This window comes from Salmo salar, chromosome ssa13 (assembly GCF_905237065.1).
Source record: "Salmo salar chromosome ssa13, Ssal_v3.1, whole genome shotgun sequence".
In the NCBI taxonomy this organism is placed as follows: Eukaryota; Metazoa; Chordata; class Actinopteri; order Salmoniformes; family Salmonidae; genus Salmo; species Salmo salar.
The window spans coordinates 34,496,507-34,567,449 of record NC_059454.1 but is presented as its reverse complement, the minus strand read 5'-3'; the positions used below and the strand labels follow the sequence as shown (position 1 = coordinate 34,567,449).

At 43.6% G+C, this 70,943-nt stretch overlaps 4 protein-coding genes across 7 annotated transcripts in view; all 4 read right to left on the bottom strand.

The window, feature by feature from the left end:
- Positions 1 to 4,303, bottom strand: part of LOC106567267 (acidic mammalian chitinase) — a 6,711-nt gene extending 2,408 nt beyond the window's left edge. Inside the window, exons 1-5 of one of the 2 annotated variants that reach the window (XM_014136367.2) lie at positions 4,175 to 4,303; positions 3,890 to 3,962; positions 731 to 760; positions 278 to 482; positions 90 to 146 (exon numbers count right to left, since the gene is read on the bottom strand). In XM_014136367.2, coding sequence (XP_013991842.1) covers positions 90 to 146; positions 278 to 482; positions 731 to 760; positions 3,890 to 3,914 — 317 coding nt within the window. In that variant the 5' untranslated portion in view covers positions 3,915 to 3,962; positions 4,175 to 4,303. Of the gene's footprint in view, positions 1 to 89; positions 147 to 277; positions 483 to 730; positions 804 to 3,889; positions 3,963 to 4,174 lie in introns of those variants that run through there. The other variant, XM_014136366.2, reaches the window with a different exon arrangement.
- A 6,515-nt stretch (positions 4,304 to 10,818) lies between these two features.
- LOC106567268 (neurofascin) lies at positions 10,819 to 43,658 on the bottom strand. 2 transcript variants are annotated; one of them, XM_045693170.1, is made up of 28 exons: positions 43,320 to 43,657; positions 43,035 to 43,098; positions 42,663 to 42,786; positions 37,300 to 37,405; positions 36,990 to 37,180; positions 36,580 to 36,702; positions 35,981 to 36,199; positions 35,347 to 35,458; positions 34,395 to 34,579; positions 29,511 to 29,642; positions 29,156 to 29,299; positions 28,911 to 29,022; positions 28,667 to 28,830; positions 28,417 to 28,564; positions 28,077 to 28,201; positions 26,736 to 26,837; positions 26,376 to 26,573; positions 26,136 to 26,206; positions 23,493 to 23,715; positions 23,232 to 23,347; positions 22,800 to 23,010; positions 15,415 to 15,537; positions 15,133 to 15,306; positions 14,892 to 15,023; positions 14,595 to 14,664; positions 11,607 to 11,618; positions 11,296 to 11,334; positions 10,819 to 11,196 (listed from the first exon to the last, which is right to left on the bottom strand). In XM_045693170.1, the coding sequence occupies exons 1-28, from the start codon at positions 43,352 to 43,354 to the stop codon at positions 11,088 to 11,090; spliced, it is 3,564 nt and encodes a 1,187-aa protein (XP_045549126.1). In that variant the 5' UTR covers positions 43,355 to 43,657; the 3' UTR covers positions 10,819 to 11,087. The 2 variants fall into 2 exon arrangements, with proteins under 2 accessions (XP_045549126.1, XP_045549127.1); XM_045693171.1 differs by lacking the exon at positions 11,607 to 11,618 and having other exon boundaries at positions 43,320 to 43,658.
- Positions 43,659 to 46,745: 3,087 nt separating this feature from the next.
- On the bottom strand, positions 46,746 to 63,252 carry LOC106567269 (calcium-independent phospholipase A2-gamma). Of its 2 annotated transcripts, none has more exons than XM_014136374.2 (9): positions 62,642 to 63,252; positions 58,015 to 59,693; positions 57,647 to 57,796; positions 49,826 to 49,983; positions 49,582 to 49,676; positions 49,283 to 49,454; positions 49,096 to 49,153; positions 48,782 to 48,976; positions 46,746 to 48,513 (listed from the first exon to the last, which is right to left on the bottom strand). In XM_014136374.2, exons 2-9 carry the CDS (start codon positions 59,590 to 59,592, stop codon positions 48,055 to 48,057), a joined length of 2,865 nt encoding a protein of 954 aa, XP_013991849.1. In that variant the 5' UTR covers positions 59,593 to 59,693; positions 62,642 to 63,252; the 3' UTR covers positions 46,746 to 48,054. The 2 variants fall into 2 exon arrangements, with proteins under 2 accessions (XP_013991849.1, XP_013991850.1); XM_014136375.2 differs by having other exon boundaries at positions 59,516 to 59,693; positions 62,642 to 63,249.
- A 1,863-nt stretch (positions 63,253 to 65,115) lies between these two features.
- On the bottom strand, positions 65,116 to 68,976 carry LOC106567270 (uncharacterized protein At5g50100, chloroplastic). Its single transcript, XM_014136376.1, has 4 exons — positions 68,525 to 68,976; positions 67,988 to 68,156; positions 67,604 to 67,792; positions 65,116 to 65,699 (listed from the first exon to the last, which is right to left on the bottom strand). The coding sequence occupies exons 2-4, from the start codon at positions 68,111 to 68,113 to the stop codon at positions 65,508 to 65,510; spliced, it is 507 nt and encodes a 168-aa protein (XP_013991851.1). The 5' UTR covers positions 68,114 to 68,156; positions 68,525 to 68,976; the 3' UTR covers positions 65,116 to 65,507.
- Between the last annotated feature and the right edge of the window lie 1,967 nt (positions 68,977 to 70,943).

The window sequence follows — 70,943 nt, the reverse complement described above, 5'->3', positions numbered from 1 at the left end:
ATAGATACTTAAAAACATGTTTATTTCTATCAGTAAAGTACATTGAAACATGTACAACTTAATCATGGCTATATGACAACAATACTCACTGGCTGGACCCAAAGTTCCATCCACCAACTGCCAACAGGGTCTTCAGTGCAGGATTTCTTTCCAAGACAAGAAAGATTCATCAACACCCAATTTCATTGCATTTAAAGAGAAATGTGAATATGTAATAATTAAAGTAAATGCACAAAGTGCACATAAGACATCATATAGCTCAGCAGCTAAACCTCACTGCTTCTTCAGCCCATTGAAGGACTGGTAGAGAACATCATCGTTCCACTCGTAGGTGACTAGCTCGTTGTTGTGGTTGATCATTGAGAAGGCATAGATCAGATGAGTGCAGAGGTTGGGATCCACATTGGCCGGCAGATATTTCCCAGTGCCTGGTCTGTACTGGGACCAGTTGGTGAAGTAGCACACCAGTTTGGTTGATGACACTGTTGAGGATTTAAAATACTAGCATCAGGCCCCCATCAGAACAAAGTGATAGACAGAGACATTGACAGTGACTTTGTCTAGGATTGTATCAATGTTGTATGCTATGTACTGAGCAATGTTATTCAACAGTAAGTTATTTATTTTCTCCCTATGAATGTTACTTAACGATATCCTATTTTTGGTAGCTACAGTACAATTAAGTTTGGATAGACATCGAGAGTAATGCTGTAAGAACTACAAAACGTACCCATTTGAAGACACATTAAAACGGACAGTCCTGAAACAGAAATTAAACATTTGTTCATTAGACTAATCAAACAAGCTTATTTGCTTGCAGTTAACAAAGTACCCTACATGACCAAAAGTATGTGGACACCTGCTTGTCGAACATCTCATTCCAAAATCATGGGCGTTAATATGAAGTTGGTCCCCACTTTTCTGCTATAACAGCCTCCACTCTTCTGGGAAGGCTTTCCACTAGATGTTGGAACATTGCTGCGTGGACTTGCTTCCATTCAGCCACAAGAGCATTTGTGAGGTCGGGCAATAATGTTGGATGATTAGGCCTGGCTCACAATCGGCTTTCCAATTCATCTCAAAGGTGTTCAATGGGGTGGTGGTCAGGGCTCTGTGCAGGCCAGTCAAGGTCTTCCACACCAATCTCAACAAACCATTTCTGTATGGACCTCACTTTATGCACGGGGGCATTGTCATGCTGAAACAGGAAAGGACCTTCCCCTAACTGTGGCCACAAAGTTGGAAGCACAGAATCGTCTAGAATGTAGCGTTAAAATGTCCCTACCCTGGAACTAAAGGGCCTAGCCTGAACCATGAAATACAGCTCCAGACCTTTATCCTCCTCCACCAAACTTTACAGTTGGCACTATACATTTGGGCAGGTAGCGTTCTCCTGGTAACCGCCAAACCCAGATTCGTCCGTCGAACTGCCAGATGGTGAAGCATGATTCATCACTCCAAAGAACGGATTTCCACTGCTCCAGAGTCCAATGGCTGTGAGCTTTACACCGCTTGGCATTGCGTATGGTGATCTTAGGCTTGTGTGCAGCTGCTCGGCCATGGAAGGCCATTTCATGAAGCTCCCAACAAACAGTTATTGTGCTGACGCTGCTTCCAGAGGAAGTTTTGAACTGAGGACAGACAGTTTTTACACGCTTCAGCACTCCGCGGTTCTGTTCTGTGAGCTTGTGTGGCCTACCATTTCGCGGCTGAGCCGTTGTTGCTCCTAGACATTTCCACTTCACAATAACAGCACTTACAGTTGACCGGGGCAGCTCTAGCTTTTCCTTGAGTAAAAGTAAAGATACCTTAATACACTGTGTGCACAATTATTAGGCAAGTTGTATGTTTGAGGATTTATTTTATTATTGAACAACTACAGCGCTCTCAGTCAATCCAAAATGTTAATAAACCTCAAACCTGAATATTTAAGGAAGTAAAAGTGAGGTTTTGGCTTTCTTTGGAGAATATCTATGTGCACAATTATTGGGCAACTATTAGTGTGCAGAATTATTATGCAACTAAATGAAAAACCAAAAGTTCCCCATCTCACCTGTTTATTTTCATCTGTTAAAGTGAGAATAAACAAACAACTCAAAATGTATAAACAAACATTTCTGACATTTAAAAAAAAAAATCTGTGACCAATATAGCCACCCTTCTTTTCAATAACAGTCATAAGCCTTCCATCCATGGAGTCTGTCAGTTTCTTGATCTGTTGACCATCAACTTTTTGTGCAGCAGCAACCACAGCCTCCCAGACACTGGTCAGAGAGGTGTACTGTTTTCCTTCACCGTAAATCCTCCGTTTAAGAAGGGACCACAAGTTCTCAATAGGGTTTAGGTCAGGTGAGGAAGGGGGCCATGTCATTATTCTTTCATCTTTAAGGCCTTTACTGGCTAGCCACGCAGTGGAGTACTTCGATGCATGCGATGGAGTATTGTCCTGCATAAAAATCATGGTCTTCTTGAAAGATGCAGACTTTTTCCTGTACCACTGCTTGAAGAAAGTGTCTTCTAAAAACTGGCCGTAGGTTTGGGAGTTGAGTTTGAGTCCATCTTCAACCCGAAAAGGTCCAACTAGCTCATCTTTAATAATACCACCCCATACCAGTAGCCCACCTCCACCTTGCTGGCGTCTGAGTCGAAGTGGAGCTCCGTGCCTGTTACTGATCCAGCCACGGGCCCATCCATCTGGTCCGTCAAGAGTCACTCTCATCTCATCTGTCCATAAAACTTTTGAAAAATCTGTCTTCAGTTATTTCTTGGCCCAGTCTTGACGTTTCAACTTGTGTCTTGTTCACTGGTGGTCGGGTTTCAGCCTTCCTTAACTTGGCCATGTCTCTGAGCACTGAACACCTTGTACTTCTGGACACTCCAGGTAGGTTGCAGTTCTGGAACATGACAGCACTGGAGGATAATGGGTTCCTGGTAGCTTCACGTTTGATTCTTCTCAAATCTTTAGCAGTTAATTTGCGTCTTTTTTTCTCAACACGGTTCTTGCGACCCTGTTGACTATTTGCAACAAAACGTTTGATGGTTCTGTGATCACGCCCCAATATCTTAGCAATTTCAAGAGTGCTGCATTCCTCTGAAATACTTTTTTAAAATGTTTGACTTTTCAGAGTCAGTTAAATCTCTTTTTTGGCCCATTTTGCCTGAGGAAAAGAAGCTGCCTAATAATTATACACACCTTGATATAGGGTGTTGATCTCCTTAGGCCACACCCTCCCTCATTACACAAATACACATCACCTGATATGCTTAAATCCAATAAGCATTCCAGTTTATACAGCGTGGAGTTGGGAAATATGCATAATAATAATGATATGGTCCAAATACTGACTTGCCTAATAATTGTGCACACAGTGTAGAAAATGACTCAAGTGAAAGTCACCTAGTAAAATCCTGCTTGAGTAAAAGTAAAAAAGTATTTGGTTTTAAATATACTTAAGTATCAAAAGTAAAAGTATAAATAATTTCAAATTCCTTATTTTTTATTTTAATACGGATAGCCAGGGGCATGCTCCAACACTCAGACATAATTTAGAAACAAAGCATTTGTGTTTAGTGAGTCCGTCAGATCAGAGGCAGTAGGTATGACCAGGGATTGTCTCTTTAGGTGCTTGAATTGGTCTATTTTCCTGTCCTGCTAAGCATTCAAAATGTAACAAGTACTTTTTGGTGTCATGGAAAATGTATGGAGTAGAAAGTACATTATTTTCTTCAGAAATGTTGTGGAGTAAAAGTAAAAGTTGTAAAAAATATAAATAGTAAAGTAAACTATAACCCAAAAAACTACTTAAGTAGTGCTTTAAAGTATTTTTACTTAAGTACTTTACACCACTGAAAATGTATAACAATATTTCATTGCCAGAATTTGACTTACCAACGAGAAGTGTTAGTTGGGCCATGATGAGTTTGTAGTTACACGGCCTCTCCTTACAAAACCGAAGAGGCACCTGGAAAAAATAAGCATTTTCATTTAATAGAACAAACCAGGGTGGTTAGAATGTTGTGTGTGGCTAAGGTTGCACAAGTGCGTCTGCACTGTCCAGCTTCAAGTTTAATGTGTTGCAATTATTGTTCCTAAAAGGTTGTAACTGATGGTCGGGTGATAGTAAAACTATAATGCAATAATAATGTTAATAAAAACATATAGCCCAAGTCCTACCTGGTCCTCAGTGAGACACTGGATCGGTGTCTGGTAGAGAATACATCTCACCTTTTATACCGTTCTGATACTCCTGGGCCAAAGGCTACATACCTGTATCAGGAAGTGGCAACCTGGGGGAGATTGTTTGCTCTTAATCTGGATTAATCAGTGTCATGGTTTATGTTAGTTTCATTTAAGGATATAACCTGTCTGAATTGTATGAGAGATAGACCTATCTTTATGGTCAGATAAACAACCATGGAGGATTGATATTGAGGGTGAAATAAACCATCTCTATCCTCTGTATCAGCAACGTGGAATTGGAACATTCAGTCAACAAATACATTTCAATATTCTTTAACTAGTTAAGAGCTTTTAGTTTGAATATAAATATTCCACGAACTGGACCTATTGTAGTAGTTATCTTTCATTCACACATAATAGCTTCTGTAGGCCTTTCTCTTGGATATCTTTGATGTGAAGTTCACGCCATAAACAAATAAAACAAAAAAAGTACAGAAAAGGCCCAAAATCTTAGTAGAACAAACATTACGCAAGCTCCAGGCCATTGCATGAGAGACACGACAAGATAAACTGTCATAAAAATGCTAGTATTGATTGGTTTTAAGATAAGATTACCTTTGCTTCTTTTGTTGAAACTGGGAAGGTTGGCCCTTGGTTTTACTAATTGAGGTCACGTAACACAGAACAATACAGCCAATGCAGTAATAAGGGAGGGGGAGTATACTGTAGGTTCTGAGTAATTTGTTAATGGGAGCAAGAGCTCAAGCTGCCTGGTGATTCAGGGCTGTAACAGAGGCCTTATCTCAGCCATAAAGAAGTGAGTTTTCACTGGGTTTTCATTCCCTTTAATATCCCGGCACTTGTACAGTTCTCTAATCTTTATGTAACAATTTGTTTATTTCGTTCATAGAGGTCTGATTATGTTGTCATGGCATCATACGTGTTGCTACATGAATAAAGTGCTTGTAGTCTATTTAATATAGCCCAATCACTCCGGAGATTAGAAAAGGCCAGCAACATTGCTTACGTTTACATTTTATTTATTCAAATCTATACTGAACAAAAATATAAAACGCAACATGTAAAGTGTTGGTCCCATGTTTCATGTGCTGAAAAAAAAGATCCCAGAAAGTTTCCATATGCACAAAAAGCTTAGTTCACTAAAATGTCGTGGGGGCCTGGCTCCCCAGTGGGTGGGTCTGGCTCCCCAGTGGATGGGCCTGGCTCCCCAGTGGGTGGGTCTGGCTCCCCAGTGGATGGGCCTGGCTCCCCAGTGGATGGGCCTGGCTCCCCAGTGGGTGGGTCTGGCTCCCCAGTGGATGGGCCTGGCTCCCCAGTGGGTGGGTCTGGCTTCCCAGTGGATGGGCCTGGCTCCCCAGTGGGTGGGTCTGGCTCCCCAGTGGGTGGGCCTGGCTCCCCAGTGGGTGGGCCTGGCACCCCTGCCCAGTCATGTGAAATCCATAGATTAGGGCCTAATTAATTTATTTCAATTGACTGATTTCCTTATACGAACTGTTACTCAGTAAAATCGTTGAAATTGTTGCATGTTGCATTTATATTTTTGTTCAGTATAGTAGCAAATTTGCCATACATGTTTGGCATGACAACAACAAAAAATTGGCTAAAGCAGAAGCAGACTGACATCCAGGTTGATCATGTGTGAATGGTTGTAAGTGATCTTGAATGTCAGTCAGCTTCCTGTCTCTAAAGTTCAAGCAAACAGTCACACACAGTAGACTCCATACACAGAAGACTCCACAGACAGTAGACTCTCCAGACATGCTCATATTACTGACAACATTGCAACTCAATAATCCCTGACTGGGAGGTTTATTACAGTATGCTATGTGCACCATTTCATTGAGAAAATTATGATACTGTACTTTACACACTTAACTATGATGGAAATATGCTGCGGACTTTTAAGCATTACCTGTCATTACAGTAACTTTCATGGTCGGAATATTATGATTATGACAGTGTGATATCATTATGGTACAACAACCAAAAAATCTTATGTTTGAAAATGGCCTTTATAATTAAGCTCCTAGGTGTAGTTAATTTGAAATGTTTAAATCCTGACAGCCTGATAACAGAGCACTTTAGAACAGTGTTTTAATCCATTTCTGTATTCATTAGAGGACCATAAGTTCAAAGTACATCTCTATCGGTTAATATTGTCAAAAATCACAAGGTACATTAATGATTAGCAGAAAAGACAGAAATGACTGGATGCCATAAGAATGCACATTGTAGTTCTAGTAAGCGAAGCATCATTCTTATTTTGCTTGTCATGCTAGTGAACAAAGTGCAAACGTTAGCCTTGTTCATAGCATTTAAAACCCATATTCTATAAACCATAGATCAACATATAACAATTATACAATAAAGGTGGGTACAATAAAGGTAGGTACAGTATGGTCCCAGAGACATCGATTAGGGGTGTGTTTAGGTCTGTGTTTTAGACATTTTAAAGGCTAAAGATTAAATCTGCCAATCTCTGAAGAATGTTGAAGCAGCCCACAGTCCTGAAAGGTATGTATACAATGCCAATGTGTCATCATACCAATTACATCAGCTAAGATTCACAGATCAATGTTGAGACAAAGCAACAGACAAACAAGCCAAGGGTACAGTGCCCTGAAGATGGTACTATGATTTACTGCCATCAGGTAGAGATAAAGAGCTAAAATCTACTTATCAATCCTACCAGGCCTAAACCAGTGATTTAGCAAAGAATCATTCATTAGGGTTTTTCTACCACTGTCATCATATAAATAGTTTCTCTACCAGGTGTCACTGCTTTTATCAACATGCTAAACTTATCAGTGTATTCCTCCATCCAGTCAATATCTCTCCATTAGTAGAAATATTACACACCCACATCAACATGTATGCACGTACGCACACACTTCCACACCCACTTGAAAAACATGTACTTTCCACAACTTCATAAATACCACAGGCTGTAACCTTACTTTTCTTGTTGAAATGCTGTACCAACCCAGAGTCAATGCAGAGCATGAGAATAGAGGAACACTATCAGGCTCCAACCACATCATCTTGTGTGCCTGGAATGAAGAAAAGATGGTGGATTTGCTTGGGAACACCTGTCCCCCCCAGTTAGTGGGCAGTGGGCATTCCGGACTCAGTCAGTCTCGTATACAACTGTTTATAGAGGCGTTAGTTGAGCATTGCACCCATTCAGTGGTGATTTTAGAATGTAAATCTTGGTGAGGCAAACTCCCCCAATTTTTTTTAGATGCATGCCAGCAAAGCCACAACACAACACTAAACAATACATTAATTGGACTGTAACGGTGACAAACGGTGCCCACATCAAGCTGTCCCAACAGCAGAGTCCCAACAGCAGTCCCAACACCTTACCACTGTTAAACCTGGCTATCAGCGGAGCCTTGTCTGGCAGTGAAACAGTTCATTCTGCCTAATTTACTGCCTTTAAAAAAAACATAGCTGATATGGCTGACTTGCTTAAACAAATGTGGTTTCTACTGACAATTGAGATGTACAAAATATAGCATAAAGGGACGAAGAGCGTATAAGAGGCAATCCGTAATTAAGACATTAATGAGCGAGCTAGGACGGATGTAGTCAATATAACTATTTGCTCAGCACTTTTGAAATGTACAGCGACAGAATTCAGAACATGGACTGTTCTTACAGTATTCTCCTTGTACACCAAATCAGAACCATAGGATAATGACAGGGGCATATAAGCAGACAATGAAAGCTCTTACATTTCTCTAAAACAGGCTACATGTGCACCAACAACTCAGAACAGTATGCTAAATTATGAGGGGAAATACGACTAAATTATTAGTGTGAGGCACATGGGCTACTAACAGCTTACTACACAACATACACTTAATATTGCTTTCTTAGCAACAGTATACAGTGCATTTGGAAAGTATTCAGACCCCTTGACTTTTTCCACATTTTGTTACGTTACAGCCTTATTCTAAAGTGGATTAAATAAAATAAAATCCTCATTAATCTATACACAATACCCCATAATGACAAAGTGAAAACTTTTTAGAAAATGTATAAAAATAAAGAAATTACAGAAATACCTTATTTACACAAGTATACAGACCCTTTGCTGTGAGACTCGAAATTGAGCTCAGGTGCATCCTGTTTCCATTGATCATCCTTGAGATGTTTCTTCAACTTGATTTATTTCCACATGTGGTAAATTAAATTGATTCGATATGATTTGGAAGGGCACACACCTGTCTACATAAGGTCCCACAGTTAACAGTGCATGTCAGAGCAAAAACCAAGCCTTGAGGTCAAAAGAATTGTCCATAGAGCTCCAAGACAGGATTGTATCAGGCACAGATCTGGGGGAAGGGTATGCAAAACATTTTTGCTGCATTGAAGGTCCCCAAGAACACAGTTGCCTCCATCAAGTTTGGAACCACCAAGACTTAATCCTAGAGCTCGCTGCCCGGCCAAACTAAGCATTCGGGGGAGAAGGGTCTTGGTCAGGTAGGTGACCAAGAACCCGATAGTCACTCTGACAGAGCTCCAGAGTTCCTCTGCGGAGATGGGAGAACCTTCCAGAAAGACAACCATCTCTGCAGCACTCCACCAATCAGGTCTTTCTGGTATAGTGGCCAGACGGAAGCCACTCCTCAGTAAAAGGCACATGACAGCTCACTTGGAGTTTGCCAAAATGCACCAAAAGACTCTCAGACCATGAGAAACAAGATTCTCTGGTCTAATGAAACCAAGATTGAACTCTATGGCCTGATTGCCAAGCATCACGTCAAGGAAAACTGGCACCATCCCTATGGTGAAGCACGGTGGTGGCAGCATCATGCTGTGAGGATGTTTTTCAGCGGCAGGGACTGGGAGAATAGTCAGGATCAAGGGAAAGATGAACGGAGCAAAGTATAAAGAGATCCTTGATGAAAACCTGCTCCAGAGTGCTTAGGACATCAGATTGGGGCAAAGGTTCACCTTCCAACAGTACAATGACCCTAAGCACACAGCCAAGACAACTCAGGAGTGGCTTTGGAACAAGTCTCTGAATATCCTTGAGTGGCCCAGTCAGAGCCCGGACTTGAACCCGATCGAACATCTCTGGAGTGACCTGAAAATAGCTGTGCAGCGACGCTCCCCATCCAACCGGAAAGAGCTTGAGAGGATCTGCAGAGAAGAATGGGAGAAACTCCTCAAATACAGGTACGCCAAGCCTGTAGGGTCATACCTAAGAAGACTCGAGGCTGTAATCGCTGCCAAGGTGCTTCAACAAAGTACTGAGTAAAGGGTCGAATACTTATGTAAATGTGATATATATATATATATATATATATATATATATATATATATATATATTTTTTTTTTATATATACATTTGCAAAATTTTCTCAACTGTTTTTTGCTTTTTCATTATGGGGTATTGTGTGTAGATTGATGAAGGAAAAATATATTTAATACATTTTAGAATGAGACTGCAACTTAACAAAATGTGGAAAAAGTCAAGGGGTCTGAATAGTTTCTGAATGCACTGTACATATCTTCCTGGCATATTACATAATTTATGCAGCAACATACAATACATTTCTGGACTCACCTTGTGCTGTGATCCCTTGAACAGGAAGGTGGTGCGGCGGGGTCCTTCGTGGGCAAATTTTGTCATCAAAATCTGGCATTCTCTGAATTTATGGTGATTTCAAGACAACTGGGAACTCAGAAAAAAACAAGGGCGAATGAGGATGTTACTGATCTTCAGGTTGGAGCTCTAGAAAGAGGCCCGAGTTCCCGACTTCGAAATCCGAGTTGCATGATGTTGAAAACGTATTTTCCCAGTCTGAGCTATTTGTTTTTCAAAGTTTCTAGTTGTCTTGAACTCATTGAAGTCTGAGATTTCCCAGTTCCGAGTTTCCAGTTGTTTTTAAAGCGGCAGAAGTCATGCTGGATTGACAGCATGACCAATGCTGAATGTTTATCCTTTTAAGCTGGGAAAAGAGACCCTTAAACCCAGACCTAGACCACACATCCACTCCACTGAATAGCAGGCTAGTGATTGATTTGCAATGCTTGTAGTTAGCGACTGATTTCTTCCAAACCATTGTTGAATTTGCGAATTCCAACTTGTGTAATGTTTATGTCCAATGGCCAATGAGCACCGATACCTTTTATCTATAATTTCTCTTCATATGACAAGGATTGAAAATGATTTGCCAGTAGATTGTAGACTTGATTGATGATGATGACAACTACTAGCTTGCTAGCTAAGATTTTTGACATGATCAGTCCAATCAAGGCTACTGTAGATATAACATGAATTGACGTCATTTTAACTGTGGCCAATGACCTTGAGTCTTCTTGGATGGCCACTTCTGATGTAACTCTATGGCAGCACCAAAGGGGCTTGAATTTTCGAGCTCTCCCTGTAGATGTTGCTGTGACATAGTGTCCCAATGAGTGACAGAACTCTTAGCCAATCACTGCGCAACTAGAGAACATTACCAACCCCTAAGCTTCGTATTTTCCGCTAGCTGCCCCACCACCACCACAGAAAGCACTGAGCTAGACTGAAACACCTGCATTTTGGAGCTGCCTTACTCAAGAAGGCAAAAAAGAGACCATGTTTGTATGCAGCTTTATTAACTCAAATTTGTTTTATTTTACTTTGTTTGCAAACTAATGTGACACGTATTAATGCCAAAATAACATGCAAAACAGGCTCTGCCCCACCTGCCCTGAATGACAGGTCACCACAGCACCCATTGTAAGTCCTGTTTCCTTATGCACATGAGTAGATGGGGCTCATGGGGGAGAGGGCCTCCTGGCTCTTACTCTCCCTAAACTCTGGGTCTCTGTCATCCCTCTTCTTGTGTCCAGTGTACTGGCCAATGAAGGAGCCGTCCTCGTTGAACTAAATCTCCCGTCCATCACCGTACTCCACCAGACTGTCCTCACTCTCCGTCCATTTCATCATGGTGTGGACTGTCGTCTGACCCCTCCTGACTTTAGTCTCATCCTCCCTGGAAGAAAAGTGAGAATATTAGAGGCTGTGTTATGGCTCCCAGCTTTCACCATACAGTTCTAGACATTAAAACAGACTGACTGGTTGTAATACTTACCGTTGGGCAGAGTAGGGAATGGTGGTGACACAGCTTACCCTGAAATGTTCAAAAATATTGTTTATAATTTGTGTTGAGAGCTACAGTGTTGATGAACATTTCAATGAATTATCAACAATTTTTGTACATTTTAATCAAGTCACTTAAACCATTAACTTGTTTCAAGAGCGATAGCATGTTGAAATGCAGACTACCTAAACGTTTATTTTAGTTCCAATTTATTGGTTATAAATATAAAATACAGTCAATATATAAGTAAAATAATACAGTAGACATGGTGTACACTTGCATTAGTGTTCATATTATCATACCTTTCCAGAGACCTTCAGTTGTCCAAAGGAAAAATGTGAAAACATTAGTAGTCAGAATAGAGAGATCAATTCTAAGGATTGGGGAGTTATCAGGAAAAATACATTGTTCTGAAATAATGACAACACTGAATGCTACAATATTGTTAGGAAATTGAATGATTTGTTTCCCTGTTGAGTATTATTACCACACCATATTACAGTATGGATGGGTCTTTCTATAAACTAGAGTACCAGTGAGCAGTGTACAACTGTTTGGAGCTGTTACAAAGACATTCATGATTTTTATTTTAATGTGGATAAATTAAGAGATATGGGGGAACATAGATACATTCTATATAATTCATGATTTGATTCAAAACCTATGTTTAAGCCGTTTTTTGTGTTTGGGGTCTTCACAGATTTGGCAAAAATCGTGTGACATAAAACAATACCTTTCTTTCCTTAGATTTATGATACGGTTTGTTGTTTTATCGTATACTAAGCATTTAACAATTGAATTACACATTGATCTTGATCCTGTGAAATTCCTGGACATTGTTTATTTTTTTTGGTATGAGATCTCGGAAGTGTACTGTAACATCTTAACATTTCATATCTCCATATGTTATGGTGTGAAAACAGTTTTCATCGGCACACATATTCAAAAGAATGTATGTGATTGCAAAATACAATGTTTCAAACAGAAAGGGGTCAATAACATACACACTATACACAAACATGGATTTAGTACTGTAGATATGTGGTAGTGGTGGAGTAGGGGCCTGAGGGCACACAGTGTGTTGTGAAATCTGTGACTGTATTGTATAAACTGCCTTAATTCTGATGGACCCCAGGAATAGTAGCTGCTGTCTTGGCAGCATGTTCAAATGTGTGTGGGGTTAAATATGAAATGCTGGGTCAAGTGCAGAGCCAACACTTCCTGTCCTAAGAGGTCACCATTCTAACTCCATTCTATTCATTTATTTATTAATAGCTGCCCATACCGTGCCACAGTGCCAAGATAAAGTAAGATTTCTTAATTTCTGGATAAGATTTATTGTGTATTGACTTATGAACTGCTGTTACTGTAAATGGTTAGCTGACTGATATATCCTAGCTACCTAGCTAACCATTGGCAATCTTAAATGATGCAAAACAACCAAAACAGTACCTATTGTTAGACTAGAGATATGCCCTAGCTATAGTTATTCAGTGGTTGCACATCTAACTAGCTGAAATGAAGCAAGCGTGTGAATAGTAGGCATGCAAATAGATCCTTTCACTGTTTACAGCAGGTCTCTAGCTACCCAGACCTGTCTGATCAGCCTGATAGGGTGCCATGGGTGTGTACAGCCTGTGTGTATAGCAATGAAATTAAACATCCAACCAATGCTTCAAGTGTCGTGCTGTAGATCCACCATCCACCCGAAGGGTTGTGGCGTCCTGTCAAGAAACTACCCATAGACACTTGTGGAGATCTGAGAGGATTGGACAGGTGTAAGCAATACCTCCATAATTCCTCCAAGCCTATCAAAGGGTAAGTTGGGGCTCTCACCATGTCTCCATCAATCCCTCTCAGATCTCCACACGTGTCTAGACTCTGGGCAATAGGGGCTAGGGGTTATTTCTGGACAGGCCATGGGTATTATGGTAGCTCAGTCAGTCTGGCACTATCAAAACATTTTAATACTGTAACTGTCAAATGCTTGTTTCCTCTATCCTTGGGAGAATCTCAATTACATTTCCTTGATTTGTTGCATCCTCATCTCCTTCTCAAAACCCATTGGACAAGAACGTCAGAGTTCCCTCCTCTCTCACCTTCTTATCTAATGGGTTTTAAGGAGGCGGGGAGAGAGGACATGAGGAATGAAGGAAATGCAATCGAGATTCTCCCCCTGTTTCCTCCAATGCACTTTCAAGGAGAGGCAAGGAGTGGAGGAAACAAGAACAGAGGAAGCAAGGATGTGATGTCTAGTTTTCACCCAAACACACACACACACACACACACACACACACACACACACACACACACACACACACACACACACACACACACACACACACACACACACACACACACACACACACACACACACTGTCTTGTACAGCTAACCTTGTGGGGGGAAACAATATTCCCTAACCCCTAAACCTAACCCTAACCTCATCCCAAAAACCTAACCCTAACCTTAACCCAAAAACCTAACCCTAGCTCCTAACCCGAACCCTTTACGTAATTCTAACCCTGAAACTAATTCTAACCTTAACCCTAAACCCCATAGAAATAGCATTTGACCTCGTGTTTGTTTACTATTCTTGAATAGTTAAACACGTTCACACACACACCTACCTTAAAGAGTTTACTAATTCTAATGATTTCGCCAATAATTTGAATGATTATTGGTTATTATTATTGTCAATGATTTTGTTGACAGAACACGTATTATATTATTGTATTAAAAAATATAGAAATGCTGTTGATCTTTTTCATTTTCTGGAATGTTTAGCATGGCTTTAAATGATAGAGAAGTTGACTAAAGCACAAACAGACCTGGCTACTAGGCATGACAAAGAAACATGCAGTGTCCATGTTTCATGTGACATTTTGAATGACATGTAGATGTTTTATTGTTGCTAGGAGTTATGGTCTCAATGTGCCCATCTAGACTCTTACTCCTGTAATTATACATGTGAAGGTGCAAGAAAATCATGTTTAAATGTATATCAAACCATTTCGAAATGTTGACCCTGATGTCACGCATTGGCCTATTTATTTATAGAAAGAGTCGAATACATTTTCATATGACTGTAGATTACTGTTCATGTGGAAGGTTTTAGATACCATAGTTGGCTTGAAGGGAAACTGACACGATCAGCACTACCTCACAAAATGATTATACATGATGTACGTGGTTGACTTTGACCTACACAAATCCTGCATTGGCACTATTGATACTTATCTCAAGTCAAGGTTCTCAGTTGATTTTCAGCCAGTTCTTTTATATTGCCTACCGATAGTCAAATGATCCCTCCTGATCTTTATCATCCACCGGCTCCAATGTCACTTCTTTCTTGTCCCGTACTGAAAATAAAAAGCTCTGTCTTGTTACTCAGACCAAATATAATATAAGCACTGCCTACTTAGGGTAAATATATCCTATTCATTAGCTAATTTAGCACAATTGTGGGATTAGAAGCTTTATGCTAGTAATCGAACTATAGTATTAGGTCTGTTGGATCTGTCTCTCCATCTAAGAATGTTGGTCCTCTAATGGAGAAGTCTTGTGGACTATAGTATTGCTACAGTACCTCGGTATTTCCCCCCTCGGCTCCTCTTGATAAAGCAGACAACCAGCAGGATGAGCACGAAGAGGGCCACAGCACACATCACACCAATGACCCAGCCCTGAGTGGAGAGGTCCACCTGCTCCCGTGCATTAGCTGTATGTAAACACACACACACACAATTAATTGTCATGATAAAATCTGTAGGTGTGTGAATGTTTAATGGCTTGTAATTGTGTGTTGTGGTTGACCTGTGGTGTTTCACCTTCAGTTGTATAATGGGGTGATTCCTCTGTGTACCACTCTCCTACCCCGATTCTAGTCTGTGCTGCTATGGTGAATCTATAACGGGTGTAGCGATCATATCGGCGCACAGCAAAACTGGTGGTGTTTGGGGTAAATTCCTCAACACGCAATTCCTCCTCCCGGGTTGCATTCACTGTGGAGGGAGAGCACACCAGGGAGCCAAGAGAACTTGATTTAGAGACCCGCTTTACCTACTGTACCCACTTTGTTCACCTGACTGACAATGAGTAAGTCTTCCTACCTGTCTGATATTTCAGTATGTATCCGGTGATGATGCCATTGGGCTCTGCAGGAGTGTCCCAGTCCACCCAGATAGTGTCCAAATGTCTCTGCTGGATTCTGAAGAATCTTGGAGCAGAGGGTGCTAGAGACAAATACAATTCCGTTTAATTTTATTTGTCACATGCTTTCTAAACAGGTGTAGACTAACAGTGAAATGCTTACTTACGGGCCCTTCATAACAATGCAGAGAGAAAAAAAGATAAATAATAAAAACATTATAACGCAAGGAAGAAATACACAATGAGTAACAATAACTTTACTATATACACAAAGGGTAACAGTACAGAGTCAATTTGCAGGGATACAGGGTAATTGAGGAAGATACTGTATGTACATACAGTGTATTTGGAAAGTATTCAGACCCCTTGACTTTCTCCACATTTTGTTATGTTACAGCCTTATTCTAAAATGTATTAAATAGTTTTTTCCGTCATCAATCTACACACAATACCCCATAATGACAGAGCAAAAACAGGTTTTTAGAAATGTAGGGAAATTTAAAAAATATATAAAAAACAAATAGAATTTACTTAAGTATTCAGATCCTTTACTCAGTACTTTGTTGAAGCACCTTTGGCAGCGATTACAGCCTCGAGTCTTCTTGGGTATGACGCTACAAGCTTGGCACACCTGTATTTGGGACGGCAGGGTAACCTAGTGGTTAGAGCGTTGGGCTAGTAACCGAAAGGTTGCAAGTTCGAATCCCTGAGCTGACAAGGTACAAATCTGTTGTTCTGCCCCTGAACAAGGCAGTTAATCCACTGTTCCTAGGCCGTCATTGAAAATAAGAATTTGTTCTTAACTGACCTAGTTAAATAAAAATTGGGGAGTTTCTCCCATTTTTCTCTGCAGATCCTCTCAAGCTCTGTCTGGATTGGATGGGGAACGTCGCTGCACAGCTATTTTCAGGTCTCTCCAGAGATGTTCGATCGGGTTCAAGTCTGGGCTCTGGCTAGGCCACTCAAGGACATTCAGAGAGTTGTCCCAAAGCCACTCCAGCATTGTTTTGACTGTGTGCTTAGGATCATTGTCCTGTTGGAAGGTGAACCTTCGACCCAGTCTGAGGTTCTGAGCACTCTGGAGCAGGTTTTTAGACCAAAATGACCCCACAAAGTTCTCCATTTGATCAACTTTGTTTGTAGATTTGTTTAGTAATAGAGTTATAGTAATTAATAAAGTCCAGTTACAGATTCTTTTGACAAAGTAGAAACGAAAAATATAAAATGAATATAACGAGCCAGGTCATAGGTGAAATTATTTGCCGTATTCCTAAACAAAAGCACCAGTGCATAAACAATTGTAAAGGATTAATTGCATTAAAAGTAAATGTACAAATATATTCATGACAAGAAATAAAAACAGTCATTTGTTGATTGTATCGGACACTGTATTGGGCCCTTATACCCGTGCCTTTACGCATGAATCAATCTCTTCTTCTCTTTATGCTTCGGGTCCACAGTCAGCACACAGCTTCGGGGCTTTGTGTGAGCAAGCCCCACAAACAAATCGGTTGCATTGCACGCAGTTTTCATGGGCCTTGTTTAGTGTGCACCTGCCACAGGTGTTGTATAATCTTTCTGAAGCGGTTGCATAGCATGGTCTCTCGGAAAAAGTCCACTCCCTACCTATCAGACCAAAAATGACTCCACATCCATGGTCTTGCCGCCGTATGCAATAAAGAGTGCAATACATGCTTTGAGTTCATCCATAGACATGTCCCACGCCACGTACTATTTATTTTTCTGTGTGCATGCGCAACAGTAGAATCTCTGATGTGCTGCAACATCTGCATGTCACATAAACTCATCACTCTTTTCTACCCAAACCGTGCCATCCCTCCCAGAGTCCTCCTGTCAGGATGGCAGTTGAGATCATAGTCTCAGTTGGCTCTGTTCTGGTTTTCTGCGGGGAGGCTCAGGCATCGGAGGCGGAGGCTCGAAGTCAACATTAGAATCAGATGAAGACTTAATTAGCAATGTCGATTTCAAGCTGAATATCTGATCCCTCATCTGACTCCAACTCACTTACAGTAAATTCTGCAGCATTAAATGCTGTCAGTGCATGCGTCCATTCGTTTGGTTCGGCTTGCTATTGTGAACTACAAACATTGTATGTTGTACTCCGTGTCTGATTTGACTCTCTGAGGGGAAATTATATACAATTTTCCAGTCTTTCATAATAAAATAATTAGACCACCCACAACGCCCACAATTCTTCAATGTCATTACACTATTGTTCTAAATTCAATCATCCTATTCACCCTCATCATTCAGATCAATCAATATAATATTTAAATAAACACGTAGCATGTTTTCATTTCCCTTACAATAAATTAGGTTAGTAATAGAGTTACAGTAAATAACCCATCTGTTAACAGCTTCTTTTAACAAAGTAAAATGTAAAAGAGAATGGTGTCAAACCACAAGGCACATGGTCAAATTATGTGCTGCTTATAAACAGGCATAACAAACTCATAATTACACTATTGCCTTTCTAAATTAAATCATCCTTTTCACCCTCATCATTCAGTCAGGCCTTATTTAAATTCAATTGTAAAGTACAGTGAGGAATTATCGTCCATTCACCCATTTGTCATTAATTCAGAGAGGCGAGAGAGACGCTGTCACGACTTCCACCGAAGTCGGTCCCTCTCCTTGTTCAGGCGGCGTTCGGCGGTTGACGTCACCGGTCTTCTAGCCATCGCCGATCCACCTTTCATTTTCCATTTGTTTTGTCTTTGTTTTCTACACACCTGGTTTCATTCCCCAATTACACGTTTATGTATTTAACCCTCTGTTTCCCCCATGTTTTTGTGCGTGATTGTTTCTATGTTCATTCAGTACGTTATGGTTGGATTTTGACGGGTGCTGTTTTCACCCGTGTGTATTGATTACCGTTTATTGTTGGTCAAGTGTATTGTTACCTTGTGCCTTTATTTTGAGTAAAGTACGTTGCTCACTCATTCTGCTCTCCTGCGTCTGACTTCATGCACCAGCTACACCCACCTACTGACAGAATCATACACCAATCATATGGAGTCAGCAGGAGCAGACACCCCCGTAATAGGGGTCGAGGAGCGCGTCCAGCAGCATGCGGCCATGCTACAACATCTCAGCACCGCCATGGATCGCATCCTGCAGACTATGGATCGCTGGGAGAGAAGAGGAGTTCCTCCAGCGCCTCCACCAGCACCACCAAGGGCACCACTACTACTCCGAGGGAGTATGATGGGACGGCTGCGGGATGTCAGGGGTTCCTACTCCAGCTGGAGCTCTACCTGGCAACCGTCCACCCGGCTCCTTCGGGCCATGAGAGCATATCCGCCCTCGTCTCCTGCCTCTCAGGGAAAGCCCTGGAGTGGGCCAACGCCGTATAGGGGGAAGGAGAAGCGGTGTTGGACCAATTCGAGGATTTCAAACGCCGCTTCCAGGCAGTTTTCGACCACCCGCCTGAGGGTAGAGTGGCGGGTGAACGTCTCGTCCACCTTAGGCAGGGGACGAGGAGCGAACAGGAGTTTGCTTTGGACTTTCAGACCCTGGCTGCCGGCACGGGATGGAACGATAGGGCCCTGATCGATCACTACCATTGTAGTTTGCGTGAGGACGTCCATCGGGAGTTGGCCTGCAGGGACACCACTCTCACCTTTGACCAGCTGGTGGACCTGTCCCTCCGGTTGGATAACCTGCTGGCTACCCGCGGACGTCCAGATCGGGGTCTGTCGATTCCATCCCCCAGCACCACTGCTCCTACGCCCATGAAGCTGGGAGGGGCTGCACTTAGGGCGACTGGAGGAGGGGCCGGTCCATGCACCATCTGTGGCCGCAGAGGGCACACTGCCGGTCGGTGCTGGGGAGGTTCCTCTGGGAGTCGAGGCAGGAGGCAGGGCACTCATGTCACCCCAGGTGAGTCGGCACCAGGCTCACCCAGACCCCTCTGTTGCACACGTTTTTGTATATTAGTTTTCCTGAGTTTTCCCCGTATTCCCAGCATAAGGCGCTCGAAGATTCAGGCGCAGCTGGGAACTTTATTGACAGATCATTTGCCCATAGTTTAGGGATCCCTATTGTTCCAGTGGATATGCCCTTCCCAGTTCACGCCCTAGATAGTCGACCATTAGGGTCAGGGCTAATTAGGGAGGCCACCGCTCCACTGGGCATGGTGACGCAGGAGGGTCACAAGGAGGGAATCAGTCTCTTCCTTATTGATTCTCCTTCGTTTTCTGTGGTGCTGGGCCTACCCTGGTTGGCCTGTCATGACCCCACTATTTCGTGGCAACAGAGGGCTCTCACGGGGTGGTCATGAAAGTGCTCGGGGAGGTGTTTAGGGGTTTCCGTTGGTGCGACTACGGTGGAAAGTCCAGACCAGGTCTCCACCGTGCGCATCCCCTCTGAATATGCCGATTTGGCTCTCGCATTCTGTAAGAAGAGGGCGACTCAATTACCACCCCATCGACGGGGGGATTGTGCGATAAATCTCCTAGTAGACGCAGCACTTCCCAGGAGTCACGTGTATCCCCTGTCACAGGAGGAGATGGCGGCTATGGAAACATATGTCTCCGAATCCCTGGGACAGGGGTACATTCGGCCCTCCACTTCACCTGCCTCCTCGAGTTTCTTTTTTGTGAAGAAGAAGGATGGAGGTCTGCGCCCGTGTACTATCGAGGTATCAACCAGATCACCGTTAGGTACAGTTACCCGCTACCTCTCATAGCCAGTGTGATTGAGTCAATGCACGAGGCACGCTTCTTCACCAAATTGGATCTCAGGAGCGCTTACATCCTGGTGCGTATCCAGGAGGGAGACGAGTGGAAGACGGCTTTCAGTACCACCTCAGGGCACTATGAGTACCTCATCATGCCGTACGGGTTGATGAATGCTCCATCAGTCTTCCAGGCCTTTGTAGACGAGATTTTCGCGGACCTGCCCGGGCAGGGTGTATTGGTGTATATTGATGACATCATGATATACTTCGCTGTACGCGCCGAGCATATGTCCCTGGTGCGCAGGGTGGGCACGTCGACGGGTGCTGTTTTCACCCGTGCGTAATTGATTACCGTTTATTGTTGGTCAAGTGTATTGTTACCTTGTGCCTTTATTTTGAGTAAAGTACGTTGCTCACTCATTCTGCTCTCCTGCACCTGACTTCATGCACCAGCTACACCCACCTTCTGACAGACGCATTAGCACCTGGCTGGGTACCAACATCCTACAACACATTGTCTTGGAGGGTTAAGTTGGGAATAGGTGTGAAAAAACTGGTAAAAAGGCTCAATACTTTTCTGTTTGTGATTTCAGAACGCTGACAAATGAGTAGTGTAAAATCCAAACATTTAGGAAAAGTCGGTGAAGGAGCAGGACAATGCTTTTTTTTTGCAGATTTTTTAATTTTACAAAATCAAACATCAGTGGCCGTTGCCCTATGATGGTTCTAGTGTTAATCAGTCTCATGGCTTGGGGGTAGAAGCTGTTTAGTGTCCTGTTGGTTCTAAACTTGGTACATCTGTACTGTTTGTTGTGCGTTAGCAGAGAACAGTCTATGACTTGAGTGGCTGAAGTCTTTGACAATTATAGGGCCTTACTCTGACACCGCCTGGTATAGAGGTCCTGGGTAGTAGGGAGCTCGGCCCAAGTGATGTACTGGGCCGTACACACTGCCCTCTGTAGCGCCTTGCGGTCAGATGCAGCCAGTCAAGATGCTCTCAATGGTGCAGCTGTAGAACTTTGAGGATCTGAGGGCCCATGCCAAATATTTTCAGCCTCCTGAGGGGAAAGAGGCATTGTCGTTTCCTCTTCACGAATGTGTTGGTGTCTGCGGATCATGATCATTCCTTAGTGAACATGAAGCTTTCAATCTGCTCCACTACAGCCCTGTCGATGTGTATGGGGCGTGCTCGGGCCCGCTGTTTCCTGTAGTCCACTATCAGCTCTTGCTGACATTGAGGGAGAGGTTGTTGTCCTTGCACCACACTGCCAGGTCTCTGACCTCCTCCCTGTAGGCTGTCTCATCGTCGTCCATGATCAGGCCTACCCCCGTTGTGTTGTCTGCAAACTTAATGATGGTGTTGGAGTCATGTGTGGCCACGCAGTCATGGGTGAACAGGGAGTACAGGAGGGGACTAAGCACTCACCCATTAGGGGCCCTCTAATTGAGGGTCAGTGTGGTGAATGTGTTGTTGCCTACCCTCACCACCTAGGGGTGGCCCGTCAGGAAGTCCAGGATCCAGTTGCAGAGGGAGGTGTTTAATTGCAGGGTCCTTAGCTTAGTGATGAGCTTGGAGGGCACAATCGTGTTGAACGCTGAGCTGTAGTCAATGAACAGCATTTTCACGTATGTGTTCCTTTTGTCCATGTGGGAAAGGGCAGTGTGGAGTGCAAAAGAGATTGTGTCATCTGTGGATCTATTGGGGCGGTATGCGAATTGGAGTGGGTCCAGAGTGTCTGGGATGACGGTGCTGATGTAAGCCATGACCAGCCTTTCAAAGAATTTCATAGCTACAGACGTGAGTGCTATGGGGCGATAGTCATTTAGACAGGTTACCTTGGTGTTCTTGGGCACAGAGACTATGGTGGTCTGCTTGAAACATGTTGGTATTACAGACTGGGTCAGGAAGAGGTCGAACATTTCAGTGAAGACACTTGCCAGGTGTCAGCCCATGCTCAGAGTACCTGTCCTGGCAATCCATCTGGCCCTGCAGCCCTGTGAATGTTAACCTGTTTAAAGGACCCTCACATCGGCTAATGAGAGCATGATCACACAGTCGTCCGGAACAGCTGGTGCTCTCATGCTTGGTTCAGTGTTGCTAGTCTCAAAGCGAGCATAGAAGGTATTTAGCTCATCTGGTAGGCTTGTGTCACTGGACAGCTCGCGACTGTGTTTCCCTTTGTAATCCATGATAGTTTGCAAGCCTTGCCACATCCGACGAGCATCAGAGCCAGTGTTGTAGGTTTTAATCTTGGTCCTGTATAGATGGTTTGCCTGTTTGATAGTTTGTTGGAGGGCATAGCAGGATTTCTTATAAGCGTCCTTCGATTGTCCGGGATTTGGGCTTGGTCCAGGATAATCAATATGTATTTTGCCTCCGACTCATTGAAGTCCAAATTAAGGTTAGTGATAGCTGTAATTTTCAGTCAAAATAATACCCAAAATAACACAATTGGTCAGGAGCTCGTAAAACAACCACTATTCCGTCCAGCGCCATTCTATCACTGCAGTATGGAAGAGAACAGGCGAGTGACATAGATCAAAGGTCAAGTCTGAGAATAAACTAAGGAAAATACATGATTAGGAAAAGAGCTGACAGAAAAAGTGGCACATCTAATACAGCATCACAATGTTTTTCCTTACTTCCCTCTGGAGTGGAGAACTCTATGGTGTTACTGGGAGGTCCCTCGTATCGGTTGTTGGCCACCACTATGTACATTTTGTAGTTGCTGTAAGGGATGAGTCCCGGCAGGACACCAGAGAGACGCGGCCCACTGGCTGGAAAGGCTTTAGACTTCACGGCCCTGCTCACACTCAGCCACCTCAGCTGGCTACTGTCTCGCCAAAAGTACACCTGGGATAGGGGGACACAGCACATGCGTTCATTTGTATGTATGTTCCCTCATTCAGTTCCTCAGTCCCTCATTCGTTCATTCATTCAGCCGATGTGTGAAGAGCTTTCCATCCACTGCTTTCCTGATGTATACCAAATGTAGCCTGGATCTCATAACAGTTTGTTACACTTGGAAATGAAAACCAGAAACTGAACAAGCCACTTATTCCCAGTAGTCTGACCTTGTACTCCTTCAGTTCACCCATGATGCTGCTGCGAGCCACAGGGTCCCAGTGCACGGTGACCTTAGTGGCCTCTATCCTGGACACACGCAATTTGACGGGGGCAGCAGTGGGACCTGGGAGACACCAAGAGGAAGTTGCAATTCATTATGTCGTGGCTGACTGCCAGGTGTCAAGTAGGGATGGTCTATATTTACCCGTAAATGGGTATAAAAAGGGTCTCTGTGTGTCTGCAGGAAGGAATTGTGTGGTGATACTCACGGTCTTCTCCAGAGTAGCCTATGATGACAGGGGACTCTGGTCCCAGCCCAAAGTCATTGACAGCTTGGACCTTTATCTCGTATGGTGTGAAAATGTCTGTGTCGTAGATGTAGTATTTACACCACCAAGTGGTAGCGTTTTTCCACTCCTCCCTGGAATCCCTCCGTTTCCACCACACCAAGTACTTCAGGTGGGGCCCATTCCACTCTCTGTTGTTCAGTGCCTTCTCCCCATACCAGACAAGGAAGTTCAATTGTACAGAATAAAAGTTGTTATTCTTCATTGAATAAACGCTGAGTTTAATTTTTTTTATATACACTGCTCAAAAAAAATAAAGGGAATACTTAAACAACACTATGTAACTCCAAGTCAATCACACTTCTGTGAAATCAAACTGTCCACTTATGAAGCAACACTGATTGACAATACATTTCACATGCTGTAATGCAAATGGAATAGACAACAAGGTGGAAATTATAGGCAATTAGCAAGACACCCCCAATAAAGGAGTGGTTCTGCAGGTGGGGACCACAGACCACTTCTCAGTCCCTATGCTTCCTGGCTGATGTTTTGGTCACTTTTGAATGCTGGCGGTGCTTTCACTCTAGTGGTAGCATGAGACGGAGTCTACAACCCACACAAGTGGCTCAGGTAGTGTAGCTCATCCAGGATGGCACATCAATGCGAGCTGTGGCAAGAAGGTTTGCTGTGTCTGTCAGCGTAGTGTCCAGAGCATGGAGACGCTACCAGGAGACAGGCCAGTACATCAGGAGATGTGGAGGAGGCCGTAGGAGGGCAACAACCCAGCAGCAGGACGGCTACCTCCGCTTTTGTGCAAGGAGGAGCAGGAGAAGCACTGCCAGAGCCCTGCAAAATGACCTCCAGCAGGCCACAAATGTGCATGTGTCTGCTCAAACGGTCAGAAACAGACTCCATGAGGGTGGTATGAGGGCCCGACGTCCACAGGTGGGGGTTGTGCTTACAGCCCAACACCGTGCAGGACGTTTGGCATTTGCCAGCGAACACCAAGATTGGCAAATTCACCACTGGCGCCCTGTGCTCTTCACAGATGAAAGCAGGTTCACAATGAGCACGTGACAGACGTGACAGAGTCTGGAGATGCCGTGGAGAACATTCTGCTGCCTGCAACATCCTCCAGCATGACCGGTTTGGCGGTGGGTCAGTCATGGTGTGGGGTGGCATTTCTTTGGGGGGCCGCACAGCCCTCCATGTGCTCGCCAGAGGTAGCCTGACTGCCATTAGGTACCGAGATGAGATCCTCAGACCCCTTGTGAGACCATATGCTGGTGCGGTTGGCCCTGGGTTCCTCCTAATGCAAGACAATGCTAGACCTCATGTGGCTGGAGTGTGTCAGCAGTTCCTGCAAGAGGAAGGCATTGATGCTATGGACTGGCCCGCCCGTTCCCCAGACCTGAATCCAATTGAGCACATCTGGGACATCATGTCTCGCTCCATCCACCAACGCCACGTTGCACCACAGACTGTCCAGGAGTTGGCGGATGCTTTAGTCCAGGTCTGGGAGGAGATCCCTCAGGAGACCACCCGCCACCTCATCAGGAGCATGCCCAGGCGTTGTAGGGAGGTCATACAGGCACGTGGAGGCCACACACACTACTGAGCTTTATTTTGACTTGTTTTAAGGACATTACATCAAAGTTGGAGCAGCCTGTAGTGTTGTTTTCCACTTTAATTTTGAGTGTGACTCCAAATCCAGACCTCCATGGGTTGATAAATTGGATTTCCATTGATTATTTTTGTGTGATTTTGTTGTCAGCACATTCAACTATGTAAAGAAAAAAGTATTTAATAAGATTATTTATTTCATTCAGATCTAGGATGTATTGTTTAAGTGTTCCCTTTATTTTTTTGAGCAGTATATATACACTAGCGTTCAAAAGTTTGAGGTCACTTAGAAATGTCCTTGTTTTTTAATGAAAAGCACATTTTTTGTCCATTAAAATAACATACAATTGATCATAAATACAGTGTAGACATTGTTAATGTTGTAAATGACTATTGTAGCTGGAAACGTCAGATTTTTTATGGAATATCTACATAGACGTACAGAGGCCCATTATCAGCAACCATCACTTCTGTGTTCCAATGGCACGTTGTGTTAGCTAATTCAAGTTTATCATTTTAAAAGGCTAATTGATCATTAGAAAACCCTTTTGCAATTACGTTAGCACAGCTGAAAACTGTTGTCCTGATTAAAGAAGCAATAAAACTGGCCTTCTTTAGACTAGTTGAGTATCTGGAGCATCAGCATATGTGGGTTCGATTACAGGCTCAAAATGGCCAGAAACAATGGACTTTCTTCTGAAACTCGTCAGTCTATTCTTGTTCTGAGAAATGAAGTCTACTCCATGTGAGAAATGCCATTGGAACATTGGAGTGATGGCTGCGGATAATGGGCCTCTGTACGCCTATGTAGATATTCCATTAAAAATCAGCCGTTTCCAGCTACAATAGTCATTTACAACATTCACAACGTCTACACTGTATTTCTGATCAATTTAATGTTATTTTAATGGACAAAAAAAATAGATTTTCTTTCAAAAACAAGGACATTTCTAAGTGACCCCAAACTTTTGAACGGTGGTGTATATTTAAATGTATCACCTCCCAGCTGATCTCCATGTTGTTTCTCCTTGTGCCCACTCCTTTGATGTTTTTAGGGATGGTGTCTGGGGCTGAGAAGCATAGCAAGTATACAAATGATTTTGAAAGCTCATTTTCCAATGGTTTGAATATGGATGATAATTGTTGTCAGCTGTATTCCTGTTCAATACAATTAATGAAGACAATAGATATCCCTTATTCATAACACATCATCACACGCATCAAGCATGAAATACTCACGCGCTCCACCAGTCTGGAAGTTGGCGGACGAGCGACTGGGTTTACTCATTCCAATATCATTGATAGCAATGACCCTAAACTCATAGATAATGAATGGTGACAGTTGCAGAATGACAGAGTTGAGGTTTCCAGGGTACGCGGAAAGGTTTCTCCAGTTGTAAGGTAACCAGTCGTCATCATCATACTGCACCAGGTATTCTGGAGGTAAAGCCCAGAAAAAAAACACTGATTACTTCAGTTGATTTTGGTTAACTCTGACCATTTCAAAGAAACTCTGGTGCACATGTGGCATGACATCAGGACTATGTTTACTCTGGGTGTTCTGCTCCTGAGGTGTAGAGTGTAAGGCAGAGTTGTTACCTTTGATAGGGCTGTGATTGCTATCTCCAGGGGTCCAGGAAAGCCTGACACTGCGCTCGAAGGAGTCCGACAACTTCAAGTTTGTAGGAGGGTCTGGACGATCTGGGAGGAAGGGAAGGAAACTGTTGTGGCAAATTCCAAATATATACAGCATCCACATGCTGTCTATCTACTACTATCACACAATACAATGTAATTAACATTAATTAACATTCCATAACATGTAATGTCCATATATTTATATATTCTTAATTCCATTCCTTTACTTAGATTTGTGTATATTGGGTATATGTTGTGAAATTGTTAGATATCACTGCACTGTCGGAACTAGAAGCACAAGAAATTCGCTACACCTGCAATAACATCTGCTAAACATGTGTGTGTGACCAATAAAATTGAATTTCATTTGATTTTGAGAGGAAGGAAACTTCTCAGGGATTTCACCATGAGGCGAACGGTGACTTTAAAACAGTTGCAGAGTTTAATGGCTGTGATAGGAGAAAACTGAGGATGGGTCAACAACATTGTAGTTAATCCACAATATTAACCTAATTGACAGAGTGAAAAGAAGGAAGCCTTTACAGAATAAAAATGTTCCAAAACATGCATCCTGTTTGCAGCAAGTCACAAATGAATACTGCAAAGTGTAATGTTTGGGTCAAATCCAATACAACAAATTACTGAGTATCACTCTCCATATTTTCAAGCATAGTGGTGGCTGCATCAGGTTATTGGTATTAAGCTTGGCATAGTCAAAATCCTAGCGGCAATCCTAGTTCAGCCTGCTTTCCACCAGACACTGGGAGATTAATTCACCTTTCAGCAGGACAATAACCTAAAACACAAGGCCAAATCTACACTGGAGTTGCTTACCAAGACGACATTGAATGTTCCTGAGTGACATAGTTACAGTTTTGACTTAAATCGGCTTGAAAATCTATGGCAAGATGGCTGTCTTGCAATGATCAACAAACAACTTGACAGAGCTTGAAGAATTTTGTTCAATCCAGGTATGTCAAGCTCTTAGAGACTTACCCAGAAAGACTCACAGCTTTAATCGCTGCCAATGGTGATTCTAACATGTATTGACTCAGAAGTGTGAATACTTATGTAAATGACATATTTCTCTATTTCATTTTCAATACATTTGCAAACATTTCTAAAAACATGTTTTCACTTTGCCATTATGGGGCATTGTGTGTATATGGCTGAGATTTTTATTTATTTAATACATTTTGAATTCAGGCTGTAACACAACAAAATGTGGAATAAGTCAAGGGATATGAATACTTTCTGAAAGCACTGTGTGTATGTTTACTAAGCGTCACGTTAGAGTCCTACCCATCACCACCAGGCGGGCGGAGACAGTGGTCTTGTCTATCTCAGTCTTGATGATACAGGTGTAGTTGCCTTCATCTCGTCTGTTGACGTTTGTGATGACCAGAGTTGAATCATCCAGAGACAGCCTGTAGATAATTAATAGGACACAATGCTGATGACATTAAGTCATCTTGACAAATTCAATTGAACAATTCACCATTTAGCCTTTAGTTATACTCATGTATAGACTATAACTCTGTTAGTTTGAAGTTAGCTATAACCATAACTAAGACGTTAGGGTGGCAACAGAAACCCTATGGTTTCAATGGTTATAAGGACGAGTAGTCATATTCAGGCCCACCTCCAGCTTATGATGAGGAACTGTTTGTTCTTCATCCAGGTGGTGGTGATGGTGACCGTGGGGTCATGTTCGGCCTTACACTCCAACCGGACATCAGTCCCCCGGAGGACTCTCATATTATCTGGCCGTTTGAGGATTTTGGTGGACTCTGGAGAAAAAGAGGATACGGATCATGAGAACACCTGCAATGTACAGTGTAGATTGAACCACATGAAGAAGTGTTACAGTTAGGCTATTATTGGGTATTCACCTTTGACCTCTAATTTGACCTGGTTTTCATCACGTCCGGCGACGTTGCTGACAATACATAGGTATGTCCCCTGGTCGTCCATACGGGTGCCTCTGATCTGCAGGGTCCCGTTGCTGTGTACTTTAAAGCGATTTCCCTCTAGATTTCCAAGTCCATACTTAGACCTGTGCAAAAAGAGGTAGGCAGTTACACACATGCATGCACACACACACCTGAAAGAAGAGCATCATAAACATGTTCTCACCAGCTCAGATCGGGCACGGGCGAGCCAAAATAGCGGCAGTCTAGCCAGGCGCGGCTGCCCTCAATGACCTTCACCAGGGCAGTCCTGGGCCTGAGGATACGTGGTGTTGCATCTACAGAAACAGAACATATGACCGTACCAACGCTTCCATGATGATCTACTGTAATTTCTATGTTAACGTTTACACTATTTCAACAAACAGAGAGGATTATGGTTATTTTCTGCAAATTAATATGGTATCTTACGCAGTACATTGATGTAGGCATTGGCAAACAGGTAGCCATACTGGTTGGAGGCATTGCATTGGTAAACACCAGTGTTCGCCACAGTGACTGAATGGAAGGTAATTGTATCACCTGACACCTGCCTGTTTGGGACCAGAGAGGCATCTGGAACAAGCATATAGTACAGTAAGTAAGTGAAATACTGTGTCCTTGCAGTTATAGAACAGTTTGTTACTTTACTATACAGTCTTTTCAGTTAAGTGAAAAAAACAGCAGATTTTATACATAAAACGTGTAATTGAGCAATTTGAGTGTAATCTCCTGCAGTCATTTGCAACAGTGCACTTGGATTCTTAGGGTAGGTGGCTGTGCTTACCTTCGATTGAATCTCCGTTGATAAACCAGCGGATACTGGGCCGAGGGATGCCGTCAGAGCGGCACACTAAACGTGCATTCTCCTCTGGGGCCAGAACCAAGTTACTGGGTTTCTCCAACCAGAATGGAGCCGCTGTTAAATACACGGCTCAGGTCAGAATTTGAGAAGAAAAAAAAAATCGAAGCTACATCAGTGAATATTTGCTATATGAGTGGTTCATAGAAAGTGTTACCAAATGGGCTATTTCCTCCCATAGTAAATAAAACAGTAGCTATGTTTCCATTAACTTGTCCAGTGATTTTTTTGTCAACATTTAGAAAGTTGGCATATTGCCTGCTTGGGTGCGTTTCCATTTAACTAACCTAACGTAGCAGGCGCAAAAGAAATTCCTGAAACTACATCCCTTACATGCTGGTCTTGACAAGAAGAAAAAAAACTGTCGGCAGAAGTTCTCCTCTGCACTATTCAACCAATCCAGTAAATGTGGAGGAGGAGTTAAGATGGAGCGTCGCCATGTTAACGTCCAAAAGAAGAAGTCGTGTCACATGATCTCTTTCCCTTTCCCCTGAAAACTGGAACATCCGGTTGTTGGGGACTGGGCAGAGACATCACGTGCCCTGCGTATCTTCAAAACTATTCGGCAACCATTTTTTCGAAAAACACAGTTTCCATCATCATTTGTCACACTAAAGAAAGTTTGACAAGAGAAAAATCCATCCCTATTGAACTGAACTGTTTTATATCTTTATAAAATGTCTCCTATATCTGCCGTTTCCATAACACGTCGCAAATTTAAAAAAATCTACATTGCTTTGGCTGAAGAAACCTGGGCCAATGGAAACCTGCCTAGTGAAATGTAAAGATTATGTGAAAGATCAATGGGAGAGTTAATATCATAAAAATATCCCTGTATCTGTGTGTTGGTGTGATGGAGAATACAGTGCCCTCCACTAATATTGACACCCTTAATATGAGCAAAACGGCTGTGAATTTTTTTTCTTCATTGTTCATGCTCTTGGTCTTTCATTCAAAATATTCACAAAAATCTAACCTTTACTTGAAGTAAAATAATTGAAAGAAAAAATTCATTCTTATCATCAAGCAAATATTTTTCTCAAATATAAGTGTACCATAATTATTGGCACCCCTTCATTCAATACTTTGTGCAACCTCTCTTTGCCAAGATAACAGCTCTGAGTCTTCTCCTATAATGCGTAATGAGGTTGGAGAACACATGGCAAGGGATCTGAGACCATTCCTCCATACAGAATCTCTCCAGATCCTTCAGATTCCGAGGTCCAAGCTTGTGGACTCTCCTCTTCAGCTCATCCCACAGGTTTTCTATGGGGTTTAGGTCAGGGGACTGGGATGGTCATGGCAAAACCTTGATTCTGTGGTCAGTGAACCATTTTTGTGTTGATTTTGATGTGTGCTTTGGATCATTGTCCTGCTGGAAGATCCAACCACAGCCCAGTTTGAGCTTCCTAGCAGAGACAGTCAGGTTTTGATTTAATATCTGCTGGTACTTGATGGAGTTCATGATACAATGTATCCTAACAAGTTGCCCATGGCCTTTGGAAGAATAACAGCCCCACAACATCAAAGATCACAGTGGGGGATGAGGTACTTTTCTGCATTGCTATCTTTCTGTCTACGCCAAACCCACTTCTGGTGTTTGTTTCCAAAAGCTATATTTTGGTCGAATCTGACCATAGAACCCGGTCCCATTGAAAGTTCCACTAACAATTGGCAAACTGTAGGCGCTTTAGTTTGTTGTGTGACGACAGTAAAGGCTTTTTTTATGGCAACCCTCCCAAACAACTTGCGGTTATGTTGGTGATGTCGGATTGTAGTTTTGGAGACTTTCTTACCAAGACCCAACTAACGTCTTTAATTCTCCAGCTGTGGTTGTTGGACATTTTTGGGCCACTCAAACCATCCTCCTCACTATGCGTGGGGTTAATATAGGCACACATCCTCTTCCAGGCCGATTGTTAACATCTCCAGTTGCTTTAAACTTCTTCATTATTGCCCTGATAGTAGAAATTGGCATTGTCAACCGTTGAGCTATTTTCTTATATCAATTTCCTGATTTGTGCAGGTCAACAACCGTTTGTTACACATCATTAATGTATTTTCGGGTCTTTCCCATAGTGATGGATGACTATGGGAACTTGGCCTGTGTGTCACCTCCAGTGGCGACCCGTCATTCATTTTAGCAATAAATAAAAAATATGTGTCAAGTATGTCATTAATATCAAATCAAATTTTATTGGTCACATACACATGGTTAGCAGATGTTAATGTGAGTATAGCGAAATGCTTGTGCTTCTAGTTCCGACAGTGCAGTAATATCTAACAAGCAATCTAACAATTCCCCAACAACTACCTAATACACAAAAATCTAAAGGGATGGAATAAGAATATGTACATATCCTGTATATGGATGAGTGATGGTCGATCGTCATAGGCAAGATGCAATAGATGGTATAAGATGCAGTATATACATATGAGATGAGTAATGTAAGATATGAAACATTATTAAAGTGGCATTAAAGTGACTAGTGAGTCTGTATGTAGGCAGCAGTCTCTCTTAGTTAGTGATTGCTGTTTAGCAGTCTGATGGCCTTGAGATAGAAGCTGTTTTTCAGTCTCTCGGTCCCTGCTTTGATGCACCTGTACTGACCTCGCCTTCTGGATAATAGTTGGGAGAACAGGCAGTGGCTCGGGTGGTTGTTGTCCTTGATGATCTTTTTGGCCTCCAAAATGCAGGTGTTTCAGCCTAGCTCAGTGCTTTCTGTGGGGGTGGGGCAGCCAGCGGAAAATACTGAGCGTAGGTGTTGGTAATGTTCTCTAGTTGTACCATGATTAGCTCAGTGTTCTGTCACTCGTGGGGACAGTACGTCACTGCCAAGTCTTAGGGTAGACCTTGAAAATTCAAGCCCCTTTGGTGCTGGCATAGAGTTACATTATAAGTGACCATCCAACAAGGCTCAAGGTCATTGGCTACAGATAAAATGACATCAAATCATGTTATATCTACAGTAGCTTTGATTGGACTGATCATGTCAACATCATACTTTCAAAATTTTAGCTAGCAGTCATCATCATGAATCAAGTCGACAATCTACTGGAAAATCCTTCTAAATTCTTGTCTTATGAAGATAAATAATTAAGAGAAATTATAGATAAAAGGTATCGGTGCTCATCGGCCATTCGACATAAACATTACACAACAAGTTGGAAATTGCAAATTCAACAATGAGTGGTTTGGAAGGAATCAGTGACAGTGGCTGTGGCAAGCATTGCAAAGCAATAACTAGCCTACTATTCAGTGGAGTAGTTGTGTGGTCCCAAATCTGGTATTAAGTGTCTCTTTTCCAAGTTTAAAATGATAAACATTCAACATTGGCCATGGTGTCAATGAAGCATGATTTGTGCCGCACTCAAAACAACTGTTAACTCGGAACTGCGAAAACTTGACTTCAGTGAGTTCAAGACAACGGGGAATTCCAGGAAAAAACGAGCTCCGACTGCGAAATGCGTTTTGAACGGTCATCCAACTCGGAATTGTAAATCGGAAACTCGGGCCTCTTTCTAGAGCTACGACCTGAAGATCAATGATGTCATCATGATTCGACCTTGTTTTTTCAGAGTTCCCAGTTGTCTTGAAACCACCATAAATCCAGAGAATGTCAGACTTTGATGACTAAATTTGCCCACGAAGGACCGCCGTGCCACTTCCTGGTCAAGTGAGCACAGAACAACAAGTCCAAAAATGTCTTGTATGCTGCTGCATAAATTATGTAATATGCCATAATATACAACTAAGTGTATGTTGTGTAGTGTTGTTAGTAGCCAATGTGCCTCACACTAATAATTTGGTCTATTTACCCCTCTTAATTTTGCCTACTGTTCTGACTTGGTGGTGCACATGTAGCCTATAACCTGTTTTAGAGAAATGTAATCATTTAATTTTGTAAGAGCTTTCATTGTCTACTTATATGTCCCCTTAATTTATCCTACGGTTCTGACTTGGTGAACAGGAAGAATACTATAAGAACAGTCCATGTTCTGAATTCTGTCGCTGTACATTTCAAAAGTGCTAAACAAATAGTTATATTGACTACGTCCGTCCTAGCTCGCTCATTAATGTCTTAATCGAAATTACGGATTGCCTTTTATCCGCTTGTTGTCCCCTTATGCCATAGTTTGTAAATCTCAATGGTCATTAGAAACCACATTTGTTTAAACAAGTCAGCCATATCAGCTATGTTTTTTTTAAAGGCAGTAAATGAAGCTGAATGAACTGTTTCGCTGCCAGACAAGGCTCCACTGATAGCCAGGTGTAGCAGTGGTAAGATATTGGAACAGCTTTATGTAGGCCCTAACAGTTTGTGGGTACTGTTTGTCACCGTTATAGTGCTATTAATGTATTGTTTAGTGTTGTGTTGTGGCTTTGCTGGCATACATCCCACTTTATTATTTATTTTGCCCCACCAAGATTTACATGCTAAAATTACCACTGGTCACCACATACTTATACCCCAGTGAAACAGGAAGTCATGGCTTACCACTTAAGTGTTCCTAATCACTCAGGTGAACATAAAAACGTAAAATATGAATGGGAATATACTTTTGTCCGATTTTACTCATAAGAATTTGTAGGGGTGCCAATAGTTCTGGCAGACATGATTTGGAGAAAAATATTTATTTCACAATTATTTTTTTCAATCATTTTACTTCAATTAAAAGTTTGATTTTTGTGAATATTATCCAAGAGGATAAACAGGCAAAGACATTTTTTTCAAAGCCCATTTTGCTTATACCAAGAGCGCCAATAGTGGAGGGCACCGTAGGTGTGAAGATGTTGTTTGATCTGACCTTTGATCTGGACAGTGATGGTGTGTTCCAGGTATCCAATCTTGTTAGTAGCTGTGCAGGTGTATTCACCAGTGTCCTCAAATGAGACCTTGGGGATCTGCAACAACTTGTTGTAGTTCTTCACTTTAATGTTGGTTGTGTCCAGTTCATCTCCATCTTTGGTCCATGTGATGACAGGGGTTGGACTATGGTCAAATATGGTAAAAAGAAATAGGTCAATTCAGAGTGATTTTCGAGGGTTCTTATAAAAGTGAACACCCTGAGCAAAAAAACATACATAGTGGCGAAGTTACAAATTTCATGAAGCGATTTATTACTGTGGCTTGTGAAAGCAGACACACTAAATATTGTACTAATTATTTCAGATTTTTTATTATTATTCTTTGGAATGCTACTCCTCTTAAACCATTTAAGCTAGAAACGCCAATCACTTTAAAATGTGTAGACAGGTCTGGAATAGTTTGCTTCCATACAACTTTTTGATATCTTTTATAATTTTTAAACTATAAAATGTTTTGTCCTTTTTTTTGTCCTCCATACACTTTCATGGGATTTCCTCAACATTCTTAAGGGCTCACTGTGACATCATGACTTCCAACATTCTATCTATTCACTGTAAACAAGGTCGCTTTCTGACACAAAATCAGCTACTTTGACCACTTTCCAAACAATTTAGTCAAAAAGTTAGAGAGTATGAAATCTTTGTCTACTTCTCTGCTACTTAAATCTGAAATCAGAACACTTTTTCCACTACCACAAAAATACTTTTAAAGAGCCAAAGCAAGAAACACAATTTTACTTCACGTAAAATGACCATCTAGTTTCATTTGAAACCTGACACTACATTCACAAACAGTACACTGGGTAATAGTAATACAATGACTAACCCCAATGGTAACATTTGATAAACACTTGATGAACATTCATGTTTGTGATTGAGAGGATCACTCACACTCCAGCAGCGATGCACTCGAGGAGCAGCTCCTCCCCCTGCAGGACAGTCTGGAAGCTAGACCTTCCGGCCGGAGACAAGAAGGTGGGGGCGGCCTCAGACACCATGCGTGCTGAGGAGGGAACACACCTGATGATTTAATTATCCAGGAGTGAAGACTTTTCCCACTGTCAAATATCATGACAGCAGGGACTACAGCTGTGGATTGACTATTGGGACCACACTGGGAGCAAATGCAATGTTTTTGCTATTTTCACTCCACAACAACACTGTCTGATCTCTATTTCAAGACATGTCAATGTTATAGAAGAATGCTCTAGAATGTTATATCGTGTTAAGACGAGGAGATTGTTCATTTCTGTTTGTATATAAAAAATAAAAAATTAACAACATAAAGCAGTGCAGTTAGATCAGAGGAGAACTGTAAATCATTTTAGGTGATAGTCTGAAATTAACAATGTGGAATCTGTAAGTGTGCTCAGCAATACAACTTAAATCGTACAGCAGTGAGCCAAGGGGGGGGGGGGAGCAACTGTTTAATGAGGTAGGTAAGTTAGTACATGGTAGTAAATAAAATGGTGGGACCCTTGTGTCACATACTGTTGATGCATGTTATGCAGTAACCAATACTAACTTGTAAGGACTCTGACGGTAATAGGCATCTTCTGCTGGATAATGTTTTTGTAGGGGAAGCGTGCATTGCAGCAGTAGTCGGTGGCAGAGTCATTGACATAGACATGAGAGAAGTAGAGATCTCCATTCACCCCCATAGACACTCTACGGTCCTGTTTGATAGGCAGCATGACTGGGGGGTGGGGCTGGTGAGGCCAGTTGAAAGGTCTACCAGATGAACCTGAAATTGAATATTAAGTTATGTATGCATTTCCTGGTAAGGTCATCTTGAGTCAATATGTTTGGGATAAGTATCAGAATACAAAAATATGTTTAAAAAAAGAAGCTCATCAGTTCAGAAAGAGAGACAGGTGGTTGTCATTAGTTATAAAATATAACATTTCATTCCTGGGGCGGCAGGTAGCCAAGTGGTTAGAGTGTTGGGCCAGTAACTGAAAGGTTGCTAGATCGATTCCCTGAGCTGACATGGTAAAAATCTGTTGTTCTGCCTCTGAACAAGGAAGTTAACCCACTGTTCCATTGTAAATAAGAATTTGTTATTAACTGACTTTCCTAGTTAAATAAACTACTGATTTGAGAAAAGGAGGTAGGCCTACTCACACTTGCTCATCCAGTAGATCTCAGGTTTGGGAGGGCCTGGAGGAGGGCTGCAGTCCAGGACCAGAGGGAGACCAACACTTACTGTTACTGGCTCCAACACCTCTCTGGGCCACAGAGTGGCCTCTGACATGGGCACATAGGGGTAATTTGTTTATATTGGGTTAAGAGGATGATGTAACATACATTTAACACAGGGAGCAGAATCTTGCTGGGACATGGACTTATCTTAACGTTAGAACTATTTTTGAGGTCTGAAAACGGCTGACAGAATTGAACTTTGGAGAGATTTGTCCCTTTAGGCTTTGCTTGGTTCTGCCACAAACGTTTAGCATTATAATGGTTTGAGGCACTGGCTTTTCAAATGTACTCTGTGACAATGGATTCAAAAGCCTGAATGGAGGGCAGCTTACTAGAGATGTGTAGGTTGATCTTGTTTGAGTATGCAGTGCCATACTCGTTGGTGACAACACACTGGTACTCCCCCTCATAGGCCCCTGGGTCAGTCCAGGCATAGATGTCCAGCGTCCCCGAACGTCTCCTCATTGAGGCCTGAGGGTCCTTTGCCACGTTGAAGTACTTCCCATTACGCCTCCATGAGAAACTTAGGAATAAAGGCAAGTCTTTTGGATCAGGTAATTAAAAGTGTTCTACTACAGCTGCTCACAATTTGTACATGGCTTTGAACTATAAAGAAAGTGTTTTGGATGTGTCAGTTCTTACATTGGGTGGGGGGTGCCTTTGGCTTCACACTCCACAACCATATTGTCTCTGGGGTCCACAACATGTTCCTTCAACGACTGTTTTATAATGGTGGGGGGCTGTCTGACTGTAGGTGGACAAGTCAAAATTAAAGACCTGATTACATTAGGATTGTACATTAATTGAGATACTGTTTTTAAGCAATAAGGCATGAGGTGGTTTGGTATGTGCATTCGGAAAGTATTCAGACCCCCTTGACTTTTTTGATTTTGTTACATTACAGCCTTATTTTAAAATGGATTCAATTGTTTTTTTCCTCATCAATCTACACACAATGCCCCATAATGACCAAGCAAAAACATGTTTTTTAAAATATTTGCAAATTCATAAAAAAAGTGGAAATTTCACATTTACATAAGTATTTAGACCCTTTACTCAGTACTTTGTTGTAGCACCTTTGGCAGCAATTACAGACTTGAGTCTTCTTGGGTATGATGCTACAAGCTTGGCACACCTGTATTTGGGGAGTTTCTCCCATTCTTCTCTGCAGATCTTCTCAAACTCTGTCAGGTTGGATGGGGAGTGTTGCTGCACAGCTATTTCCAGGTCTCTCCAGAGATGTTCAATCGGGTTCAAGTCCGGGCTCTGGCTGGGCCACTCAAGGACATTGAGACTGTGTGCTTAGGATCATTGTCCTATTGGAAGGTGAACCTTCTCCCCAGTCTGAGTTCCTGAGTGCTCTGGAGCAGGTTTTCATCAAGGATCTCTCTGTACTTTGCTCTGTTCATCTTTCCCTCGATCCTGACTAGTCTCCTTGTCCCTGCCGCTGAAAAACATTCCCACAGCGTGATGTTGCCACCACCATAGGGATGACGACAGGTTTCCTCCAGACGTGACGCTTGGCAATCAGGCCAAAGAGTTCAATCTTGGTTTTATCAGACCAGAGAACCTTGTTTCTCATGGTCTGAGAGTCCTTTAGGTGCCTTTGGCAAACTCCAAGCGGGCTGCCGTGCATTTTACTGAGGAGTGGCTTCCATCTGGCCACTCTATCATAAAGGCCTGATTGGTGGAGTGCTGCAGAGATGGTTGCCCATCTGGAAAGTTCTCCCATCTCCATAAAGGAACTCTGGAGCTCTGTCAGAGTGACCATCGGGTTCTTGGTCACCTCCCTGACCAAGGCCCTTCTTTCCCGATTGCTCAGTTTGGCCAGGCGGCCAGCTCTAAGAAGGGTCTTGGTGGTTCCAAATTTATTTCATTTAAGAATGATGGAGGCCACTGTGTTCTTGGGGACCTTCAATGCTGCATAAATGTTTGGTACCCTTCCCCAGATCTGTGTGTCACGTCCTGACCAGTATAAAGATTATTTGCTATTGTAGTTTGGTCAGGACGTGGCAGAGGGTATTTTGTTTATGTGTTTCGGGGTGATGGTTTATGTAGTAGGGTGTTTGATTTATTATTTCCGGGTTTTTCTGGTCACTGCTCTGTTAGTCTATTTCTATGTTCTTTCTAGTTAGTCTGTTTCTATGTTTAGTTAATTGGGGTGTGGACTCTCAATTGGAGGCAGGGGTTGTCTAGTTGCCTTTGATTGAGAGTCCTATATATTAGGGTGTGTTTGTGTTTGTGATTTGTGGGAGGTTGTTTCTTGTTTTGCGTGTGTGAGCCTGACAAGACTGTTTTGTTGTTCGTGAGTTCTTCGTTTTTTTGTTATTTTGGTGTTCACTTTATTTTCAAATAAATACAAGATGAGCATCCACATTCCTGCTGTGTTTTGGTCCTCCATTCCAGACGACAACCGTTACAGAACCTCCCACCTAAAATAGATCAAGCAGCGGAGTAAGGAGCAAGGGGAATTCGATATGGACTGGCGGGAGAAATGGACGTTGGAGCAGATTCTGGCCGGAGAGGGCCCATGGAGGAAGTCTGGTGAGGACCGGGAACGCTACCGGGGAACACGACTGGCGTTTAAGCCCGAGAGGCAGCCCCAAGAATTATTTTGGGGGGGGCACATGGGTAGTTTGGCTGGGCGAGGATTGAGCCCCAGGCCAAATCCCCATATCTTTTCTGGGCAACCAGTGAATGGACAGGTCCCGTGCTTCGGGGTAATGGGTACTGTGGCGAGGCCAGGTATTTTTAGGCCGGTACGCGCAGTGCCAGTGCCCCGCATTTGCCAGGGGGAAGTGGGCATCCAGCCAGTAGGAGCGGTGCCAGTTCTGTGCTCGAGACTGCCAGTACGCCTCTACGGTCCAGTGCGTCAGCCCAGTCCGACTCCTCCTGTTCCCGCTCCCCGCACTAGCCCTGAGGTGCGTGTTCCCAGGCTGATACCTCCAGTACCAGCACCACGCATCAGGCTCCTAGTGCGTCAACCCAGTCCGGCTCGGCCTGTTCCCGCTCCCCGCACTAGCCCTGAGGTGTGTGTTACCAAGCTGAGACCTCCAGTACCAGCACCACGCATCAGGCTTCTAGTGCGTCAACCCAGTCCGACTCGGCCTGTTCCCGCTCCCCGCACTAGCCCTGAGGTGCGTGTTCCCAGGCTGATACCTCCAGTACCAGCACCACGCATCAGGCTTCTAGTGCGTCAACCCAGTCCGACTCGGCCTGTTCCCGCTTCCCGCACTAGCCCCGAGGTGCGTGTCCCCAGACTGGCACATCCAGTACCAGTACCACGCATCAGGCTTCCAGTGCGTCAGCCCAGCCTCGAGAGTTCGGCAATAGTGTGCAGTCCAGAGTATCCGGCAACAGTATGCAGTCCAGAGTATCCGGCAACAGTGTGCGGTCCAGAGTATCCGGCAACAGTGTGCGGTCCAGAGTATCCGGCAACTGTGTGCAGTCCAGAGTATCCGGCAACAGTGTGCAGTCCAGAGTATCCGGCACCAGTGTGCAGTCCAGAGTATCCGGCAACAGTGTCTAGTCCGGAACCGAGGGAGACTGCCTGTGATCAGGAACCGAGGGAGACTGCCTGTGATCCGGAACCGAGGGAGACTGCCTGTGATCCGGAACCGAGGGAGACTGCCTGTGACCCGGAACCGAGGGAGTCTGCCTGCGACCCGGAACCGAAGGAGCCTGCCTGCGACCCGGAACCAAAGGAGACTGCCTGTGATCCGGAACCGAGGGAGCTTGCCTGCGACCCGGAACCGAAGGAGCCTGCCTACGACCCGGAACCCAAGGGGTCTGCCTGCGACCCGGAACCGAGGGAGTCTGCCTGCGACCCGGAACTGAGGGAGTCTGCCTGCGATCCGGAACCGAAGGGGTCTGCCTGTGACCCGGAACCAAGGGAGTCTATCAGCAACCCGGAACTGAGTAAGTCTGACGATTCGGAACTAGATATGATTAACTGTATATCGAATGAGTCTGCCTACAGTATGGAACGGAAGAGGTCTGCCGATGATCCGGAACGAGGGGAGTCTGCCTACGGCCCAAAACTGATCAAGTCTGTCTGCATTCTGGAGGACAGTAGGCCGGAGCCAGAACCACCTCCGGTATAGGTGGGTGGGGGGGTGGGGGGGGGGGTGTAGCACAGGTGCCGTTGTTGACGGCAGCCACCCTCCCTTCCCTCCCTTTAGTTTAGGGGGAATTTGTATTTTTGTTGTTGAATTATTTTTTTGTTTATTTATGAGGTGCATCCGGGGTCTGCACCTTTAGGGGGGGGGGGGGTGGTACTGTCACGTCCAGTATAAAGATTATTTGCTATTGTAGTTTGGTCAGGACGTGGCAGAGGGTATTTTGTTTATGTGTTTCGGGGTGATGGTTTATGTAGTAGGGTGTTTGATTTATTATTTCCGGGTTTTTTGGTCACTGCTCTGTTAGTCTATTTCTATGTTCTTTCTAGTTAGTCTGTTTCTATGTTTAGTTAATTGGGGTGTGGACTCTCAATTGGAGGCAGGGGTTGTCTAGTTGCCTTTGATTGAGAGTCCTATATATTAGGGTGTGTTTGTGTTTGTGATTTGTGGGAGGTTGTTTCTTGTTTTGCGTGTGTGAGCCTGACAAGACTGTTTTGTTGTTCGTGAGTTCTTCGTTTTTTTGGTGTTCACTTTATTTTCAAATAAATACAAGATGAGCATCCACATTCCTGCTGCGTTTTGGTCCTCCATTCCAGACGACAACCGTTACACTGTGTCTCGACACAATCCTGTCTCGGAGCTCTAAGGACAATTCCTTCGACCTCGTGGCTTGGTTTTTGCTCTGACATGCACTGTCAACTATGGGACCTTATATAGACAGGTGTGTGCCTTTCTAAATCATGTCCAATCCATTGAATTTACCACAGGTGGACTCCAATCAAGTTGTAGAAACATCTGGTGATGGAACATTCTATGTTTGTGCTTTTCTAATAACCAATTTCTGTGTTCATGCATGTGACTGATTGAACGTACCTGGGAGGAATCCTCACTATCAGTGAGCAATTTGGCAGAATGCCCAGAACCTTGTTTGGGAACAAAAAGGATATCTCAGTTTCAAGGTCTCAGCTTGGAGAGAAGAAGCCTCGTGAGGTATTGGTCTGTCACATGAAGGAACCAGACGTGAATAATCAATTATTTATGATTGACGAATAAGCTAAATCATGCAAATATAACTTGTCTGTATAAACATTATACAGTACAAGAGAACCAACGGGACTACCCCGGTGGAGCTCACTTCAGACCGGTACTTTATGCATCTAAGTTTGACTCTGACCTCTCCATCATGCTGTTAATAAACAATGATTCATTTAAGATTGACTTTGAGTGTCCCTGTGTAGAATTTCCACGACAATCTCAACGATGGTCAATGGAAACAGGATGCACCTGAGCTCAATTTCAAGTCTAAATATTTATGTAAATAAAGTGTTTCTGTTTTGTTTTTGTTTTTTTACATTTGCAAAAAAATCTAAAAACCTGTTTTCGCTTTGTCATTTTGGGGTATTGTGTGTAAATTGATGGGGATTTTTTTTTAATGTAATACATTTTAGAATAAGGCTGTAACGTAATAAAATGTGGAAAAAGTCAAGGGGTCTGAATACTTTCCGAATGCACTGTATATGGACAACAAACCACTTCTAAGGGCTGTTCTTAGCACGACGCAACGCAGAGTGCCTGGACACAGCCCTTAGCCGTGGTATATTGGCCACATACCACAAACCCCCGAGGTGCCTTATTACTATTATAAACTAGATACCAACATAATTAAAACAGTAAAAAGTAATTTTTTGTCATACCCGTGGTATACGGTCTGATATACAGTACCACGGCTTTCAGCCAATCATCATTCAGGGCTCAAATCACCCAGTTTCTAATTGACATTGGCCATATACCACACCCCCTCGTGCCTTATTGCTTAAATATACAGCACTGTACACTGTTACAGTATATCACCTTCTAGCAGGGCCACAATAGGTTGTGTTGACTTACTTTCCAGTGGGACATCGATGGCAGTCAGCCGTTGCCATAACAGCAGTAATAGCAGTAATAGAGTTGATCTGACCAGCGTCCTCATCTCTACAGTGAATGGCCTCCAGAGATCCTGTTGAACTATCTATAAACTGTTTTATAAGTGACCGATTTAAGCAATTAAACTGTTTCATGAAATCAAATTAAATTAAATATTGTGACATTTATAGGACCAATTGTTTTCTAAGACAATATTTTCCAGCACAAAACAACCAAATAAAATGAAATAATATTTAGTTTCCAAACAGCAATATTTCATTTCTGTCCCACTCAACAGTCAGCACTGGCACATTCTCTGACAGAGTCTCTTTGTCGCACAATAGATCCACCTACCAACACACATGGCCAGGACTCAACTCCAGTCTCAAGCCATTCTGAAAAACCAGCCTCCACAGGACTACATTATAAAGCTCTTGTTAGTTGCTGTATAGATTTATTTGAATCCCAATGAAATACACACATTGTTATCATGTAATGTCACTACTATTTTACTGTTCATTTCTAAATATACACAACATAAAGCATAGCAAAACAGATCATTGATCAGATTCATTGATCAACTCAACAACCATTATCAAAACTTTTCCTCCTCTCGTTAGCTCATTACATCTGCGTTACCTTTCATAAGTACAATCCTTCAAGTGAAATCGCATCAGGGTTCCCCCTTCCCCATCATCTACAAGACTTTCCAATGCATTGAGTTTCTCCACAATTCTAATGTCCAGTTAGTGCAGTAAGCGGATAAAATCCTTGGCGCTCAATCAGTCAATTCCATTTTCTTGGTCAATCGAACAGCAGGATTCTGGAGAGACAGAGCATAGTGGACAGACTTCTGTCTGTGCCATGGCCATTCTGCCCACCCATCTCATGAATGAGCTCCCTACACCTCCCTCACCACCCACATCTCTGTCCCTGCCTCTCGCTCTCTCTCTGCCTCTCTCTCTCTCTCTGCTTCTCTCTCTCTGCCTCTCTCTGCTTCTCTCTCTCTCTCTCTGTCTCTCTCTCTCTCTCTGCTTCTCTCTCTCTCTCTGCCTCTCTCTCTCTGCTTCTCTCTCTCTCTCTCTGCCTCTCTCTCTCTCATATATTAGCCTAGACATTACATCAGTCAAAACATGGCACGGTATCAAGAACAAAAATAAAACTAGCTGAAACGAGTCACTTACTTCTTGTCATTGTTGCTAGCTATCTGGCCATCTAGAATCACAGCACACACACTTCTGCCCCACTGAAATGCATGCATAGTTTTCGTGACGTTGTCAGCTAACCCGTTTATTGTCTGTGGTCACAACCTTGTATGCTGACTCAATATGATGATGCCTATGTGGAGGAAATTATGAGGGAAGCCAGACATCATATTTTGTAATCACCTCAAAGCTGTGTAAACAACAATGCTTTATCTGCATTGCAGTTCCACATGCTTCTTATGGGCTTATTAGTGTTTACACCGAAATACTCTGTAACTCACCAGCCAGCCCATAGTATGCACATAGTTTGCATGCTTATGTTTTTGATGACATCAGTGATGTGGGCCTTACTGTTGGCTGCTGAAAACTATTTTACATGAATTTTACATGCAAGAAAAAACTCTGGCATATGACCTTATCACAAAGACTGTTACTGGGGATGAACAATATTGATGTACAGCCAAATCAGAGGCATATTTGTAACAAGCTGTGTCTGTTTTGTCTGATTGTGAACTGTGTTGAATGTGATTTTATGGTGTCTAAACATGCAGAAAAACAAACTTCCTTTTGTGCGATAAACACTTAATTGCACTCCGGCCATCTTCCCACTATTTTCTCCTTCCAATATGTAGCGAATCAGCGTTTTCTATTCCTATTCTGGACCACTCTGATACAGTACACCCAAGCAAGATAAATCATTCAGACTGACATCTTCAAAAAGGGGGAAGGTCAAAGCCATTCAGCCGAGGACCCTTCAGGCAAACTAAATGCTTTCTTTTCTAGAAACAGCACAGGACCCTTGAAGAGGCCTCTGTCTCTGTGGGAAACAAAAGCCATCTCAAGACTCTCCACATAGTTCTGATCTGTGTAGGTGCCAAGGAATCCAGACACAGCACAAAAGCATGAATATGCAGCATACTGCACTCTATGTTAGAATGGACAATCACAAATGGCAAGGGTGACACCAATAAATGATATCTGCTTGTTTGTGCAAAAGACGCTAAAGGGTTTTAAATTATCTTTTGCTAAGGGGGCTTGGAGTCACAGATCACAATCAGCTCTGACGATGACCTTGACATAAACCATTGAGGTTTTCGCAGTGACAGAGATATAACAATGTCACAGGGATGAGAACAGAACTTGAGTATGGCTCAGCCTCGTGCTCGTCTTTCCCACCACATCATTGTGATTGAACAGAAGTTGAGGCCCCTCAAAAAGGAAACAAAAGCGAAAAATGTTCAGCTACTTGGCTCTTGGCATGGATTTTTTCTTACGATGTATTTGACTTGAGCAGGGTTCCAGTCTGACCAGTGCCATGCACCAGATTGCACTGTGTGAAGGGCTCGAGAGAAGCACAGCTCCGTGAGGACAACAAGGTCTCTATGTCCCGTGGGTCCCCTTTGGCATGTGTGGCCAGGGCTTGGCTAGGAGCAGATGGCATGTAGGAGGATTTCTCCATCTCTACACAAGCTGCCTGTTCAGGAACGGAAACAGACACAGGGGTTGGGAGGAGAGAAATTCCACTTAAGAGGGACCACTATGTTGTTCTCATCATTCTCATTTGGACTCTGTAACAGTGCTTAGAAATCAAGAACTTATGTTATATTACAAACAACTGTATCTCTTCATTGCCGTATTAAATACATAATCAATTACTGCTTTTAACTGCCAGTATCAATCACTCTCAGCACTGCACATTTACATAACTGGAGGTTTAGGCCTGGCTGAATATTGAACCATTCCAAGTGCCATGAAAATCGGTTTAAGTATAAATTATGAAGAGCATGTAATGTTTTCATTTCAAGTACAAATCTTCAAATCAAAAGCAAATATCTCTGCAAATGAGGAGTACATCTCCCTTGAGAAAAAGACCATTGGCAAAACTCTGACAGCACGCCAACAGCTTAGACCTACACGGAGAATCGTGGGAACTAAACAAAATACAGTATTCACTCCGTTTGTCTGATACAAAAGTGCTGATTCAGTGGAAGATGGACCCACCCTCTTCTTGAAAGTGGATGAGATCATTTAAAGCTTGACTCTGCCTATAAGCAGTCTCAGTCAGATACAAACAGTTGTCATGGTGTGTTCATCAGAGAATAAGATCTTTACATCATGTCCATGTAGGACTTATGTGCACATGCCAATAGCCTTTCATGTATCTACTGGTCAAGTAAAGACATTCCATGAGAGAAACATTACTTTTTCTTCAAGCTATAAATTGTTTCTTTACAAAGTACAACAAAAACCTAAACAATAGTGTTGTACTGAGCTCATGGTCCACATTCTTCAACATGGGGTATTACATTAGTTAGTTACCAATGAGCAGCAGAACATTTTACAGGTTTCATCAAGATTTCTTGTATTCAAAATAATCAAAGGACAGATGAAATACAAGGAAATAAAACAAAGTTACCTGCTGTATTTCCTGTCATCTCTCTTTCCTTTTGACAGATTTAGTTCTTACATTGAACAGCCCTTTTCCTCCATCGGTTTCTCAGTGGACTCTGATCTTCTCTGGTCTAATGTGTGTGTGTGTTATCAGGAAACATTGGCATTCTTTCCAACCACATGCAGGACATGTGTCAATACTTCGTGAGGACTTCAGAGGTTAAAATCAGGTCAAACCCTGTTCTGGTCCCACAACTTGTTAAATGGGCACCATATTATGTGTAATGTGGATACAACAAACATAGCATCATCTCCATCCATTGTGACAGATTAGCTGTCACGCATCAGCTGAAAAGAGACAAAATGTCATCATAACATGTAATTTCTTCATACAGCAATCAATCAAAACGGGGAAGAGGACTATCATATGGCATAGAATGAAGATGATTTAATGTCTAAAGTAATTTCATTGATTTTGTTATCTGTGCATTTATTGAGTGAAAGGGTGGGGGTTACTGAACTTGTGCCTTCTCTCTGGCTGGCACATACACACTCCTTCTCTCTCTAACAAGGCATTTCTGTCCCAAACAAAGCGTGTCCTTTATACTGACTGACCAGGGTACAGCCTTGAGACGCAGGCAGGCTGCCATTAACCCCTCAAACTCCAGCAGTACAAAGTCAATATCACACATGACATGCTGCTTTTTAGTTGCTCAATTGTTACATCACCAACTCCAATCCAAGTCTGGGTGGGGAATTACTGGGTCTGAGAAGTTAGATAAGTTACTACTTGAATGTAAAGGCCTCGGCTGAGCACATCACGAGGGCAGATATTTCACAATTATGTGAGGGACAAGTTTGCTGTATACTTCAGAGTAATTAATAGCTTTTAAGAGGCTGAGGCATCTTACAAAACACAGCATATAATTTTTCAATAATAATGTGTTTTTTTAAAATATATAAATAGATTTAACATTTACAAAAATGTTATAATAATATGAGATAACACATATCACTAGCAGCTACACGAATTCCCTCAGTGCAAACATCTTCGATATACAGTCAGTGCTAGACCTGGGTTCAAATGTGATTTAAATACTTATTTTCTGTGTATTTCAGTATTTTCAAATAACGTGGCCGGAATCAACTACTTCTATTGGAATTATTTTTCAAATTATTCCATATAAATAGCCTTCTGCTTGAAAGTATTTTCAAATACCTCTGTTAAATGAATGGGAGTGTATTTGAGTATTTTCAAATACTTTCCAAGTGAATTTCCAAATAAACTCCAATATTCAACTACTTGTCTTAATTTTTTTGTTTTACAAAAAATGAAATAGTTACTTCCACATGTCTTTACAAGTAATTTAAATACCCTAAATAGTATTAGAACCCAGGTCTGGAAGTGCAAATACACTTAACAATATTCCAGCCATTTGATTCACAGTAAATCTTACTCCATAAAGGAGTACATCCTCATTCATACCAATACATATACAGTACTGAATATATATAAATTACTATGCAGTTTTGATTTTGCATACATAAATGCATGACAGACAGAGCCCTTTGCATGGAGTAACAGAGCTCCATCTATGTATTTCCTCATTTTGGTGTTCATTTATAGAAACACGTACTTACACAGTAATTTAAACAGAAAGGTATATGTGTGCATTTGGGTGAAAGGAAGAGTTTGCTCCAACGTTTTAAAAATAAAAACAGGGTATAAAACTACAGGCACTGAGTAACAAAACCTAACCTAACCTAACCTATGACCCTCAAACCCAGCTCTGCTGCATCTCCCAGGCTCTCTCACTGACCCAGTCCTTGGTGTGGCTCAGCGCAGTGCGCTCCTGCCCCAGCACCTTACACAGCCTGGCCATCTTGGGCTTGTTCCTGTCCAGGTAGAGCTGGGTGTCAGCCTGCAGCTGCTCCATGGCCCTGATGCTACTCTCATCTAGGGATACCTCGGCACTCAGCATGGGGTTGAACCTGAAGTATACATCTGGGGCCAGCAAGTCGTCCAGGAGGGTGTGGACCCCCTCTGTGTCGGTGGCGCTGCAGATCAAGTGGTTGATCTTGGCACGCAGGCTGGTGGAGGTGCCCGGGCTCCGCTTAGCATTGTCATAGCGACCGGTGCCAAGCGACAGGACACACTGGTAAGGCTGGTTGGGCCACAGGAGACGGCTCTCGTGGACGGCGAGGGCACAAGGGTTGTTTAGAATGAGGCCACCGTCCTACAAAGGGACATGCATTAATAGTCAGGAATTGTTGGTACGCAATGAATTTCATTGTACATGGGGCATCTCACTCTGAATTAAAAACACATTACAGTTTTGCACATATCTTTCCTATCAAGGGTCGTGAATTCCACACCCCTCTCAAACAACAGAAAGTGTAAGGGCATTAGCTTGATCTATGCAGTGCTTTTATAGCTCTATTAAACCACAGTCTCAGTCAGCATAGGCTATCAGAAACAGAGAGAAGAAGCCAATAAAGTCTTACCTGATGGATGTCACTGTGCAAGGGGAATTCCTGGAAGTATCCCGGGGCGGCGGACGACGCTCTCACCGCCTGCCACATCTGGTACCCAGACCCCCCTGCGTAGCGGCTGAGACGGCCTGGGCTGTGGTTATAGTTCCTGAAGATAAAGGCCTTGGGACTGGTCCCCCAGTTCACCACGGCGCTCACCGCTGACACCTGAACAACCATTTAGAAAAACACCATGGTCAATTTTCACCATATAAATGTACGAATGGGTAACACATTCACATAATATTAACAATTGCTTAAGAGGGCAGAGTGAATAGTGACATTACCTTGGGGCTCAACTCATCTCTGGCTGTTTTAATCAGAACTCGGTCGCCCATCTTCTCTCTGTAGAAGGTCCAATGAAATACAAACAGTACACAGATGTGAGCAGAACCATGGTTTGACATTTTAAGAATTCAGGAATTCTTCATTATGATTCAAGCATGGTTGACTGTACAGTAAAAACTGGCATACCTCAGTATCATCTCCCAGGTCTCGGTGCTGTAGTAGGAGTGACTCCAGCCCATCTTCATTGTGCCCACCAAGGGGTTCTGACGGAACACATCCGAACCAAAACGACGGTACATATCTGCACACTCCTCTAGAGAGAAACGGGCCAGGCCAAGCATGAAGGCCAACACTGCCCCTGCCACACAAAAGACGGACAAACAGACAGGAAAAGACAAATCAGTTGCATGACAATGGTTAAATGATTCAAGCTCAGGTGTTGTTTGGGAGTCCTAGATGTGTAGGTGAGTCAGGGTTTTTCTTACCTGTGCTCACTCCACAGATGTAGTCAAACAGCTGGTGAACCTGTTTGCCTGTTTCCGCTTCCAGCTGCTTGAGGACCTGCAGTGGCACCACCCCTCTGAAAAGAGACAGGAGAGAAAACAGAAAAGTGATTCAAGAGAAAAATGTTTTAACTACCATTTAATAAAAAGTGCTTGTATGCCTTTATAACAGTTACAGTTCATTGTAATACTTCAGTAGGTTACCCATGGGGAGAAGGATCAGTACCTTGTGCCACCACCATCGATTGAGAGCACTCGGATTCCACGACCTTTGACTGGATCCACATAGCCAATCAGAGCCAAGGTTTCCCTAATGACACACTGAAGTTCCTGGTCTTCTCTATGGCTGCGCCGTTGTCTTAAGAGCTGAACAGCAGCTTTCTCCTGGAATGAAGGACATATTATTTAATTGGAGATGATTGAAGTAGTACATGACTGATGAAAAAAATCACAACATAGGCATCATCATCTATAATCTTCTTGGATTATGGTTCTCTTGGTTGTGAGGGGGGGACACTTGACTTGTCTCTGCAACCTCACTATTACCATTACACTATGTTATTATCAGTAGCATTTCATTATTAGTATTCAAGTTATTATTAGGTCTAAATATTAGTCTAGTATACAATGTCAGATTGGAGAGGAATTCTGAAGAAAAAAAATCCAGATTCCGTTTTTGACGCACGTCTTGACACACCAAGTCTGATGCGTGTTTCCATCCACTTTTCCGAACAATTTGTATGACGTCACCAATGCTGCTGTGGTCATTCTCTGTGGCAAAATGTTGTTCAAAGTGGCTAGAGAGGGCGCAGTAATGAGCAAAAAGTCATATACTACTGGAAAAATAATATGCTATTGACAATATTAAGATGTAGGCTATGCATCCTATACAGTTTGATGAATCATGAAAGGAGCTTGGCACCACATTTAATAAGAAAGGAAACGCAAAACTGGCACCTTGTCACAGTATCTAACGAAGGTGGCGCCCCTCCTCGGTCGGGCGGCGCTCGGCGGTCGTCGTCGCCGGCCTATTAGCTGCCACCGATCGTTGTTTCTGTGTCTTTTGGTTTTGTCTGTCTGTCTGTCTATCTCGCACCTGTTTTGTGTTTGTCATTAGTGGGGGGTTATTTAGTGTGTATTTTCAGTTGGGGTTCTCGTGCGGGATTGTTTATTGTCCACTCAGGACAGTTGTGATTGTAAATTGTTATTGTCGATTATTATTGCCGGGCTGCGCCCCGTGCGCTTTTTGTTTCCAGTGCGCTTATTTTGGGAAGGTGTTTTTCCCCTGGCAGACTTCGCCACGCGCCTGGTGCCCTACGGCTATTGCGTGTTACTAATATTATTAAAACACCGTTGCTCCGGCCCTCTGTCTCCTGCTCCTGATTCCACATCTCCACTGGTCCTAGACAGCCGTGACAGAATCCCGCACCCAATATGGAGTCAGCAGGAGCAGAAGCACCGTCCATGGCTGAGCAGGTCTCTCAACACGCCAGCCTCCTCCACCGCCTAGGCTCAGCCATGGACCAGGTGTTGGCCCGGTTGGAGAACTGGGAGAGAGGTGCTTCCCCAGCTGGACCAGCTCCGGTCCCTCACCCTGCGCCCCTACACACACCCCCTGAAGCGGTCGCCGGTGGTATCCGGATTACTCCTCCCCGGGAGTTCGATGGGACGGCCGCTGGGTGCAAGGGGTTCTTGCTCCAATTGGAACTATACCTGGCGACCGTCCGCCCCCCCCCCCTTCCGACGAAGAGAGGGTGAGCGTCCTCGTCTCCTGTCTCACGGGTCGAGCCCTGGAATGGGCCAATGCGGTCTGGGATGGCCCAGACTCGGCTCGGGGCGACTACCCTGAGTTCACCCGCCGCTTCCGGGCGGTTTTCGATCATCCCCCGGAGGGCAAGGCGGCAGGTGAGCGGCTATTCCACTTGAGACAGGAGACGAGGAGCGCTCAGGATTTCGCACTAGAATTCCGGACTCTCGCCGCTGGATCGGGGTGGAACGAGCGGGCCTTGATAGACCACTATAGGTGTAGCCTTCGCGAGGACGTCCGCCGGGAGCTGGCCTGTAGGGACAACGCCTCCACCCTAGACCAACTGGTGGATTTGTCCATTAGACTGGACAACCTGCTGGCTTCCTGGGGACGTTCCAGTCGGGGCCTGTTCGTTCCGCCTCCCAGTCACCCCGCTCCACAGCCCATGGAGATAGGGGGGACTGCGTCGAGGAGGACCGGAGGGGGGGGTCTCTCCTGCACCCGATGTGGACGCAGAGGACACACTGTGGACCGGTGCTGGAGTGGTCCCCCCGGGAGTTCGGAGGGCAGGCAGAGCACTACTTCGAACCCCCAGGTGAGTCCGCACCAGCCACACCCAGAGCCCCCTGTCGACCACATGTACACCTCTGTTTGTTTTCCTGATTTTTCCCCTCACTTCCAGTATAAGGCACTAGTCGATTCAGGTGCAGCTGGGAGTTTTATGGACCGTGGGTTAGCGAAGAGGTTAGGGATTCCCCTGGTTCAGCTGGACCACCCCTTCCCTGTGTACGCCCTAGATAGTCGACCGCTAGGGTCAGGCCAAGTAGGGGAGGTCACAGTGCCACTGGTTATGCAGACGTGGGGGGGTCATGAGGAGCATATCAGCCTGTTCCTCATTGACTCCCCAGCGTTTCCGGTGGTACTGGGAATCCCCTGGCTAGCCACGCACAACCCGCAGATTTCGTGGAGACAGAGGGCTCTTACGGGGTGGTCGAGGGAGTGCTCAGGTAGGTGCATAGGAGTTTCCATCGATGCGACTACGGTGGAGAGTCCAGACCAAGTCTCCACCGTGCACATTCCCTCAGAGTATGCCGATTTGGCTATCGCCTTCAGTAAGACGAAGGCGACTCTATTACCCCCCCATCGACGAGGGGATTGTGCGATAAACCTCCAGGCCGACGCGGTTCTTCCTAGGAGTCACGTGTATCCTCTGTCTCAGGAGGAGACAGTGGCTATGGATACATACGTCACTGAGTCCTTGAGACAGGGATACATTCGGCCATCTAAGTCCCCCGTCTCCTCGAGCTTTTTTTTTGTGAAGAAGGAGGGAGGTCTGCGCCCGTGCATTGACTATAGAGGTCTAAATGCTATCACAGTGGGTTTCAGTTACCCGCTACCTCTCATTGCTACGGCAGTGGAGTCATTTCACGGGGCGCGCTTCTTCACGAAATTATATCTCAGGAGCGCATATAACCTGGTGCGTATCCGAGATGGAGACGAGTGGAAAACCGCATTTAGTACCACATCGGGCCATTATGAGTACCTCGTCATGCCGTATGGGTTAAAGAACGCTCCCGCTGTCTTCCAATCCTTTGTGGACGAGGTCCTTCGGGACATGCTCGGGCAGGGTGTGGTGGTGTACATCGATGACATCCTGATTTGCTCCGCCACACGCGCCGAGCATGTGTCCCTCGTGCGTAAAGTGCTTGGGCGGCTGCTGGAGCATAACCTATACGTCAAGGCTGAGAAATGTGAGTTCTTCAAACGAGCCGTCTCATTTCTAGGATATCGCATTTCCACCTCGGGGTAGAGGTGGAGTGTGACCACGTGACGGCTGTGCGTATTGGCCAACCCCAACCACTGTGAAGGAGGTGCAGCGGTTCTTGGGGTTCGCTAATTATTATCGGAGGTTTATCCGGGGTTTTGGCCAGGTGGCGGCTCCCATTACCTCACTGATGAAGGGGGGGCCGGTGCGGCTACGATGGTCAGCAGAGGCGGACAGAGCCTTCCATCGTCTGAAGGTTCTGTTTACCAATGCACCTGTCCTGGCGCATCCGGACCCCTCCTTGCCATTCATAGTGGAGGTGGACGCGTCCGAGGCTGGGGTAGGAGCTGTGCTATCGCAGCGCTCGGGCGTTCCTCCGAAGCTCCGCCCATGTGCCTTCTTTTCTAAGAAGCTGAGCCCGGCGGAGCGCAACTATGATGTGGGGGACCGGGAGCTGTTAGCCGTGGTCAGGGCTTTGACGGTGTGGAGACATTGGCTTGAGGGGGCACGTCACCCTTTTCTCATCTGGACCGACCACCGTAACCTGGAGTATATTCGGGCAGCGAGGAGGCTTAATCCCGTCAGGCAAGGTGGGCCATGTTTTTTTACGAGGTTTCACTTTACCCTCTCGTACATTCCAGGTTCCCGGAACCGGAAGGCTGACGCACTGTCGCATCTCTACGACACCGAGGAGCGGACCATCGATCCCACTCCCATACTCCCCGCCTCCTGTCTGGTGGCACCGGTGGTATGGGAGGTGGATGCGGACATCGAGCGGGCGGGTCGGTCAGAACCCACTCCTCCTCAATGTCCCGTGGGCCTGAAATACGTTCCGCTTGGTGTTCGCGATCGCCTGATCTGATGGTCCCACGCTCTACCCTCCTCGGGTCATCCTGGGGTGGAACGGACAGTGCGGGGCCTGAAGGGAAGGTACTGGTGGCCCACCTTGGCTGAGGATGTTCGGCGTTATGTCTCTTCCTGTTCGGTATGCGCTCAGTGCAAGGCTCCTAGGCACCTGCCTCGAGGGAAATTACAGCCCCTCCCCGTTCCACAGCGGCCTTGGTCTCACCTCTCGGTGGATTTCCTCACGGATCTCCCGCCGTCCCAGGGGAATACGGCGATCCTGGTCGTTGTGGACAGGTTCTCTAAGTCCTGCCGTCTGCTCCCTTTGCCCGGTCTTCCTACGGCCCTGCAAACCGCGGAGGCCCTGTTCACCCATGTCTTCCGGCACTATGGGGTGCCCGAGGACATCGTATCTGATCGGGGTCCCCAGTTCACGTCCAGGGTGTGGAGATCGTTTATGGAGAGGCTGGGGGTCTTGGTCAGCTTGACCTCGGGGTTCCACCCCGAGAGTAATGGGCAGGTGGAGCGCATTAACCAGGATGTGGGCAGGTTCCTGCGGTCGTATTGCCGGGACCGGCCAGGGGAGTGGGCGCAGTTCGTGCCATGGGCCGAGATGGCCCAGAACTCTCAGCGCCACTCCTCTACCAACCTATCACCCTTCCAGGTGGTATTGGGGTATCAGCCGGTCCTGGTGCCATGGCAACAGAGCCAGACGGAGGCTCCTGCAGTGGAGGCATGGGTGAACCGCTCTCAGGAGACCTGGAATGGTGTCCAGGAGTGCCTAAGGAGGGCTGGTGAACATCACAAGGAGAGCGCTGACCGCCACCGCAGTGACGCCCCCGTGTATAATCCGGGGGACAGGAGTCTGGCTCTCGACCCGGAACCTGCCTCTCCGCCTGCCCTGCCGGAAGCTGGGTCCGCGGTTTGTGGGGCCGTTCAAAGTCCTGAGGAGGATAAACGAGGTGTGTTACAGGTTACAACTCCCTTCATATTACCGTATTAACCCCTCGTTTCATGTGTCTCTCCTCAGGCCGGTGGTAGCTGGTCCACTGCAGGACGATGAGGTGCTGGAGGTCCCCCCGCCCCCCCTGGACATCGGGGGGCCCCGGCGTACACAGTCCGAGCCATCCTGGACTCCCGACGTCGGGTCGGGGGCCTGCAGTACCTCGTGGACTGGGAGGGGTACGGTCCGGAGGAGAGGTGCTGGGTTCCGGCGGCGGACATTCTAGATCCACCTATGCTACAAGAATTCCACCGTCGCCGTCCGGATCGGCCGGCGCCTCGCCCTCCGGGCCGTCCCCGAGGCAGGGGAGGGGTACTGTCACAGTATCTAACGAAGGTGGCGCCCCTCCTCGGTCGGGCGGCGCTCGGCGGTCGTCGTCGCCGGCCTATTAGCTGCCACCGATCGTTGTTTCTGTGTCTTTTGGTTTTGTCTGTCTGTCTGTCTATCTCGCACCTGTTTTGTGTTTGTCATTAGTGGGGGGTTATTTAGTGTGTATTTTCAGTTGGGGTTCTCGTGCGGGATTGTTTATTGTCCACTCAGGACAGTTGTGATTGTAAATTGTTATTGTCGATTATTATTGCTTTTTGTTTCCAGTGCGCTTATTTTGGGAAGGTGTTTTTCCCCTGGCAGACTTCGCCACGCGCCTGGTGCCCTACGGCTATTGCGTGTTACTAATATTATTAAAACACAGTTGCTCCGGCCCTCTGTCTCCTGCTCCTGATTCCACATCTCCACCGGTCCTAGACAGCCGTGACACACCTGTTGTTTTTCTCCGCCCCTGCAACAAGACAGTTTTCTTTCTGATTAAAGAGATGAAGGCCTATTTTAGGAAAATTTCTGAATGGACATAAAGAATTTGTGAACTCATACACGCACACCAACCCACTGACCTAAAAGAATCCATAAATCAACGAACAGCATCTCATTCAGACACATAAGTAAATAACAATTGTCCTTTCCCAAAAACATATGAAAAAAAGTCGGAAAAATCCGTTCTGTAGGATTTCAAATAAATTGTCTACATTATAGGATGACGCTTAATCAATGTAGTCTATAATATAAATTGACGAGAAAAGTTTTAAGGGGGAGATAGAGGCAGCTGTGATATAGGATATGAAGATGAAATTGACAACCATTCGAAAATAGAAGAACATGCAGGAAACCTCTCCATAGCTGGCCCTAATGCCTAATGATCAGTCTCTCCACAGCCTAATGATCAGTCTCTCCGTAGCCTAATGATCAGCCTCTCCACAGCCTATTGATCAGTCTCTCCACAGCCTAATGATCAGTCTCTCCGTAGCCTAATGATCAGCCTCTCCGCAGCCTAATGATCAGTCTCTCCACAGCCTAATGATCAGTCTCTCCGTAGCCTAATGATCAGTCTCTCCGTAGCCTAATGATCAGTCTCTCCGTAGCCTAATGATCAGCCTCTCCGCAGCGTAATGATCAGCCTGTCCACAGCCTAATGATCAGCCTGTCCACAGCCTAATGATCAGCCTGTCCACAGCGTAATGATCAGCCTGTCCACAGCCTAATGATCAGCCTGTCCACAGCCTAATGATCAGCCTGTCCACAGCCTAATGATCAGCCTGTCCACAGCCTAATGATCAGCCTGTCCACAGCCTAATGATCAGCCTGTCCACAGCCTAATGATCAGCCTGTCCACAGCCTAATGATCAGCCTGTCCACAGCCTAATGATCAGCCTCTCCACAGCCTAATGATCAGCCTCTCCACAGCGTAATGATCAGCCTGTCCACAGCCTAATGATCAGCCTCTCCACAGCGTAATGATCAGCCTGTCCACAGCCTAATGATCAGCATGTCCACAGCCTAATGATCAGCCTGTCCACAGCCTAATGATCAGCCTCTCCACAGCGTAATGATCAGCCTCTCCACAGTGTAATGATCAGCCTGTCCACAGCCTAATGATCAGCCTCTCCATCAGTGGCAGTTCTAGACCATTTCAACTGGGGGGGGGGCAAGCTGGGGCCAGTTGTACTGTTAGAGGGGCCAGTTACATTAGACGTTATTGTTGTCATATCGTTTTCTTCACATTAGCAGGCAAAAGACCATGTTCATAATCATTCGTGTTGCGTGTTGCCACTGTCTAATAATGGATGTAAAAAAAGAACGATAGCAAAAATGTGTTATGTAAAAATTATTTCATACTCCACATTTAAGGGGGCCACAAGGGGGTCCAAAATTGTTGTCACAGGGGCACTGGCCCCCCACAGAACCGCCCCTGCTCTCCATAGCCTAATGATCAGCCTGTCCACAGCCTAATGATCAGCCTGTCCACAGCCTAATGATGAATAGTCAGACACAGCCAACCTGTTTTAAAAGAAGACCGATTTATTTATTTACTAGCAAGCGATGACAAAGTGAATTGTATAAAAGAGCATCAAACGACAGTTGGAAAGAGGAGGAGATGTAGACAAAGTTAGCAAAACTATTACTTATAATCATTACTAAACACTCCTGCTATTAGATAACTTTATTTTCATATAAACTTTAATAAAAATAAATCAAAAATGAATGTAGACTTATTTAAATGGTTTTACTGGTTATTTTATTTTCATGGCCTTCTTCATCCATAACTGTAAGTTACATGGTTATTCAATTACCGTCACAACCCTATGCAAACTCTTAAAGTACCTGGTCTTGTAAAGACATTCACTGAGGTACAAACCTGCCACACCACTGCTTTGCATCCTGGGTGTCGGATGAGGTGTGTGTTGAGCTCATCGACAACTTCGGTGATGGCCTCAGGAGAGAAGGCCTGTTGTAGACTGAACACCAAAGCACGGGTCAGCTCCTCTGCCTGTCTCCTGCCCATCACCTGAGGAAGGAATGATCACATTGAGAGCTAAAGGAGGATATGCTCTCTGTTTGTTTTAAATTCAATCAGGTAACATTTGGTAAGATCAATATTTCAGTATCTGGTTCTACAATAGCAAAAAACATGTTCATGTTAATCTGGTTGATGTAAATTAATCTAAAAGCAGAAGCAAGCACACAGATACTTTGCATTTCCTGGTTGTGTTGAAGGTGACTCACCATTCTTCTAAGTGTGGCCTCACTAAGCATAGAGGCAGGCTGGGCCTGGTTGCTCTGAGCCCAGGAGCCCCCCAGATACCCTCCCAGGAGGTTGGGGATGGCACTACTGGGATTGAGAAGGCACTCCATGAAGGATACAGCAGGCTTTGGTTTCGGGACCCTAACGGATCCATACTCCATCTCCCATTCTCCCCTGCGTTCCTCGATGGGACCTCTTTCTAACTCCTCCCCCTCCACGGCATCATAGCTGCCTTTGAAATAGCTGTTGACGTAATTAGCCATGTATGCATAGTTCTCACCGAAACTGGTTGTGATGTTACTGATGTGGAAAAGGGATTTGGGACGGATGGGTGGATCTTCCTGCTTTAGCCCTGTGGGTGATTGTTCATGTCTGGAGGTAGAAGATTTAGAACACTGCTGTTGATACGTCCTGCTGTTTGGCATGTGGTCCGCAACCAGATGTTCTGTTTGAGGTGGTGGTAGTTCAGTTTCGTCTGTAACTGTTTTGGCTCCAAAGTATCTGTTGACGTGCTGGGCAAAGTGAAGGTAGCCCTCTGCCTCTCCCTCCCAGTTGTTGGAGATATTAGCACTTTCAATGGCTGGTTTCTGAATGGCTGTAGTCTGAGCTACAGCTGCACTAGTCTTTAAATGAGCCACTTCAGTTTCCTTTACACTTTCAATGTAACTTATTTTTATTGTTTTCCTCCTCCTCATCGACACTCTGCTTGAAGACAGATCCTCCAGAGTTGAACCTAGGACGTCCTGTGCCAAACCTTTGGTGAACACTGACTTTAGGTGTTCATGTGATGAGTTTATGTGATGAGCAACATAACTGTAACTTTCCCCAAACCTGGTGGCAATGGAACTGATGTGAAATAACTGGAGTCCACCATATCGCTGGGGGGCGGAGCTTGTCTCTGTCTGGCTGTCTGACGTCTCAAGATCGTTTTCATTTTCCAAAGGCTGCTGTGTTGTTGTCTCACTGTCCTCCGATGCTCTTCTCTCCCTGGCTGCCCTGTTACTTTGATTACGCCTCTGTGGCCTGCTGCCCAGACTCTCCTGAGTTGTGACGACAAACCCCACATTCCCAGCAACAGAGGACAGCTGGGTCACATCCTTTCTCCTGAAGTAAATATTGATGTGTCTGGAGAGGCGATTAAAAGAATCACCCAGACAAAGCATGCTCAGCTGAAAGGGTGTCTGGCTGTCCTCCTGAAGGCTGTCCTCGTGAAGGACCCCGATGGGGGCCTCAGCCTTCAACACATCCCTACTAGAGGTTGAATAGACACGGGCCGCCTGGGAGTATCTCACCCCTCTAGTACCACCCCCAAGGAGGTACTCAGCGGTCAAGCTCCTGTGTTTGAACCTCAAGCTCTTGGGGGCTCCTTTCCTTGCAAAGCTGGGAGGCAGGGGAGAGGAATGCAAGGAGCAGCTACGGAAGTCCAAGGCTAAGGGTGTCTTGGACAGGTGAGGGAATGTTCTAAGGATGGTTATGAGGTACCTGAGCTTGCAGAACAGTCTTAACGTCTTCCCTCCCAGGTGACTCACACACAGGTTTATGTTGAGGAACCGACCCATCTTTAGCTTGGATGTAGCCGGCTGGGGACAAAGACAACCAACAGTGGGCTAGGAGGTGGGCCTGTATTGGCTTAGGCCTAGATATCAGAATCATTTGGTCCCTGTAAAATACAAGAGGCAGAGGTAAGTAGGTGCGCCCACCAAAACTGGGATAACTCTAGTTTTAACTATGCTTTCTGGAAAGAAACTATTGGCCCAGGGGAACAAATACTTACTTTTGAGGTGACTACAACTATTTGAATAACAGATCCCCAAAAAGTACAACTTTTTTTAAACTATTTGAATACAGATCTCTGAGAGAAACTACTTCTGTAAACTATCCGAGTACAGATCTCAGAGAGTAACTACTTCTGTAAACTATCTGAATACAGATCTCAGAGAGTAACTACTTTTTAAAATTATTTGAATACAGATCTCAGGAAGTGATTGCTTTTCTGAAACTATTGGATTGTCTGCCTTCAACTAACGGCAGGGCAGCATGTGGAACTGCATGTTGAAGATAGAAATAGAATGAATAGAGGACACAATATCCTATACTATTCCAATCTGACAGATATATTTGAAGAGTTTCGTTACACAAAGTTATACTTCAGTATTTTTTTGTGTGTGTAAAATATTACTGTTCTCAGATTCTTAAAGATTCTTAATTTATAGATTTTAGATGTATTACAATGAGTTTTGTTGCAAAATGTTATATATCCACAGTTTGGCTGAAATGGAATGTTCGTATCATGTACATTTGACTTTGATATGTGATTGTCTCACCTTACTATTTTAAGATGAATGCACTAACTGTAACTTGCTCTTGATAAGAGCATCTGCTAAATGACTAAAATGTCAATGTAAATATTTTACATACAGATCTCAGATCTCTGCATTGATTCATTTTTGTATTCCAAAAATATTGATGTCACAAATGTATAATTTGTACAGTTCTTTATTTAAAAATATTGTTATTTGTCACATTTGACTGTGTAAAAGCTCCTAGCAGTACTACTTATTTCTCTGAGAATGAGGCAGATGGCGTTTTGAAACCATCAAGTGATAGATTTCAAACAAATTCATGTCTGTCATTGAACAAATCCATTCCATCTTTTTCAAAGTTCTTTAAACAATAAAAGCAATAAAAGCTAATTCACCAACATTTCTTTTTTTTTTTTTTTGATCTACACAATACATTTCTATCTGAACATTTTGTACATGTCCATTCTCCCGAATATATTTTGTACAGATAACTGTTTTCGTTTCAAACACCATATTTAAAGGGATAGTTTACTCAGCATACAAACTAACATGATTTTCAACCTACCTTATATTTGATTCAAGAAAGCAGTTTTGTGATATTGAGTTTCCTTTCGACATAGCCATATTGTTACAGTTAGCATTCTCAGCAAGACATAACATTCAAAAGTTATTGTGCCTGTAATAAAACTGTAATTACTTTTGGAGCAACAGTTTATTAGTATGTTGTTACATAATATTTTGGTAATAGCATTTGAATTGCCTACCAATGAGCTGAGAGTTCGACTGTTCCTTATTCCATGTATGTAATAACCCAATTATTATGCAATTATAAAGACATTTCCAAAGTCCTATGAAACAGGAACGTTTCAAAGTTACTTTTTTTTACATGGTCAACATCACTTGAATGATCTACCTTTAATAAAAGGGATGTCTGTCTTTCTTTATCTGATACAGTATAGTAGTAGTAGTAGTAGTAGTAGTACATAGATTAAAACAATTCCTTGAGAAAAAATATTTTGGAACATCACTTGAATGCTATTACACCAAGTATAGCTGGTGTCAAGTGTCACTGTATTATCTTATGTCTCACTCATTATGAAAATATATGTACCTCATGTATTTAATTCTAGACTATAGGCTATATTAACATTAATATCTAAGAGCCCTCCAAACCATGTTCTTATGATCATATTTTTACACTAATTCAACTGTTGTAGTTTTTGGTTCTTCATGAAATATTTGTTGTTTTTAAATAACTTCCATATATTCAAATACCTTCAAATATTATTTGGTTTTCTGCAACCTGTATTTGAATATCAAAAGAAAATAATTGCATTTTAGTTGAAACTATATAAATTATATTTGACTACCTAAACTACAAAATATAACTATTTTCTGCCCAGCAGGTCTGTTTCCCACCAACAATCAAGAGTGGCTGGCTGACTATTCTTAACAGATCAAAATCCATCTCAATCTGAGCTGGAAACAATGTCAAATGTCTGTGTTGAGGTGGAGCCTTTATTTGTAAACAAGCTACAGAACACAACATTTGGAAGACAACTATCTGCCATTCAAATAATTAGGTCAACATAGTCTTCTCTTAAATGACAACAGAGGCATGAGGTCAAAAAACATCCTGTCCTGCAACCATGTGCCCTCATCAGTATGGCATATCAATGTCCCTACAATACGGTAGCTGGCAAGGAGAGGTATATCTTAACGTGCCACAATAACAACTCGTGGGGAGGGGGGTTTGTTTTGATACATTGTGTGTGTGGTCCTGGTTACATTTTAAAAACACCTCTGACAAAATAGACATGCTGTCCCACTCTTCCCTCGGAACTGAAACATGACACCAATGTCAATCTAAAAAGAGAGGGAATACTGGGACATGTATTAATAAAACACTTTCTACTAAGTCAACTATTAGGACCCAGGAAAGAACTTAGCGGAGGTATCCCTTTAATGTGACAGAAATGTAAGAAGCAGAGAGGATAGTTTTTACCTCATTGCGCCCTCATTTCTATGGTAAAACAAAAAACAAGCTATGGCTGTGCTTCTATATGTAGCCGTGTCCCTCCTAAATGCAACGTGGCTGCGGTGCATAAAAAAGGAGCACAATTTCATTGAAAATAGCAACTTGTACATTGAACATCAAGAAATATTGTCAACTTGCACCAAGGAAGGTCAAATGCACAGATCTGTCCAGTCAGGTACTGGATGGTTAGACAATGTTCACTATAACCTTGAGACAACATACAGTAGATTCTGATAAATATGAGGCAGGTATAGATTAAACATTTACCTGGGGCAACTCTTCTCCTGTTATCCTCCGTTTTCTTCCTTTAATGTTTTGCTCTCTATCCTGAAACAGTTTCTTATTAGATGCCCTGCAGGGCAACCCTTCAAAAGAACCGACACTGTTTCTGTTTTGATACTTAATCTCATCCTACCTTCCTGTAGGGTCTGGTTACTATTGGCTGGTTTGAGCGGAAAGGGTTGGGCATAGCAGCCCTCTGACTGACCAATCCTCTTTAAGACCGTAGATCCCTCTGCTTAAGGTCATCTGCTGTTACCACTGACTGACTACAGGCTGTGAAGTACATGTCTAAATAAAGAGAAGGGGCGATAGGGATTTCAGAGTGACTTGAGAAAGTCACAACTTCCATTCTAGCCAGTACATCTTTTAGACAGATGTGGGTGTCAAGTGATGTTTTGTTATGCTTCTCAGAACTAACATAATATTGACAGTATGCAGAGCTTCTCAGAACTGAAAAATGTACAGTGTATAGTTCCTATTTCACTAGCATTGTTAAAATTTACATTCCAAATATTTGCTATGTACAGTGCATTCAAAAAGTATTCAGACCCCTTCACTTTTTCCACTTTTTGTTATGTTACAGCCTTACTCCAAATTAGATTTTCTTTCTCAATCTACACACAATACTCCATAATGACAAAGTGAAGAAAAAAGTGTTTTTGCGAATTTATGAAAAATAAATAAACAGAAATACCTTATTTACATAAGTATTCAGACCCTTTGCTATGAGACTCAAAACTGAGCTCAGGTGCATCTTGTATCCATTGATCATCCTTGAGATGTTTCTACAACTTGATTGGAATCCACCTGTGGCAAATTTAATTGATTGGAAATGATTAGGAAAGGCACACACACACACACACACACACCTGGCTATATGATGTTCCAAAGTTGACAGTGTATGACAGAGCAAAAACAAAGCCATGAGGTCGAAGGAATTGTCCGTAGAGCTCCGAGGCAGGATAGTGTGGAGGCACACATCTGGGGAATAGTATCAAAACATTTCTGCAGCATTGAGGGTCCCCAAGAACACAGTAGCCTCCATCATTCTTAAATGGAAGAAGTTTGGAACCACCAGGACTCTTCCTAGACCTGGCCGCCCGGCCAAACTGAGCAATCGGTGGAGAAGGGCCTTTGTCAGGGAGGTGATCAAGAACCCGATGGTCACTCTGACAGAGCTCCAGAGTTCCTCTGTGGAAATGGGAGAACCTTCTAGAAGGACAACCATCTCTGCAGCACTCCACCAATCAGGCCTTTATGGTAGAGCGGCCAGACAAAAGCCACTCCTCAGTAAAAGGCACACGACAGCCCGATAGGAGTTTGCCAAAAGGCACCTAAAGGACTATCAGGCCATGATAAACAAGATTATCTGGTCTGATGAAACCAAGATTGAACTCTTTGGCCTGAATGTCAAGCGTCACATCTGGCAGAAAACCAGGCACCGCTCATCACCTGGCCAATACAATCCCTACAGTGAAGCATGGTGGTGGCAGCATCATCATGCTGTGAGGATGTTTTTCTGCGGCAGGGACCGTGAGACCAGGAGTGGCTTTGGGACAAGTCTCTGAATGTCCTTGAGTGGCCCAGCCAGAGCCCGGACTTGAACCCGATCGAACATCTCTGGAGACACCTGAAAATAGCTGTGCAGCGACGCTCCCCATCCAACCTGACAGAGCTTGAGAGGATCTGCAGAGAGGAATGGGAGACACTCCCCAAATACAGGTGTGCCAACCTTGTAGCGTTACGCCCAATAAGACTTGAGGCTGTAATCGCAGCCAAAGGTGCTTCAACAAAGTACTGAGTAAAGGGTCTGAATACTCGTGTAAATGAGATATCTTTTTTTTTTTTTACTTCTATAAACCTGTTTTTGCTTTGTCATTTGGGGATATTGTGTGTAGATTGATGAGGGAAAAAACTATTTAATCAATTTTAGAATGAGGCTATAACGTAACAAAATGTGGAAAAAGTCAAGGGGTCTGAATACTTTCTGAATGCACTGTAAATTTGCATTAGCCTGATCTGTAAAGCAATATAGGTCAACAGGTGCATAGGCAAGAGCCCAACTCAAATATATCACAATGTACCCTACAACCAACCTAAAATAACCCTGTCACATACTGGGTCCATGTTTAGTAAATAACAGATCATCACTAAGTATCTTAACCTTTGTCAGGCACATGATGTACAGAGACTCCTTGAGCACTCTGAAAATCAGAAAGATATAGTTGAGGCATCAAAGTTAACTTTATCTTGAGTTATTTTCTCAGGACGATCCTCAACATCATTTTGGGAGGATTTTCAACAATATTTACTTTTGAATGACCATTAGGCAGTGAATGACAGTGAATAGTGAATGACTAAGAAATATACAAACTACTAACATACAATATTATACCATCTCTGTAACTGTATTATTCATCTTTGTGTCAAACAACCTAATGAAAAAACATTGAAAATGGTTGATGATCATTGCAAATTATTTATTCATGGGTGACTTGCAAACAATACATTTAAATGTACTGGGACCTATTCAATAGCCTTGTCTCAGATAAGGATGCCATCTAGTGGTAGCTTTACGTAGTTACGCCTTAAGATTTCAGATGGCAAAAATAAATGAGGCTAGAAGGGAATTTATATAGTGTACATTTCCTGCTTGTGTTCCAGCGAAAGGAGTGCAAGCAAGCTCTATTACTAAGTTTCAGTCAGTGGTGGAACTCAGTGCCCAAGTACATCTGATATAAAGAGGAAATAGAGTTTATATTGACTGTAAAGAGGTGCCACACCTGTAATGAGGTGCTGTCTCCTCTGTTCACGGGTTCGTTTTTAATTTTTTTGTTTTTAACCTCCCTGGTCAAGGTTCTTTCTTCACACAGCGTCCTGTAGTACAGTCTTCTCGTCCGGTCCATTTCAGGCGGTTTTTAGCAAAGATTGCATAGGCTTTGTCCATGACTGGTCTAACGAGAGGCCATGACATGAAGCAGCCCAGCCAGCCTAGACCAACTGCACTGTACATGACTGTAAAGGCTGGAACTCCACGGTGAACCTGGAGGGAGGTGAGAGGAAGTGGCAGAGTTAGTGAAAGAAGAGATACATACTGTGGGTGTTACTAACTAAACAAAAATATGAACGCAACATATAAAGTGTTGGTCCCATGTTTCATGAGCAGAAAAAGCTTGTTGCTCTCAAATTTTGTGCACTCATTTGTTTACATCCCTGTTAGTGAACATTTCTCCTTTGCCAAGATAATCCATCCACCTAACAGGTGTGGCATATCAACAAGATGATTAAACAGCATGATCATTACACATGTGCTCCTTGTGCTGGGGACAATAAAAGGCCACTAATGTGCAGTTTTGTCACACAACACAATGTCGCAGATGTCTCAAGTTGAGGGAGCGTGCAAGGGGCATGCTGACTGCAGGATTGTCCACCAGAGCTGTTGCCACAGAATGTAATGTTAATTTCTCTACCACAGGTATTCCCAAACCGTCGGGGGTACGCCAAATTAAAATGTGATTCACATTTAAAAATATATGTTTTTTTACATTTTCAAAACAGTCCATTTATATTTTCCAATGGAGGACGTTATCTATGCATTTAAATAGCACAGAGGACGCTTTTCTCATTTTCATGCCAGCCAGGTAGGCTATACTCCTGTTGTAAAGAGAAGCAATGTGCTTCATATTAGGAAAGTTGAGAAATAAATACAGTAGGCCTAGCCTACAGAAAGCTGATGGGATCATCCCATTTTAATAGAGACCATCAAAACTCTGTTTTCTCACGCAATTGCATATGCTATAGAAATGTTGCGCAACAAGAGCTCATGGGCTCTCATGAGGTGTATGATTAGATTTTCCATTACATTTGCATTGATGTCAGAGTGATTAGAGGGACAATAGAGTGCTGAGTACCAGGCAGTTAGCAAGTTTGGTAGGCTACCCATGACCATCAGCAGCATCAGAACTTGGAGAAGCCTAATAACCGTGACTAAACAGTCACGTGGAATTTGACTGCGCTCATGACCGCCGGTGTGGCGGTAATACAGTCACTGTAACACGGTCACTGTAACAGCCCTATGCTCAACCAAAGAATTTCTGAACAAACTGTCAGAAACCGTCTCAGGGAAGCTCATCTCCGCACTCGTCGTCCTGACCAGGATCTTGACCTGACTGCATTTTGGCGTCGTAACCGACTTCAGTGGACAAATGCTCCCCTTCGATGGCCACTGGCACGCTGGAGAAGAGTGCTCTTCATGGATGAATCCCAGTTTCAACTGTACCCGGCAGATGGCACACAGTGTGTATGGCTTCGTGTGGTCGAGCGGTTTGTTGATGTCAGCGTTGTGAACAGAGTGCCCCATGGTGGTGGTGGGGTTCTGATATGGACAGGCATAAGCTAAATACAACGAGCACAATTGCATTTTATCGATGGCAATTTGAATGCAGTGAGCTTGAGATCCTGAGGCCCATTGTCGTGCCATTCATCCACTGCCATCACCTCATGTTCCAGCATGATAATGCACGACCCCGTGTCACAAGGATCTGTACACAACTCCTGGGAGCTGAAAATGTCCCAGTTCTTCCATGGCCTGCATACTCACCAGACATGTCACCCATTGAGCATGTTTGAGATGCTCTGGATCGACGTATTTGACAGTGTGTTCCAGTTCCCGCCAATATCCAGAAACTTTGCACAGCTATTGAAGAGGAGTGGAACAACATTTCACAGGCTATGCGAAAGAGATGTGTTGCGCTGCATGAGTCAAATGGTGGTCACACTAGATACTGCCTGGTTTTCTGATCCACGCCCCTACCTTTTTGTTGTTGTTGAGGTATCTTTCATTTATATTTTTGTTCAGCAAACAAAAGACAAACAACATAGCCATTCTTGCCATGCTAAATGCTGACTATGCATATTTGCAGTGTGGTTCCAACTCAAGCTGTTTACCTTGTTATTCTCATCAATCACATGCATCTCGTCCATGGCCATCTCATAGCTGATTCCCCCATACTTCTCCTCATCGAAGCATTGCAGGGAGATGTCCACAAAGTCTACTTTCCCTGGTCGATTTCTCTGCAGATACTGCAGGAATTGGATCTCTTTAACACATATGGGGCATTCTCCATCATATAGCACCTGTGATTGAGTGGAACGGAGGAAAAACAGTTTCTGTATTTCATAGACTGTTGATCTCCAGCTACCTATTTGCTCAAAATGTTCCTGTGCAGTTCACAGTCTTGTTAACTGTCTTATTGTAGCATTTGCATTTAATATAATTGTCGACATTAATCTTGTTTTGGAGCCCAGGATATGCAACATGAGTTATCTTACCCTGACAGCAGCAGGGTCCGTTGAATAGGTCCGATGGCTGCAGAGAGGTCGTGTCAAACCAATCACTGACCTTGAACTCACACCACTGGCTATTCTAGCCAACAATGTCCTCACAGTAGACAGCATTCTGTGGCAGCCACCGCACTAACTGAAGCAACAGTCTGGAGCCCTGAATATAAAATCAGGAAATATAAAGTATTAATGATAGCTGTGATTATTGCTTGTGCTTAATTCAATTAAACCCATACTTTTCAACTTCTGTTTCCATACATAGTGAGTTTGTAGAACAAATACATTGACCAAAACCTACCCCTAAATGTACAAAAATAAATATTTAGAATTACTGGATTACTGGCTAGGTGAAAAAATAATGTATGAGTGGTTTACCTAGCTAACGTTATTTGCTTTAGCTAGATACTGTCACATAACAACATACTGTAGAGAATTAATTAGACTGGCTACCAGGTTAGCTAGTCATTCTAGCAAAGTCAATAGACAATAAACCTTAACTATACAAAGTATGCGATCGGGTCTTACCTAACAGCAGAGGATGGTCCAATTCAGGCAAGCTGTGATTCTCAATAACACTGGCAGACACTAAAATCCAAACGTTACACAACTGCATTGTAGCTAGTACAAAATGCTAGCATTGTTGATAGTTTAGCTAATGGTACTTAGTTTCAGCATTGCTGTAGGGAAGCTAACGTTTTTCATGGCAGGTAAGAGTAAGCTCATGGAATTGTTTCCTAGCTAACTAAGCTAAAATAACAACGAAGGAAATATATTTGGACAGCTGCTGGCTAACAACTAGCTAACAACAACATTTTAGCATGTTTGATAACAAACGTGGTCGCAGGTCATTCTGGGATTTGAAGTTCGTTTTGGGACCTGTAGTCCCGATGTTGAGTGAACTTGAGTGAACGCCAATTGTCTACTATAGTCATTGGCCTCACCTCAGCTAACGGAATGTCTCATATCCGAGCAATGTACACAGAAGAAGGCAGGGGCGGTTCTGTGGGGGGAGGGGGGGCCAGTGCCCCTGTGACAACAATTTTGGACCCCCTTGTGGCCCCCCTAAATGTGGAGTATGAAATAATTTTTACATAACTAATTTTTGCTATCATTCTTTTTTTTACATCGGTTATTAGACAGTGGCAACACGCAACACGAATTATTATGAACATGGTCTTTTGCCTGCTAATGCCTGCGATGCAGTGAAGATAACGATATGACAACAATAACATCTAATGTAACTGGCCCCTCTAACAGTACAACATTTTGGGATAGGTGCAACATAACAAAAACGATAACAAGGGTTTTAGTGAGAGTTCTGTTGTAGTGGCCACACACATCTCAACACTGTGCACAGTTCCTAAGCCATTTCCATGCACTTTTCTGAAGGAAAAAGCCTTCAACAATCAGGTGTTTTTTTTTTATAGCTCACCTAGCTTTGCGGTTGAGGAACTGAAGCAAGCACACTTGTAGTTTTTTGTTTGGAACACAGCCCTTCATCCCCACTATCACACAATAAGCACTGTTGTTGTTTATACAACGGGTGGGTCTAATCCTGAATGCTGACTGGTTAAAACCGCATTCAAGTCGGTGTCTATTCCACAAGTACCATTGGCTAAATCTATGACATTAAAATGCCTATTTACACTGTTCCATCTGACTTCTCAATCCACTGTCTCATTAGCCCAGCCAGGCAATTTATAAACTTGATCTCCACTATAAAAAGCATCTAGACATTATCTCACATTTCTTTCAGAGTAACATTTAGTTTTCAACAGCGGAGATTTATATAAATCTTGATGTCTGTCTCGCCGACATTTGTAACATTGCTTCAATATTCAAATTCTATCTCTAGCTGTCCCATGGTAATGAACGTGTCAGGAGTCAGGACGAGACAGACAGGCAGGCAGCGTTGCTCAGCCAGTCGAAATGGATAGATACTTAGAAATAACGAAACGAAGTGCAGCTAGTTTGTGGTCTTTCCAGCTTCAGTTTGAAGTGATTGTGTTAGCTGTGTTGTTGGCTAGCTCCTCTGAACAACAGTGTCCTGACAAGTAAGCACATTTTCTATGCCAGGCAAAATCGCGCATCATTAGCTCATTGTTATGGATGTCTCTAAATAAATGTCACTAGAAAACAGCTTAAACAAATGCAAATGCAGCTACTTTGCTGTTATTCTGGCGTGGTTATTCTAGCAAGCAAGGGATAAGAACATTGCCAGCCAGTATGGCAATGGAACATTTAGAACGAAGGACTGGGTCACGTCCATAGATACAGAACAAAAAGACTTAGCGACTGGGTCGCGTCTCTGGCAACCAAACTGATAGAACGAACAACCAGACGGCTTGGGTAGCAACCCTAGACTTGTGGAAGGATGAAATAGTGTGAATAAATTCATTAACATAACGTTAATGAAAATATTTCAATCATTATTTGAATATGTTGGTAACTTGTTGTATAAAAGTGATAATGCCCTCGAAGCCGGTATTTGCAGGATATATTGGCATGGTTTGCAACACCCATTCCAATATATCCTCGAAACACTGGCTTCTCTGGCATTATCATTAATTCAGTAATCCAAAAACGTTCCATTATAAATCACAATCAGGTGGGTATCATTTGAAAGCTTATACTATTGCCAACATGGCTATCTAAATGATAAAATATGATCTTACACTTCAGAAAAACAGATTGTAATTTTGTTGTCCATATAATGGAATCATGAGTGCATTCGATTGCGTGTTCGTCAGCTAATGTTCTTCACTATAGGACAAACAGGCTCATTCGGTTCAGGACAACCCAGGGTATAACGCATGTCATCCTTGTAACTGTGGATCAAACATAGTGATCATGAACGTTGATACTGTAAATTACCTGAGTTTTCAAATATGGAAATGTGAAGTTGATAAGGAAATGATATATGCTTAAAGGTAATGACTAAACA

Bases quoted from the DNA above. Each gene is read 5' to 3' on its own strand.
- LOC106567269 (XM_014136374.2), bottom strand. From the start codon at position 59,592: ATGGGTCGGTTCCTCAACATAAACCTGTGTGTGAGTCACCTGGGAGGG. The intron at 49,677-49,825 runs GTACTGATCCTT...GTCTCTTTTCAG, and splicing joins ATCGATGGTGGTGGCACAAG to AGGGGTGGTGCCACTGCAGG. The intron at 49,154-49,282 runs GTATGCCAGTTT...GACCTTCTACAG, and splicing joins ACCTGGGAGATGATACTGAG to AGAGAAGATGGGCGACCGAG.
- LOC106567268 (XM_045693170.1), bottom strand. From the start codon at position 43,354: ATGCGATTTCACTTGAAGGATTGTACTTATGAAAG. The intron at 43,099-43,319 runs GTAACGCAGATG...TTTATAATGTAG, and splicing joins AAGGATTGTACTTATGAAAG to TCCTGTGGAGGCTGGTTTTT. The intron at 29,300-29,510 runs GTAAGCACAGCC...TGCTTGTTCCAG, and splicing joins CAACGGAGATTCAATCGAAG to ATGCCTCTCTGGTCCCAAAC.
- LOC106567270 (XM_014136376.1), bottom strand. From the start codon at position 68,113: ATGCTGTCTACTGTGAGGACATTGTTGGCTAGAATAGCCAGTGGTGTG. The intron at 67,793-67,987 runs GTAAGATAACTC...ACTCAATCACAG, and splicing joins CGGACCCTGCTGCTGTCAGG to GTGCTATATGATGGAGAATG. The intron at 65,700-67,603 runs GTAAACAGCTTG...ACCTCCCTCCAG, and splicing joins TGATTGATGAGAATAACAAG to GTTCACCGTGGAGTTCCAGC.